General features: G+C 44.0%; 1 protein-coding gene across 1 annotated transcript; it reads left to right on the forward strand.

Annotated features, from left to right (window-relative positions):
- The first annotated feature begins 10,130 nt into the window (after positions 1–10,130).
- THBS4 (thrombospondin 4) lies at positions 10,131–60,352 on the forward strand. The gene is made up of 22 exons (XM_060143201.1): positions 10,131–10,396; positions 15,777–15,980; positions 27,176–27,423; positions 30,803–30,911; positions 31,301–31,383; positions 31,720–31,771; positions 31,992–32,194; positions 33,612–33,749; positions 35,373–35,441; positions 43,157–43,309; positions 46,343–46,447; positions 47,367–47,474; positions 47,775–47,934; positions 49,245–49,363; positions 50,446–50,498; positions 53,035–53,228; positions 54,593–54,771; positions 55,415–55,463; positions 55,557–55,753; positions 56,384–56,556; positions 59,027–59,166; positions 59,712–60,352. The coding sequence occupies exons 1-22, from the start codon at positions 10,309–10,311 to the stop codon at positions 59,771–59,773; spliced, it is 2,886 nt and encodes a 961-aa protein (XP_059999184.1). The 5' UTR covers positions 10,131–10,308; the 3' UTR covers positions 59,774–60,352.
- Positions 60,353–72,089: the final 11,737 nt, after the last annotated feature.

Below are 72,089 nucleotides of genomic sequence, written 5' to 3' on the forward strand. Positions count from 1 at the left end.
GACCAGCAAGCTACAGTGCTGGACACCCAAGGGCAAACAACTAGCAAGACAGGAACACAACCCCACTCATTAGCAGAGAGGCTGCCTAAAATCATAATAAGGTCACAGAAACCCCAAAACACACCACCGGATGCGGTCCTGCCCACCAGAAAGACAAGATCCAGCCTCATCCACCAGAACACAGGCACCAGTCCCTTCCACTGTGTAGGAAGCCTACACAAACCACTGAAGCAACCTTAGCCACTGGGAGCAGACACCAAAAACAACAGGAACTACGAACCTGCAGCCTGCGAAAAGGAGACCCCAAACACAGTAAGTTAAGCAAAATGAGAAGACAGAGAAACACACAGCAGATGAAGGAGCAAGGCAAAAACCCACCAGACCAAATAAAGGAAGAGGAAATAGGCAGTCTACCTGAAAAAGAATTCAGAATAATGAGAGTAAAGATGATCCAAAATCTTGGAAATAGAATGGAGAAAATACAAGAAACATTTAAAAAGGAACTAGAGGAACTAAAAAGCAAACAATGATGAAAAACACAATAAATGAAATTAAAAATTCTCTAGAAGGAATCAATAGCAGAATAACTGAGGCAAAAGAATGGATAAGTGACCTGGAAGATAAAATACTGGAAATAACTACTGCAGAGCAGAATAAAGGAAAAAGAATGAAAAGAATTAAGGACAGTCTCAGAGACCTCTGGCACAACATTAAACACACCAACATTCGAATTATAGGGGTCCCAGAAGAGGAAGAGAAAAAGAAAGGGACTGAGAAAATATTTGAAGAGATTATAGTTGAAAACTTCCCTAATATGGGAAAGGAAATAGTCAATCAAGTCCAGGAAGCGCAGAGAGTTGCATCCAGGATAAACCCAATAAGAAACATGCCAAGACACATATTAATATTAATCAAACTATCAAAAATTAAATACAAAGAAAAATATTAAAAGCAGCAAGGGAAAAATGACAAATAACATACAAGGGAATCCCCATAAGTTTAACAGCCGATCTTTCAGCAGAAATTCTGCAAGCCAGAAGGGAGTGGCAGGACATATTTAAAGTGATGAAAGGGAAAACCCTACAACAAGGATTACTCTACCCAGCAAGGATCTCATTCAGATTCAATGGAGAAATTAAAACCTTCACAGACAAACAAAAACTAAGAGAATTCAGCACCACCAAACCAGCTTTACAACAAATGCTAAAGGAACTTCTCTAGGCAGGAAACACAAGAGAAAGTAAAGACCTACAATAACAAACCCAAAAGAATTAAGAAAATGGTAATAGGAACACACATACCGATAACTACCTTAAATGTAAATGGATTAAATACTCCAACCAAAAGACATAGACTGGCTGAATGGATACAAAAGCCATACCTGTATATATGCTGTCTACAAGAGACCCACTTCAGACCTAGGGACACATACAGACTGAAAGTGAGGGCATGGAAAAAGATATTCCATGCAAATGGAAATCAAAAGAGAGCTGGAGTAGCAATTCTCATATCAGACAAAATAGACTTTAAAATAAAGACTATTACAAGAAACAAAGAGGGACACTACATAATGACCAAGGGATCAATCCAAGAAGAAGATATAACACTTGTAAATATTTATGCACCCAACATAGGAGCACCTCAATACATAAGGCAAATGCTAACATCCATAAAAGGGGAAATCGACAGTATCACATTCATAGTAGGGGACTTTAACACCCCACTTTCACAAATGTACAGATCATCCAAAATAAAAATAAATAAGGAAACACAAGCATTAAACAAGATGGACTTAATTGATATTTATAGGACATTCCATCCAAAAACAACAGAATACACTTTCTTCTCAAGTGCTCATGGAACATTGTCCAGGATAGATCATATCTTGGGTTCACAAATCAAGCCTTGGTAAATTTAAGAAAGTTGAAATCGTATCAAGTATCTTTTCTGACCACAGTGCTATGAGACTAGATATCAATTACAGGGAAAAATCTGTTAAAAATAGAAACACATGGAGGCTAAATAATACACTAATAAATAACCAAGAGATCACTGAGGAAATCAAGAGATTCTGTGCATTAATTTTGTATCCTACTTTACCAAATTCATTGATTAGCTCTTATAGTTTTCTGGTAGCATCTTTAGGAATCTCTATATATAGGATCATGTCATTTGCAAACAGTGACAGCTTTACTTCTTCTTTTCTGATTTGGATCCCTCTTATTTCTTTTTCTTCTCTGACTGCTGTGGCTAAAACTTCAAAAACTATGTTGAATATTAGTGGTGAGAGTGGACAACCTTGTCTTGCTCCTGATCTTAGAGGAAATGCTTTCAGTTTTTTGTCATTGAGAACAATGTTGGCTGTGGGTTTGTCATATATAGCCTTTATTATGTTGAGGTAAGTTCCCTCTATGCCTACTTTCTGGAGAGTTTTTATCATAAATGGGTGTTGAATTTTGTCAAAAGCTGTTTCTGCATCTATTGAAATGATCATATGGTTTTTCTCCTTCAATTTGTTAATATGGTTTATCACATTGATTGATTTGCATATATTGAAGAATCCTTGCATTCCTGGGATAAACCCCACTTGGCCATGGTGTATGATGCTTTTAATGTGCTGTTGGATTCTGTTGGCTAGTATTTTGTTGAGGATTTTTGCATCTGTGTTCATCAGTGATATTGGCCTGTAGTTTTCTTTGTGGCATCTTTGTCTGGTTTTGTTATCAGGGTGATGGTGGTCTCGTAGTATGAGTTTGGGAGTGTTCCTTCCTCTGCTATATTTTGGAAGAGTTTGAGAAGGATAGGTGTTAGTTCTTTTCTAAATGTTTGATAGAATTTGCCTGTCAAGCCATCTGGTCCTGGGCTTTTGCTTGTTGGAAGATTTTTAATCACAATCTCAATTTCAGTGCTTGTGACTGGTCTGTTTATATCTTCTATTTCTTCCTGGTTCAGTCTTGGAAAGTTGTGCTTTTCTAAGAATGTGTCCATTTCTTCCAGGTTGTGTATTTTATTGGCATACACTTGCTTGTAGTAATCTCTCATGATCCTTTGTATTTCTGCAGTGTCAGTTGTTACTTCTCCTTTTACATGTCTGATTCTACTGATTTGAGTCTTCTCCCTTTTTTTCTTGATGAGCCTGGCTAATGGTTTATCAATTTTGTTTATCTTCTCAAAGAACCATCTTTTAGTTTTGTTGATCTTTGCTATAGTTTCCTTCCTTTCTTTTTCATTTATTTGTGATCTGATTTTTATGATTTCTCTCCTTCTGCTAACTTTGGTGCTTTTTGATCTTCTATCTCTAATTGCTTTAGGTGTGAGGTTAGGTTGTTTACTTGAGACATTTCTTGTTTCTTTTTTCTTTTCTTTTTTTAAAATAAAGTTATTTATTTATTTATTTTTGGCCATGTTGGGTCTCCGTTGCTGCGCGTAGGCTTTCTCTAGTTGCAGCGAGTGGGGGCTACTCTTTATTGTGGTGCGTGGGCTTCTCATTGTGGTGGCTTTTCTTCTTGCAGAGCACAGGCTATAGGTGCACAGGCTTCAGGAGTTGTGGCACGTGGGCTCAGCAGTTGTGACTCGTGGGCTCTAGAGCGCAGGCTCAGTAGTTGTGGCATATGGGCTTATTTGCTCCAGGGCACGTGGGATCTTCCCGGACCAGGGCTTGAACCCATGTCCCCTGCACTGGCAGGAAGATCCTCAACCACTGCACCACTAGGGAAGTCCCATTTCTTGTTTCTTGAGGTAGGACTGTATTGCTAAAAACTTCCCTCTTAGAACTGCTTTTGTTGCATCCCATAGGTTTTGGGTCATCGTGTTTTCATTGTCATTTGTTTCTAGGTATTTTTTGATTTCTTTTTGATTTCTTCAGTGATCTCTTGGTTAATTAGTAGTGTATTATTTAGCCTCCATGTGTTTGTATTTTTTACAGATTTTTTTCCTGTAACTGATATCTAGTCTCATAGCGTTGTGTTTGGAAAAGATACTTAAAACTATTTCAGTTTTCTTAAATTTACCAAGGCTTGATTTGTGACCCAAGATATGATCTATCCTGGACAATGTTCCATGAGCACTTGAGAAGAAAGTGTATTCTGTTGTTTTTGGATGGAATGTCCTATAAATATCAATTAAGTCCATCTTGTTTAATGTATCATGTAAAGCTTATGTTTCCTTATTTATTTTCGTTTTGGATGATCTATCCATTGGTGAAAGTGGGGTGTTAAAGTCCCCTACTATGAATGTGTTACTGTCGATTTCCCCTTTTATGGATGTTAGCATTTGCCTTATGTATTGAGGTGCTCCTATGTTGGGTGCACAAATATTTACAAGTGTTATATCTTCTTCTTGGATTGATCCCTTGGTCATTATGTAGTGTCCCTCTTTGTTTCTTGTAATAGTCTTTATTTTAAAGTCTATTTTGTCTGATATGAGAATTGCTACTCCAGCTCTCTTTTGATTTCCATTTGCATGGAATATCTTTTTCCATGCCCTCACTTTCAGTCTGTATGTGTCCCTAGGTCTGAAGTGGGTCTCTTGTAGACAGCATATATACAGGTATGGCTTTTGTATCCATTCAGCCAGTCTATGTCTTTTGGTTGGAGTATTTAATCCATTTACATTTAAGGTAGTTATCGGTATGTGTGTTCCTATTATCATTTTCTTAATTCTTTTGGGTTTGTTATTGTAGGTCTTTACTTTCTCTTGTGTTTCCTGCCTAGAGAAGTTCCTTTAGCATTTGTTGTAAAGCTGGTTTGGTGGTGCTGAATTCTCTTAGCTTTTGCTTGTCTGTGAAGGTTTTAATTTCTCCATTGAATCTGAATGAGATCCTTGCTGGGTAGAGTAATCTTGGTTGTAGGTTTTTACCTTTCATCACTTTAAATATGTCCTGCTACTCCCTTCTTGCTTGCAGAGTTTTAAAGATGATACAAACAGATTGAGAGATATACCATGTTTTTGGATTGGAAGAATCAACATTGTGAAAATGACTGTACTGCCCAAAGCAATCTACAGATTCAGTGCAATTCCTATCAAGCTACCAATGGCATTTTTCACAGAACAAGAATAAAAAACTTCACAATTTGCATGGAAACAGAAAGACCCCGAATAGCCAAAGCAATCTTCAGAAAGAAAAATGGAGCTGGAAGAATCAGGCTCCCTGACTTCAGACTAAACTACAAAGCTACAGTAATCATGAAAGTATGGTACTGGCACAAAAACAGAAATATAGATCAATGGAACAGGATAAAAAGCCCAGAGATAAACCCACCCACCTATGGTCACCTTATCTCTGATAAAGGAGGCAAGAATATACAATGGAGAAAAGACAGCCTCTTCAATAAGTGGTGCTGGGAAAACTGGACAGCTACATGTAAAAGAATGAAATTAGAACACTTCCTAACACCATATACAAAAATAAACTCAAAATGGATTAAAGACCTAAATATAAGACCAGACTCTGTAAAACTTTTATAAGAAAACATAGGCAGAACACTCTATGACATAAATCACAGCAAAATCCTTTTTGACCCACCTCCTAGAGAAATGGAAATAAAAACAAAAATAAACAAATGGGAACTAATGAAACTTCAAAGCTTTTGCCCAGCAAAGGAAACCATAAACAAGACTAAAAGACAACCCTCAGAATGGGAGAAAATATTTGCAAATGAAGCAACTGACAAAGGATTAATCTCCAAAATTTACAAGCAGCTCATGCAGCTCAATATCAAAAAAACAAACAACCCAATCCAAAAATGGGCAGAAGACCTAAATAGACATTTCTCCAAAGAAGATATACAGATTGCCAACAAACACATGAAAGGATGCTCAACATCACTAATCAGTAGAGATATGCAAATCAAAACTACAATGAGGTATCACCTCATAGCAGTCAGAATGGCCATCATCAAAATATCTACAAACAATAAATGCTGGAGAGGGTGTGGAGAAAAGGGAACCCTCCTGCACTGTTGCTGGGACTGTAAATTGATACAGCCACTATGGAGAACAGCATGGAGGTTCCTTAAAAAACTAAAAATATAACTACCATATGACCCAGCAATCCCACTACTGGGCATATACCCTGAGAAGACCATAATTCATAAAGAGTCATGTACCACAAAGTTCATTGCAGCTCTATTTACAATAGCCAGGACATGGAAGCAACCTAAGTGTCCATTGACAGATGAATGGATAAAGAAGATGTAGCATATATATACAATGGCATATTACTCAGCCATAAAAAGAAACGGAATTGAGTTTTTTTGTAGTAAGGTAGATGGACCTAGAGTCTGTCATACATAGTGAAGTAAGTCAGAAAGAGGAAAACAAATACTGTTTGCTAACACATATATATAGAATCTAAAAAGAAAAGGTTCTGAGGAACCTCGGGGCAGGACAGGAATAAAGACACAGATGTAGAGAATTGACTTGAGGACATGGTGTGGGGGAAGGGTAAGCTGGGATGAAGTGAGAGAGTGGCGTGGATATATATACACTACCAAATGTAAAATAGATAGCTAGTGGGAAGCAGCTGCATAGCACAGGGAGATCAGCTTGGTGCTTTGTGACCACGTAGAGGGGTGGGATAGGGAGGGTGGGAGGGAGACACAAGAGGGAGGACATATGATGATATATGCATATGTATAGGTGATTCACTTTGTTATAAAGGAGAAACTAACACACCACTGTAAAGAAATTATACTGCAATAAAATGTTAAAAAAGAAATTCAAGTGGAAAACTTGACATAACTAATGATAGCTTTATTCAAATATCAATTAACAAATATGTATATAGCTTCTACTTAGCTGTGCCAAATAGTAGCGTGTAATACGAGTAACTTCTCCCCCTTCTGAAGAACAGGAGGAGCAGAAGCAGGATGGGTATCCCCACGCCCAGCTGCAAAAGATTTTGAAAAGGTTTATTACTCACATAGGAAGGCTTTCTGGTGAGAGCAGGTTGGGCTCCCAAGCTGGTCTGCAGATGGCTTGAGAGAGAAGGGAAAGAAGGCTGGCCTTGGGGTGTTCATGATGATTAGCGGGTGGGGCTGGGGAGAGTGTTCCCATGCATGATGTAGGGCTTGCACAGCACCAAAGGAAGGAGCACCCAGGCTTTCTTATCCAGTTGCTCAGATGTGGGACCAAGAGGAAGGGGAGTGCTGTAGCTTGAAATCTGTCAGCAAACATCAAAAATGGGGCATACTCTGTGTTACAATAATTAGAAATGGCACAGAACCTAGTATATAATTTGCTACAATAAGATCGTAATGTGACAATAATGTTACATAGTAAACAACCCCCAAATCTTAATGGCATACAAAAATAAATGTTTAAAATAAATAAATAGGGACTCCCCTGGTGGCACAGTGGTTAAGAATCCGCCTGCCAATGCAGGGGACATGAGTTCGATCCCTGGTCCGGGAAGATCCCACATGCCGCAGAGCAACAAGCCTGTGCACCACAACTACTGAGCCTGCGCTCTAGAGCCCACGAGCCACAACTACTGAGCCCATGCACCACAACTACTGAAGCCCATGCTCTGCAATGAGAGAAGCCCCCGCAATGAGAAGCCCCCGCACCGCAATGAAGAGTAGCCCCCGCTCGCCGCAACTAGAGAAAGCCCACGTGCAGCAGCAAAGACCCAATGCAGCCATAAATAAATACGTACATACATACATACATTTATTAAATAAATACATTTTAAAAAATAAACGTTTGTTCCTCTCATGGCTAGAGTCAACAAGACAGCTCTGCTGATCTTGCCTGAACCTATTCACCTGTGTGAGTCAGCTGTGAGCAGATCTCAGCTGGCTTTACTTAGGGTGACTGTGGTGCCTCAGCTCTGCTCCATGTCTCGTCCTCCAACAGGCTAGCACAGCCACACTATCATGGCAAAGGCAGAGGTGGAAAAGTAAGCAAATCCAATCACACACGTATGTTTTTTACTTCTGCTTGTAGGAGTTTTGCTAACTTCTTATTGACCAAGAAAACTACATGGCCAAGCCTAGAGCTACAGCTGGAAAGCAAAAGATATATAGTCAACAGCTTTGGGGCCATTTTTGCAATCTACGGCACGAATGGATTACTAACATATCACAACCTCTTATCCTGCTTTACAGTCCAAGAGAAGGAAAGTAAATTCAATGAGCTACTTACTATCAAGTGTCAGCACTGTACTTGGAATTAGGACTATGAAAATAAATGAGATAGTGCTAAAGAGCTCAGTCTGATATTGGGGGAAATTTAAATAAATTAGTAAATTATTAAAATAAATTAAAATTCAGTGTAAGTGTTAACAACAGATATTTTAATGAGGTGGCACAGAAAAGACACATATTAACTCTTTCACCTCCTTTACCATATATTTCACAGCCAATTTAATGAATTTTATTGTAATCAAATTTCCTCTTGATTCTGAGAACATGAAGAAAAAGCTGACTGAGGTTCCCCAAAGAATAGCCTCATAAATATGCAGTCTCTTTAAAAACAAAACTAAATTGTAAGTTCTATTAGAGCTAGCAGAAAGTCATTTGATTCTTTTGTTGCTCAGGTACACTTAGTAGTCATCCAGTTTCAACCAAAATTTATTGTGTGCCTACCTGTGCAAGCTGTTTTGTTGGGAATTTGCTAGGGTTTGGGGATGCCTGGCAAAGATGACTAAACAAAGATGACTTAAAAAAAAGGTATCTGCCTTCCAAATAACTTAGTCCTACTTACTCCGAAGTCCGTTGCATAAAACATATACAAGCAGAGCCATTGTGCTTAAAGTAGAAGTTGGGGGCCTGGAGCTCCCTCCAACCCAGGCCACTCCTGAGGACACCGTTTGGTGACTTGAAGATTCTCGAGTCTAATCCATCTCACTAGTGTACAGTCACATTGCTGGAAACATGTGCCCTTTGTCTCTTCAGTGCTCTCTTATATGTAGACATATGGTGACCCACTCCATACAGAGATTTAGTGTAATGTGGCCTTAAATGAAGCCTGGATTAGAACTATGTTAGACCCCAAATAGAAAGGAGCTCTGAATATAGCTCACAAATTTTCAGGTCATTAGCTGTAAATGGAATCATAATTGGTGAGGGGTTATTCTAGCACCGTCTGGGAATAAGAAGATGAGTTAATCTTCCAGTTTATGACAGATAGCTTCTTAAACTTTGAAATGGAATTCTCTGAGATTTAAAGATAGGGATATAAACACTTTGCTGGATTTTCTCCATTAGTTAAGATTGTTTAAGAGGAAAAAGTTTGCCATTGTTCTGAAATATTTTTTCCTCTAATTAATCCACATTATTTTTAGGGAGCTTTGCCTAGGAGGAAGACTAATTCCTTATGTTCCTTCCCTCTCTTTTAGGTCCTACTCCCATAGCTTTAAACTGTCACTTGGAATCTTTTGGGAAGGCGGAACAAAAGTGGGCAGAGTGTTTGGAAACCGGGCTGAAAAATTCTCCATAAAACACTACCATCCTATAAATGGTTCTGTCTGGATGGATTCCTTGAGATGTGTTTTATTTCCATTGAAAACTCAAAAACTTTGAAACATTCACCGTTCACGTCTCAAAACTTGATGGGGAAAATATTCATCATTTAAAGTATTCAAGAAAAGCTTGAAGAAATAAAAGAAACCAGTTGTTCTCCGGACCACCTTAGGAGGCAGAAGTTCCCGGAGAGCCTTCAGGGCTCGTTGGGAAGGGAACCCAAGATGGGCGTTATGAGCCTGACCAAACGATGTTCTTCTGTTTAGAAAAGAAGAGGTGGGGGATGGATGGTGCCCAAAGCTAGCGGGTCAGTGTCACTTTCTTCCTCCTTTGCCCCGCTCTTCTCCTTCTTCTCTGTCCTGCGTGTCCTCACTTTCTCACCAGCCCTACGACTGCTCATCCTTGCACTTCGCATCCTCCTAACCCCCTCGTCCGTGCGGGCCCGGCGACTACGCCCACCCACCCAGGACCGGGTCGGCCCAGGGCTCCTTCCCATCCCCAGTCCCGAAGCTCACGCCTCTCTCTCTGCCGCCCACGCTCCCCGCTCAGGCCGCCCCCATACTTCCCGGCCAAAGGGGATCCCAGCCAAGTAGGCCGCCCCGGCCTCGGCCCTCCCCCACCCCGGCCAGCCAGACCATAAAGCGCCCTGCCCAGCAGCCAGCGCACTCAGCTCCGCGGCGCCAGGACGCGAGCACCGCCCCCGACGGCAGCCCGGACGCCGCGCTCACCTCACCTGCGCTGCGCGTTGGAAGCCCGACCGAGGGGCTGCGCGCCGTCCGCACTCCCAGGCAGGGCCCGCGGAGCCGTGAGTCCCGAGCGCCCGCGGGGAGCAGGAAAAGCCAACATGCTGGCCCCGCGCGGAGCCGCCTTGCTCCTGCTGCACCTGGCCCTGCAGCCGTGGCTGGGGGCCGGCGCCCAGACCACCCCCCAGGGTAAGTGGGAGCGAGCCGGGACGGGAGCCACGGGCCAGGGTCCCTCGGTCACGGAGCCAGCCGTTCCGCGGTCCACTTGGGCGAACGGAGGGACCAGCTCCGCGCGCGGCTCGGCCCCTGGCTCCTGGGGCCTCGCTCGGCACCTCTCTGTTTTTTATTGTGATTGGAAACGATAAAGATTAGAATTTTCGGAGATTCGATTATCCAGCGATGAGACCAATTCCCTATACAATAGTTAAGGGGATGCAAAACTTATTTTCAGGCTAGGCAAAGACGTGGGGTTTCCAAGCTTATGGCGCGGCCCTAGACCTCGAACACGTTCTGTCTGAAGTAGGGCGAAAGCCGCATTCCGTCCCCCGCGGCTCTCTCTGGCCGGCCCTCCACTCAGCCCAGCATCCTAAATCCTTCGACGCGGCAGGAGCGATGTTCCCACCAGGTGGTCTGAGGCTGATATCCCCAAGAAAGGTGCAGTATGGCTGTATTGCCCTGCCACTCGCCTTTTTCTGCTCCAACTTTGTTGGGACCCCAAAACCTCCTTTGGGAGTTGGCTTGGTCTCTTGATTCTTGAGGTAAATTGAACTGGAAGGCTGAGAAATGGGTCTTTCTCTACAAAGAGGTTAATAAGTTGATTAATAATTTGAAAAGCCACCTGGATGATCAGTCTTCAAACCCCTTTGTGAGATGGGGTGAAAAGAACTGTTGGGCAGAAAGCACTTAAGTTTAACAGAATTTTGGAAAGACCAAAAGGAAGATACTATTTAAGCAAGAAAACATCTTAGGGCTTTAACTGGCTATCCAGTGATGATCTTCATCTGTTTGAATTGATGCCTGGGGTTAATTTTTACTGACTAAGGAAATAAAGCTGGAAGAGACACGCAACTTGAAGTAAAAATTGCTAATTCAAGGAAGGCAGAATGAAGAAAGCCTGTGCTAGTGCTCTCCATTCCCTTCCCCTCCCACTGCAGTAACTACCCATTTAAACTTTGCATTTCACCAGATAACTCATTTTGATTCCAGACCAGGCAACCAGAATTGTGTTTTCAGGGGGCAGTGAAACTGCTTTTAGTTTGGGTTGAAATGTTTAAAATGCTGTACTTTATAGTATTTATTCATTGTGACCTTGCTTCTAAGAAGGTAAGAAAGGAAGCCTTTTTAAAAAATTAATGTATAATTGGCATATAATGTTATATTAGTTTCAGGTGTACAACATAATGATTTGATAATTGTATACATTGCAAAATGATCACCACAGTAAGTCCAGTTAACATCCATTGCCACACATGACTACAGATTTTTTTCTTGTGATGAGAACTTTTAACATCTATTCTCTTAGCAACTTTCAAATGTGCAATACAGTACTATTAACTATAGTCACCATGCTGTACATTACATCCCCATGGCTTATTTATTTTATAACTGGAAGCTTGTACCTTTTGACGTCCTCCACCCATTTCACCCCCACCACTACTACCCCACTTCTGGCAACCATCAGTCTGTTCTCTGTGTCTATGAGCTTGTCCTTTCTTGTTTGTTTGTTTTTGTTTTTAAGATTCCACATATAAGTGAGACCATACAGTATTTGTCTTTGTCTTAATTACACTTACATAATGCCCTCAAAATCCATCCATATTGTCATAAAGGGCAAGATTTCCTTCCTTTTTATGACTGAATAATATTCTGTTGTGTGTGTGTATCACATTTTCTTTATCCATTTATCCGTTGATGGACACAGGTTGTTTTCATATCTTAGCTATTGTAAATAGTGCTGTGATGAATAACTCCATATATCTTTCAGAGTTAATGGTTTTGTTTTCTTTGGCTAAATACCCAGGAGTGGGATTGCTGGATCATATAAGGTAGTTCTATTTTTAATTTTTTGAGGAACCTTCATACTGTTTTCCATAGTAGCTGCCCCAACTTACATTTCCACCAATGGTGTACAAGGGTTCCCTTTTTCCCACCTCCTCACCAACACTTGCTGTTTCCTGTCTTTTTGCTAATAGCCATTCTAACTGGTGTCAGGTGATATCTCATTGTGGTTTCGATTTGCGTTTCCCTCATGATTAGTGATGTTGGGCATCTTTTCATGTATATGTTGGCCATCTATCTATATCCTTTGGAAAAATGTTTATTCAGATTTTCTGCCCACTTTTAAATATGTTTGGTTGTGATTTTTTGTTGTTTTGTTTGTTTTTGCTATTGAGTTGTATGAGTTTTTTGGATATTAACCCCTTTTCAGAGATGTGATTTGCAGATGTCGTCTCCCATTCCATAGGTTGCCTTTTCATTTCGTTGGTTTCCTTTGCTGTGCAGAAGCTTTTTAGTTTGATGTAGTTCCACTTGTTTACTTTTGCTTTTGTTGCCTTTGCTTTTGGTGTCAGAAAGGAAGCTTTTTGACACAGTTCAAAAGTTTTCTTATTGCAAACATTATTTAACAGGTTTGAATTCATGGGTGTAATATTTTGTGTTATATGAATTCTTGACGTTTGAACACACAACTTCATGGTGTGTTGCAGGTATGGATTTTGCTTCTCCTTGGACAGAGCTGCCTGTTTTATGGAGACTTGAAATCAGGCTATACCTAAATTATCTGGTTAATTTAATTGCTGTAGATGATCTGATTAAGTCAAGTTTCTGATAGATTCTTTATTGAGTTGATTAGTTTGCAATTATCAGCTCAGCTGAATAATTTATCTCCTTTTTCCTCTGAGCTGCCTTGCTAGTCTTATTGGTAAGTATTCAGTTTTCATACAGTGATGGTTGGGCTCATTGGTAGCAGTAATTTCACCTGTAACACTAGAAGGTTGGGCTTAGATCCTGGCGCTATTACTAAAGCGTCATAACATTAGTAGAAATTTGTGGTGTCTCATTTCCTTTTCAAAACACTCTCCAAACTCATTACTAACTAATCCCAACTTGGCCTCTTGAGAGTGAAGCCAGTGGATTAGAGGAACCGTACAGATTGAAATGCGGTAAATTTAGTTTCAGCTGAATTATGACGTAATCATGGTCAAAGCAAAAATCAGGAATACCAAGAGTTTAGTTTTGCATGCAGTTCCCATACTTCTAAACACACATCTCTTTCCTGAAGATGTCTTGTCCTGAATGGAACTTTTAAATATATTGCCTTATTTCCCTTTGCTCCCACTGATGGAAATGTAAAGTTTCCAGTTCTCTAGAAATTTAAAAATTCTATGCCCCTTTTGAAGTACAGTTGGCAGCAGTCCTCATGTTTGGGGAATGTGGGATGCTAGAAAGAACATAATAGATATTCTGCTTTCCAGCACTGCTAGTATTAAAATCATTATTGTATAAGGTTCTTGATACACATGAAAGAAACAATACAGATCCAATCTGAAGACATATCGTCTTTCAAAAGGAGTAGACATTCATTAATAACTAGGCTTTTGCCTGTTTGTTTTATAACTTTATTTTTTCTGACGAAAGCAACACCTGTTCATTGTAAAAAAAAAAGAAAAGAAAATTGGATAAGTAAAATCAAATGAAATTAAAAATGTATAATTATTCAACCCAGAGATAGCTACTATTCTTGTTAGCATTTTGTCGTATTGTTTTTCAAATCTTTTTCTGGGCAAATACATATTTCAAATGGGATCATGTTATACATGTAATTTTATCATCTGTCTCCACTTAATGTATCATGAGCTTTTTCCCATATCTAAGTATTCAGCTGCATTACCCTTTTTAATATATAGTAATTTAATATATAGGGTTTCTCTTTTTGGGTGGACCAAAATTTATTTATCCAGGGCTCTAATGTAGGACACTTAGTTTCCAGTGTTTTTATACTATAAATAATTTGTTGAACATTTGCAGTGCCACAGGATGGCTTCGGAGGGCTGAAATCCCTGTAATCCCTGTCAAGCCTTTCTGTCTCTGTTAAGAAGAGACAAAGTGCTCTGCCAGCAAAGATTCAGGTTTCCCACCTCTTCCAATTAGATTTTCACATAACTCCTTCCTAAATAGAAATTCTAGAATGAACACTGGTGGTGAATCTCCTAAATAAATTACCGTGTCATCCATTATTTTCTTAAGATAAATTCCTTTTGTAGCAACGCTAAATCAAAGAGCATATGTGTCTTAGGGCCTTTGATATTGCTATTTAAACTGGCTTCAAAGTGTTTATACCAGTTTAAATCTTACCCACCAGTATAGGAGTACCCGTCTTCCTGAATCCTCACCAACAGTTGGGTATTATTGTATTTATTATTTTTCCAATTTGATGGTGAAAATAATACCTCGTTGTTTATAGCAATTCCTTCATCATTAGTTAAGCATATGAACACTTATATATGTACTTATTTGCCATTGTAACTCTTTCTGTAAGTTACCTTTTCACGTTATTTACCCATTTTTCTATTAGGATGCTTATTATTGATTTGTAAGAGCTCTTTATAAATTATGGATACTACAACCCTTTTTAGTAACCAGATTATTGTATCCAGGAGACAGCTCTGGAGCCTGAAGTTCCTGCAGGCTATGGAATTGTCCAAACGATATTTGCATAAACCAAGAACAATACTAAGTAACTTCTAGTCAGTATTACCCACATTTGGCCTTTGCCTTTTAAATTAACTGGACAGACTCTCTCATAACTTTCATAAAGTTTGAGAGAAGGTGCTGCTGACTCGATCAAAAGCAACTTACACAAATATACATGCAGGTTCTAGTTTTTGTAGACCAACTCTATCAGTGAGGTTACAATCAAGAAATAGAAACCACGTTGTATGGTTTTGTTTTGTTTCCACATCGGGATTTCTTAGCAGAGAAACACTGGGGCACTGTAAACGCGCAAAGCGAACACTTTGGTCTCACAAAGGTAGCAAACTGTTTTGTTGACAGTGTATCTCCTACCACACCCCTGCTTTCTGCTGCATATTTCCTGTGTCACTTATCACTGACCAGGAAAAGACAACTGGCTCCGGTCCAAGAGGCACATGAGGGACCCCAAGGCAGAAATCCACTACTAGGGGCCATAAGAAAAACAATGACTTGGACGCTGTTACCTGCGTCCCCCACATCTTATACGTTAAGCCTTTAGTATAAAGGCTTTTAGCCTCTCCCTAGTGGGCATTTTCAGAGCCACTTCTTCAGCCAAAATGCAATTTTGGGTTTGCAAAGTTTGTCTTCTCTTGGGGGCTATAACCTTGTGATGAATATTGTGCTCTATTTCTTCTGGTTCAAATGTCCAGCCACTGTAAGAGTGATGAGGAAGAACTGGCGAGTTTGACAATGTGGAAAAATGATTACAGTATCAGTTTACTTCATAGCTTACTGTCAAATTGTCTCCCCTCAAAAAACGTGTTTGCCCCAAAGTTAAACCTTTCACTGATTGTTCCTTTCTCCCCATTCTCCGCAGTCTTTGACCTCCTCCCATCCGCCAGCCAGAGGCTGAACCCAGGTGCCCTGCAGCCAGTCCTGACAGACACCACCCTGAACGAGCTCTACGTGATCTCCACCTTCAAGCTGCAGACGAAAAGTTCAGCCACCATCTTCGGACTTTACTCTTCAGCTGACAACAGCAAGTATTTTGAGTTTACTGTGATGGGACGCTTGAACAAAGGTAAGGAGATTTATAGAAATTATTTTCTTAAAAATCCTCTCTGCCTATTCCAGGATTTGGGGTCTACTTTCCTTCAGATGGTTCCATCCACCATTGATTTCAGTTTTCAATACCAAATTCCTCTGATTGTGCACTTACCTGTATAGGGAGGGTGAGTTGATATCGGGAGAAAGAAGGAAGAATAGCTTGCGGCAAAAATGCCCTTTGACATTGTCCGATCCTCATGTTATTCCGGATCCAGTCCTGGAAGGGACAGGACCCAGGACCGTTTGGCCACTCTGTTAGTCAGCTTGAGCTGCTATAACAAATAGCATAGACTGGGTGGCTTAAGCAACAGATGTTTATTTCCCACAGTACTGGAGGCTGGTAAGTCCAAGGTCAAGGTGCCAGCAGATTTGGTTCCTGATGAGAGCCTGGGTCCTGGCTTGTAGACAGCCACCTTCTCACCGTGTCCTCATATGGCCTTTCCTCAGTGTGTGCTGGTGCAGAGAGAGAGAGTGAGCTCTGTCTTCCTTTTCTTGTAAGGACACTAATGCCATCATGGGGGTCCCACCCTCATGACCTAACCTAAACCTAATTACCTCCCAAAGGCCCACTTTCTAATACCACCATATTGAGGGTTTGGGCTTCAACATATGAATTTGAGGGGAACACACACATTCAGCCTGTAATAGCCACTCGCACCATTCTTGTGCTCCCTTAGAAGCATGTGGCTTAGCAGACCTAACTCCTAGCTCTGCAAGCACCTCCCGGACTTGATGGAGAGAATATATCTCAGTGGTAGAACGAAATGAACAGCTCTCTTTTCTACCTGCTTTGTGCCAATTTACACAGGTCTGTCACTTGTCTGTTCCCTCTGCTGTCAAATGTTTCACTGTCAAATTGAGTTCCTACATGTACTAAGAAATGACTTCCAAGGAAAAGGTCACTATTTTTTCATCTCCTTCTCTTCCACCCGTGCCCTGCGGACAACACCTGTTCCTGCTTATTGAGGAATGTGACAGATACGTGTCCATGCTGCCTCATGCTTTTAAAAAAGGAGGACTGGTCCTTCCGGCGAGATTTTTTATTTGTTTGCTCTACAAAGTAGATACTTCTAGTGCTTCAAACTCTCTGAGATTCTAATTGTGATTGAACACTTAAAGCTGCAGGTGTTGGGAGCTGGAAGAAATTCCTAATTCTTAGCATTCATAGGACTATAGAGTTAAAAGCAAGAAGGAATGGGCTTTTAACCCCTCCTTTTATGTCAAGTTCCAATATCCTCCCTCCCTCCTTCCATCTCACTCACAAGTCTGCTTTCTCTGTCTGTTCCTCTGGCCTCTCAGGGGCTGAGGTGCGGTTTCAGACAATGAAGGGAGGTGGGGACATGATTCATGATTTAGCAGATGTTTCAACCATTCCTGCTCCCTTTGCCCCACCTTCAGCCCTGATGGGAGGTAATTTCACCCATCTCTCTGCCTTGATTCTGACAACCCCATTTTGCCTCACATCTCTTGAAGGAGCATCTCATTGTCTAAGAACCCAGCTACTCAGTTTATCATCTATAAAAGCCACCCTTCTTCATCTAAAGGGCAGTAGCTTCTCACTAAATTATTTTAGATGCACTGGAAGGTTTTTCTTTTAGCTCGCTCAGCTTAGTGGCTAAAAGGCCCTCTATAGAGCCAAAAACTCTGCTTCTAGCTTTTCACTCTCTCTGAATCTCACCCTCTATTTCTAAATTGGCCATTGTGGAAAAACAAGCAACTTCCCCCGAGCTGATTCTTTCTGTTCACTCTATAGAAGCCAGGGTAATGCTAGATATATGGGCAGGTAGATGGATAGGGAAGGGAGTTGTTAAGTGCGTTTCCTTTGAAGAATCACCAGTCATGTGAGTCAGCTGTTAATACCAGCTGATCTCCATGTTAAAGGAGAAAAAAAGAGGAAAAGATTGAACACCTTTCCACCTGCCAACCTACTAGAAGAGATAAAAAGCTCTTAGAAAAAATATTTTTTAAAAGGAGTCGTAAAAGAATCCAGAGATGACAATTCTCAGAAAACAAAGAGGAATTTATAACAGTATTAGAGTTGAAGAATTTGACACAGAGAAGATTCCCTGGAGCAATAGGAAAAAGGACAGAGATTTGCCATCCCTTGTGAATCTGAAAGTTCTAGGGAGGAGCAGCAGCCCATTGTGACTGGAACAAGAAAGAAGTCACTGGGTCCATCAGGTCCAGAAAAAGATGCAGCATGTGTTTGTGACTCCCCATTGAGGTGTTCGGTGGTGGTGCTGGGCTGCACCCTGCAGGCCTCGAGACCAAAAGAAGAGCCCAGAACAGTGACAGAGACATCAACAGTTTATTGGACAGGGGATCTTACATGTCTGCAGCAAAAGGTCCTGGAGCGACATCCCACTGTATAGAGCAGACAGCAGGCGGGACATGGCAGCGATCTTTGCTGCTCGGAGGAGAAGGAGGCTACCATGTATGGGGGAATTGACGTCAGGTTGGCTCGTCAGTTACCAGGGAAACCGGCAGCTGGGGCACATCCCTCACAGCCCCTCAGGTTAACCGCCATCATGAGGGCAGAAGTTTCCCTTTAATAAATTAGCAGGTGGAGGCGTTCTGGCCTAAGGATTAGAATAAGCACTTGCCGGAGCAGGGGGCAAACACTTTCATGTGAGTAGGGAGTAGGTGAAGCAGAGACTGGTCGAGCAGGGGAGTTACAAAGAGCAAGAGACCATCTTCAGTGACCTGACCGTTGAGGGGGCCATGCACACCTGCCATGATTTGTGGAGGGTGGGGGGAAAGCATCTTCCTGAAAGGTGAACCCCAGTCCGTTATTCAACTGACAAGCCTCAGCTGATCTTGTCTTCTGTTGCTTTGCATGGAAAACAGCGAAACAAGAAATCAAGATGTATCTCTCATGACTTAAAGCACCAGAGTAGGAAATCGGACACATCTTTCCCTCTATTAAAGGTTATGGTTTGGGAGAGGGTGACTGCACAGATGGAATCGAAGAGAGGATTTGGTTGTCTGGGCCTTTGACGAGCTCCTACGAGAAACTAAAGTGTATTCCATGAAGACTGCAAAGAATGAGTTTGCCACTGAGCTTTCTGTTTCTACCCTCTCACTCTCCAAGTCATCCTACCATGGTCGCCTCGTTACTGTTCGCAAAGCATAACTTGGATCTAGTTATGCCTGACTGCAGAGACCTGTAGTGGCTTCCGATCCCAAACTGAATAAGGTGCAATTGCCCAGGCTGGGCTTTTAGGGCTTTCTATTGCCCGACTCCCAACCAGCCTTTCCAGTTTATCTGTCCTTCCAACTGTCCGTGCAGCCTGTGCTTCAGCTGGATGGACTAACTATTGTTCCCTGGACGCACCCACACTGTCGCTCCTTCTCTGTCCTTTTGCTCTTGCCCTCTGCTCCCCCTGGTGCATGCCCTGCACCATCTCAAGTGACTGAAATCCTACACACGTAAGACACATCTCCAGCTCCTCCTGACACCTTTCTTTATATGACTTTGTACCGCCACAGAAGGTGCTACTGTTCGCTTGCCTTGTATTTGAATTACTTAGAGGTCTTTTCTCCAGTAGGTTATAAGCTCCCCTAAGGCAGGGACTGAGCATCCCTTAACTCACCTTTGTGTATACTGCAGCACATAGCACAGTGCCCTGTACATAGAAGTGGCTCATGAAGAGACTGGATAGAATAAATGGAGGCTGAGAAGAGTATCTTTGTTTAAAAAAAAAAAAAAAAGACATTGTTGTGGAAATTCTAGATGTATACAATGTCACACAGTAGGCCTGGCTCGGAATCACTTTTTGAATGAATGAATGTTGAAGACCATTTGGTTGAGGATGTAAAAGTGATACAGGTAGTATTTCTGATAGAAATGCTCTATCAGATTATTAGTAATACAGTGGTATAGAAATAAGCATTCTATAGAAACCACCTAGCTGGGTAGAAGATATGGTTGGTGATTTTCTTGAATCTGACATAGAGACAACTTTCCAGTTAGTATCCTGAGTTTGAGTCACAGTTAAAAGTCTCAGGAGCTGTGTCACCATGAATACATCTCTGAACCCCTCTGACCATCGATTTACTATCTCTAAAGTGGGGATGATAACAGCTACCTCCCAGGTTGATTGCAAGAACTGACTTACATAAAGTATAATAACTTAGACTCTGAAGCTCAATAAAAACTTCAGGTTACTGTATTAGATAGATTAGATAGATAGTGAGAGACAGAGACACCTTTCTATTATTTAGGCAACTGTCTTCCAAAAATGATGAGTTGGTGAACTCTTGGCTTACCTTAGTGAAAGCTTCACCTTTCAGAAAAAGCATGAGAGGACCTCTTCTTTAGCCTTAATTTGAGAGCCACAAAAAAACAACTTGATGCTGTGGAAATGAAGGGAACCCCAAGAATTAGCAGTAATGACTGGAGAGAGTCAGACTCCTCAGCCTATGACAGGAGAAGTCAAACGGTTCAGAGTAGTTGTTCTGAAACCTGCAGGCTAATGAGAGATACAGCTTGAAAGAGATGGAAGAGTTTAAAAGTTAGAATTCTGGAATTTCCTGGCTGGCCAGTGGTTAGGACTCTGAGCTTTCACTGCCAAGGGCCCGGGTTCAGTCCGTGATGGGGGAACTAAGATGTCGCAAGCTGCGTGGAGAGGCCAAAAAAAAAAAAAAGTTAGAATTCTAAACCAAATAATGAAGGGGAAAAAATGAGGTGCCTCAAACGCTTATAATAATATTTATTTATGGAGCCATTACAATGAACCAGGGCCATGCTAAAGGCTCAACGCTCATTTTCCCTTTTAACTTTCACAGTACTCTTATGAGGTACCCTTGAATGAACTCAGTTTTAAAATGATGATATCCAGAAAGTGGAAAGAATTTTCGTGAACTTTAGGACAAACCTTCAGAGGGTTGTACTGTTTTATTCATGCATTTGGGGATTTCCTGGAAAAGAAAGCTGGGATTATTTGAAAGCAAATAGGTTTACTAAAAATAAATCCTGCCAAATTTTTTAATGAATTTTATGAAGTCACTCATTATACCTTTCTGAATAATATAAAAAAAGAATAAGCTAGATAAATAGTACTGTTAGGAGTTGGTAAATTGCCTTATAGCAAAGTATCTAGTGGTTTTTGATAAGGCTCTGTCTTGGGCATTGAACTTTTCAACATATCAGTGACTTAGGTGGAAACATAGTATTTTAACATGTTTGCAGTTGGCACAGAGCTGGAAAAAACAGTTGAACATGTCAGATGCCATTATCAAGATTTGCAAGGTCCTACCTGGCTGACACACAGTAGGCCACCATCAGATTCAATTTAACAATAATAAATGTAAATCCGTCCTCTAGGAATGAAAAGTAAATTGTAGACACCCAGGATGTGGAAGACCCATCCTAAGCATTCTAGTCAACAACGTTAAGAACCAAGCAATGTTGAGCACAGTGCCTGGCACTTAGTAGTTGCTCAGAAATGTTTGCTGAATGAATGAATGAACAGATACAGTGATGCAACTTCTTTTTAAAGCTTTTCAAATTTTAGGCTTCATTAATACACACATGTGGCCAGATTAAGGGCACTGATAGTCCCACTGCACACTTAATTGTCCAGCCACATCTAGAATACTGTGTCTAGCTGTGAGCACATTTCACAGGGACACTGTCAAGTCAGAGACTACCTTAAGGAGAGTCACCAAGCCAGCATCCTTCTGGATCCCGTTTTTTTTACCACATCACAAGTCAAAAAGTTAAAGGAACTGGAGAAATCAAGGAGCCAGACAGAAGACATGAGAGAAGTGAAAGTTGCCTTAAAATATTTGAAGAATATCATTTCGATTGAGGATAAGATTATATCTGTCTATAGTTCTGAAGAGTAAAATTAGGACACACCGGTGGAAGTCGGAGGAAACAGATATTGGCTCTGAATTAGGAAAATCTTGGGGAGCAATCCAAAAGTGAAATGGGTTTTTCTGCAAAGTAAAGTTCTTTGTTACTGGAAATGTGCTGGTAGAGGCTGCACTTTTACTGAAGGGATTTGTGAAATGAGATATTAAGCTGGATGACTTATAATGCTAATATTCTGTGGCTCTGCTAAGGCTCGAGAGCATTCCATGGGCATTTATGAAGTTGCTGTGCGCCTCTCTCCTATAAGGTGACCTTGGCATTCTGTGCACATTTACAGCTCTGTTACCTACCTGATAGTTGTTTACAGTGATGCCTCATAACTTAGCAAAATATAAAGCCTTTTGCAGATGTTCAGTATAACTGCTGTGCTTCCTTTCACTGGATGGTTTCTTTGCTCCGTGTGTGTGTGTGTGCACGTGCATGTGTGTGCGTGTGTGTGTTCTGTAAGCTTTACATTGGTTTAAACTGCTACAAAAAAATTTCAAAACACACATACTGCATTTATCACACCTGGGAGTCACCCAGAGTACTTTTAGGAAAAGCAGTTCTATGATTTACCTTTTATGTATTTCCAAAGCACTAAAGTTACAAAGACCTTAGCGTATAGGGCATAAAGATAAATGAGTCAAGGCAAACAAGGATATCCGTCACAAGAAACATTAATGGCAAGAAGTCTTTTTTTAATGTACAGTTATTTAGAGAAGAAGAGGAAAGGTTGACAGCAATTGCTTTCATCATATATTTAAAAGTGCCAAAGAGCAAAGCCATTCGCCAAGCAAAGCCATTCGCCAAGCAAAGCAGAAAGCCCCGGACTGCCTTGCTGAGTTTGCTGCCTGCAGGCCAGGGCACTCTGAATTTCTTTGCCCAAGCAGACAAAATATTATCATTTCCAGTTCTTTAAAGCTGGTAGCCTGCTTCATAGCTTTGACATTCAACACATCATAATATTTTTGACCACCAAGTCCGTCCACTTTTCAAAAAGCACCTTTTGAAAGTTTTCCCAAGATAGCAATATTTCAAATCTTCATTGCTTGAGTTTGCTTCTTCGTCTTCATCCCCCGCCAGTCACTGAGATGGTTTTAATCAGGCCGGGCCGCGTGGCTCCTCTGTCAGGCTGGTACCCAGACATGGAAATGCAGCCATAAAATGGGGCTCCAAACTCTCAAGTACACAAAGATGCTTAGTTTAGAAGGAAAGGATTTATGTAAGTAAACTAATGGAAACTGCTCCCCACATTTTTCAAAAGATTGTGGATTAAAAAAATCAGAGTAGGGGGCTTCCCTGGTGGTGCAGTGGTTGGGAGTCCGCCTGTCGATGCGGGGGACACGGGTTATGCCGCAGAGCGGCTGGGCCCGTGAGCCATGGCCCGTGAGCCTGCGTGTCCGGAGCCTGTGCTCCGCAACGGGAGAGGCCACAGCGGTGAGAGGCCCGCGTACCGCAAAAAAAAAAAAAATCAGAGTAGATACATGTCTCAAAGTAGATACAGTCTATTTTATCTATTTTTTTCATTCAACAGATAGTTGTATTTGGTGCTCTCAGATGCTGTGGTGTATGGGAAAATTAGTAAGAAATAGAGTGCTTGTCCCAAGAGTTTATGCTTTAGTAGAGAAGATAAGAAATAAACAAATATACTAGTACCTACGTTTGTACAGCAGCTTGTATTTTTGCATTTTCTTATTTGACCACCACTAAAAACAAAATGAAGTAGGAAGGACAGCTTTTATTGACTCCTTTTAATAGTTGAAGAAGTGGACACTTCAGGCCCAGGGTCACATAGGGATTAAGTGTCCGAGCCATGACTGGAACCTGAGTCCTGAAAAAGTATACCTAGCAAAGCACCGAGAAAGTGCTAGGGAAGGTGAATGAGGCAGTGACTTCCAACCATGGGGAAGATGGAAGACCAGAGGGAGTCTGGTGCATTTGAGCTGGATCTTGGCTTCAGATTTGTGGCAATGATGGAGCAGGAAGGAGAGGAATGGAGAAGAGAACATTCGCACAGGAAGAAAAGGATGAGGGAGGCTGGAGAACGCTAGAGAGGGGTGAAAATGGGTTGTTAGAACTGGTCATTCAGCTTGGATGGTGATCAGCAGAATGGAAGGTGGCAGGAAGTTTGGGCCAGTCCTGGGATAAGTTACACGTTAATTAGGGACCGCTAGGGAGCTAGTGAATGATTCCATTGGCTCGGTTGTGTATTGCATTGAAAAGGCAATCATTTGGTCCAAACAGTCCTGTAAGAATCTCAAGCTTTCAGTCCAGAAAAACTGCATAGAAAGAGACCCTCAGCAGGAAGGTAAGTAAGGAATCTGTCAGAGAAACCCAGAGATAGAACAAGGTAGAGGCAGAAACACCTTTTGAAGACCTGCAGCATTCAGTTCTAATTAGAGGAGTTCTTGGTACTCCCCCTGAGAGAGAACAAGGCTGAAATCACCAAGCAAACTTGTTTCACTGAGAAGCAAGCAAGAGAATGGAACGTGCCTCAGCTGAAGAAGCAGAGCTGTACCCAGTGACCGTTTTCCTGAGTGCGTTGCTCCCTGGGGTGCTAAGGGGCAGAAGTGGGCTGGAGCCAGGAGAAGACTGCTCCTTCCGGCTTCCAGGCCTGATTTTTCACTCCTTCTGGAGGCAGAAGTGATGTCTTACTGGCTCACTTGTATTTTCCCCTCTGTTTTGCTCCCCTCTGCTCTGTGTGTATGTTGGGCTAAGATTGGGCAAGGTGAGCACTGGGAAAGGGGGACCAGAGAGAGGAAGGGAACCATGTCTGCTCTCTCCCCTCCAGTGGTGCTGCTTCTGGAGAAGGTCAGGGAATCTCCCAGGCTGCAGGCTCCTGGGTTGTTGAGGCTGTTTCTAGACTCATTGTGACTGATGGGAGAATGCTGAGTTTTCTGAGCAGGTGCCTGTTGACCCTCTGGGGTAGTCTTACTGCTCTGAAGATAAAATAAGTATAGAAGCACTGAAGTAAGGAGTTTGCAATAAAAAAGAAAAATGAAAAAATGGAAGCCATAAGCAAAATGAAAATTATTGGATCAAGTATGAAGAATGGTAAATGTCAAAGCACTTGATAATTTTCTGCTAACAGACCTTGTGAAGATGGAAGTTTCCATAAGTCTTCTTTTCCTTTTTTTCCTCTTGCTCTTGTCACAAGATCTATGAGCATGAGGAATCTCATTTCAGTACTGCACTGCAACACAAAGCAAGGCAGAAGTCTAGCGTGCCCTTAAATGACAGCATGAACACAATGGCAGGTTTGGCTGCCTGCAATAGTTGTTAAATTGCTACTCTCTAAACTTTTAAATTTATATGTGAAAAGCTTTCAATGCAATCATTTAATTATTCATTGAAAGTTTATATTCACAACATTAATGTGCAAGTGTTATACATAACGTACTCCACTAGGTACTATTTATAAAATTAAACTTAGCAATTCAGTTATGAAAATAAATCATGGCCCACATGGCCTGGAAGGCCTGCTAAAAGCAGGCAAGGGCCCATGAAAATATGTTTCCTTTGAATTACACAGAAATCCCAGGAGAGAAAGACCAAGGGTATTTGTTTTAAGCTGCTCTGTGTATTCTCTTAAACTGTTACTATGAGGAACAGAGGTTGTGGCCATAATGAAAATGAGGAGATCCTGAGTATATGTGTCTATGACCTGGTTGAAGTCTGGTAGTCCAAGTGGTGTTTTCACTGGCCTGTAAAAACGCCAGGGATTTGCAAAACTATTCAAAAAAGTAAAGAAATAGATGTCTTAAAATATTGAATTAGTGCATATATTTGGGTTCATTTTCCCCCTCTTTTGTGTACCTTATGCCTCCAATTTCCAGCCATGCTGTTACTATTATAAATTCTCAACAATATTAAATAAAGGGGTAAAAAAACTCTGTTGTATCCCATGTTTAAAATACCTCAAGAATTTCTACTCATGTCTGTTTTCTTTCTCCTCATACCACACTTACTTAAGTCTTACCAATACTTTGCTTCAGGAAACGTAGTAATGTACTACAGCCATAGAAAGGCCTTCTAGCCAGTCTGTTCTGTCAGGTCTTACTAATTCTTCTCTCTCGGTAAGCAAGTGGCGGCGACCACGTGGGCACGAGAGAAGATCTCCTGGCTCCTCAGGGCATCTGTCTATACCACAGACCCTGATGCCAACTGGCCCCCTCCAGCCATGGTCAAATGGGAAAGCAAATCTAGTCAGGGTTTAGAAGGGTGGGGAAGTCAACCTAGAAAGTCTAATGTATTTGGAGGAAGTCTTCAAAAACATCTTTAAATTTTCATAGTAGGGATTATTTTTTCTGGCAGTATTGCAACATAAACAGATATTCCTGGCTGGCTACTCCATGGGGCAGCACCAAGTTGGCATTTACACTTCACAGAAGAGGTATCTGAGGAAAGATGGTCCCAGTTACTTGTTATGAATCATATAGACTGACTGTAGCACACTCTGGGTTTATGTGTGGAATTCATTTTTTTCTTTTACTTTTTTGTATTACATAAGTAATGCATGTTTCTTGTAGAAAAATCAGGCAATGAAAATGAAGAAAAGGAAAAAAACACGTCGTCCAGCAATGACCGTATTAATATTTCCTTCTAATTTTCTGTATATGTGTATATAAGTCTATGTACATACCTACATAGTTTTTTCGGAATGAACCTGTACTGACTCATAACCTTTTTTTCACTCAACGTAATACTGGGAATGTCTTTTTGTGTAAGGTAGTGGATCTCCCATGAAGTCCTTACAAAGGCCTATCCAGGCCTAGCATTCTTTTAGTCATGGAATAAACCACACTCAGTTTCAAATTCTAGTCCTGTCACTTACTGTGTCCTTGTGCAAGTTCCTTCGCTTATCTGAGCTTCCCTTTCCTCACCTGTAGTCATTCCAGTTTCACAGGGTTGCAGTGAGGAGAAATTAAGTGTTTACAGCAACGAAGGGCAGCACCCAGCCCTGTAGTAGTGCTCAGTAGGTGTTTGCGAATTAGTGAATTCATGCCCTCAGGAGCTTACTTGGATGGGTTCTCCTTGCTCACTGTACTCATCATTATCTGAAATTATTCTGTTTATTTTCAAATTTACTACTTATCGTCTCTTTTCATGAGCACAAAACATTCTTAGCAACAGAGTGGTGGCCAATGCCTAGAAAATGCCTGGCACACAGAAGGTTGAAAATTTATGGTGCTGACTTACTTGCGTCTTTCCAATGACCCAGCCTTGCCATTGTCACCTGGAGGCTATGCAGCACAGAATCACGCCCTTTCCCTTTATCTCATTATCCACTGACCCGTGCTTGGTTCTAGCCATCCTCCGTTACCTGAAGAATGATGGGAAGATTCATTTGGTGGTTTTCAACAACCTGCAGCTGGCCGACGGCAGGCGGCACAGGGTCCTCCTGAGACTGAACAATCTGCACCGGGGAGCTGGCTCTGTAGAGCTCTACGTGGACTGCTCGCAAGTGGATTCCATTCACAATCTCCCCAGAGCCTTTTCTGGCCTCGCCCAGAGTCCTGAGGCTGTTGAATTGAGGACTTTCCAGAGGAAGGCACAGGTAAGAACCCACAAACCATTCTCCAAACTGGAAAGATGAGTTTCTGAAGCTTCTGCTGAATGCAGAAGAGTGGGCTGAGGTCAAGAGTGGGTCTAATTTTGGCTGCATGTTAGAAACACCTGTGGAACTTAAAAACCGACTGCTAGAGGGCCCACCCTCCAGACAGGTTAAATCAGAATCTATAGCGGTGGTGCCTCAGCATCAGTATTTTTTAAAATACTGATTCTAACGTGAAGTCAAAATTGAGAGCTGCTCTTTTAGATGATAAGTGGAGACTTTGGCAATATAATTGTAAAGCAGGAAAGGAATAGCAAAAAGAATAGCAAAAATTTTTAAACTTTCTTAGGGCAATAGGATGATCTACTTGTAATCTTTCTATAACGTTATTATATTTTTAATGAAAGTAAAAAAGAATGATTGGAAATTGCCAAGCACCAGGAACAACATTTTTCACAGGTCTCACTAGAGCATCCCTAACAAAAAGACCCTTATTGCCAACTTAATTCCATGAGGCCTTACAAATCACATCACTTCTGTCTTCCGTTTTATGCCCTGTTGATGGTATTTTTTTCCATCATATCATTGCACCTACTCTAGAAATTGCCACATATGCTTCTCTTAGAATTTTGCGCTAGGGGGACTTCCCTGGTGGCACAGTGGTTAAGAATCTGCCTGCCAATGCAGGAGACATGGGTTCGAGCCCTGGCCCGGGAAGATCCCATGTGCCACAACTACTGAGCCCACGTGCCACAACCACTGAAGCCCATGCTCCTAGAGCCCGTGCTCCACAACAAGAGAAGCCACCACAATGAAAAGCCCATGCACCACAACGAAGAGTAGGCCCTGCTCGCCGCAACTAGAGAAAAGCCCGCGTGCAGCAATGAAGACCCAATGCAGCCAAAAATAAATATAAAAAAAAAATAAATTTATTTAAAAAAAAAAGAATTTTGTGCTAGGAAATACTTTGTTTCCTATAAATAACTAGTAGTATTCTTTGTCTTTTCCAATTATACTATAACTGCTCATCGTTCCAGAATTTCATCTGATATGGAAGTCAATCCCAAAATCAGTAACTACGTTCATCCACTGTGGCCCTTGTTTTATATATTGCAATCACTATTTTCCACTTCTATTTCATTATTATATGCTTTAACTAAACTATATGTGCTCTTACCAAGTTATTCTGAGCCCTTTGTGTAAAGAAGCAGGGTGTAAACAGTAATTTCCATTGTAACTAGGAATGCTGAGGAGTTTTAGATAATAATGTAAAAACTATGAATCAGGTACTAGAATTTGTGCTTGAAACATAGGAAGCATTTTCAAGCAGAAGTTTCAAGAAAGCTAAAATCCAAGTGTAGAGAGAGGGAGAAAGAGTTGTATATATATTTAGTGTAGATTTATAGAGAGAGAAAAAAATTAATGGAGAGATATGCCAAACTTTATTTCTGAATCCCCAGAGTAGCCCAAATAGTCAGAATGACAGTCAGAAATTGTGTCACTGACATTTCAGAAATTAGTCTCCACCAAATAAGTCCATATCTAAAAATCAGAAACAGATGGAATTTTTTGGAATTTTGTCCAAAAGTTTTACCTCCTTAGACTATCAACAAGGACCACAGTGCTCTGTCTTCATAGTACCTTCTCAGTCAGTCATTCAGTCAATTAGTCAGTCAGTAGGCACATTCTAGGCATTAGGCCAAACAGTCATGGCTCTGCCTCCATAGAGCTTATGGTCTGATTCCACAAAATACCTATTATGTAGCACGTGTTGCATACATCTTAACTTAGCTAAATGAAAAAGCAGAGTCCCTCTGAACATCCTTAGCATGCTCATTTCTAAAATAAGAATGATGACTTTATGTTGCCACAGTTAACGTAAACATTTTCTATCACACATATATAAAATAATGAGTACAGTAAAAGCTACAAAATTAAGGGGTGAGAAAATTGACTATGACTAACAATGAATGATGGATATAAACCAATAGTGTGAAAATATATGAAAATATACATCACAGAATATACAGTTTAATATCACTGATTATTAAAGAAATGTAAATCAAAACCACAATGAGGTATCGCCTCACACCGGTCAGAATGGCCATCATCAAAAGGTCTACAAATGATAAATGCTGAAGTGGGTGTGGAGAAAAGGGAGCTCTCTTGTACTGTTGGTGGGAATGTAAATTGGTACAGCCACTATGGAGAACAGTATGGAGGTTCCTTAAAAAACTAAAAATAGAACTACCCTATGACCCAGCAATCCCACTACTGTGCATATACCCTGAGAAAACCATAATTCAAAAAGACACATGCACCCCAGTATTTATTGCAGCACTATTTACAATAGCCAGGTCATGGAAGCAACCTAAATATCCATCAACAGAGGAACGGATAAAGAATATGTGGTACGTATATACAATGGAATATAACTCAGCCATAAAAAGGAATGAAACTGGGTCATTTGTAGAGACCTGGATGGACCTAGAGAGTGTCATACAGAGTGAAGTAAGTCAGAAAGAGAAAAACAAATATCGTATATTAACATATATATGTGGAATCTAGAAAAATGGTACAGATGAACCTGTTTGCAAGGCAGAAATAGACACAGATGTAGAGAAAAAATGTATGGACACCAAGAGGGGAAAGGCAGGGTGGGATGAATTGGGAGATAGGGATTGACATATATACACTAATATGTATAAAATAGATAACTAATGAGAACCTGCAGTATAGCACAAGGAACTCTACTCAGTGCTCTGTGGTGACCTAAATGGGAAGGAAATCCAAAAAAAGAGGGTGTATATGTATACGTATAGCTGATTCACTTCGCTGTACAGCAGAAACTAACACAACATTGTAAATCAACTATACCCCAATAAAAAAGAAAGAAAAAGAATATACACACACAAAAAAGAATATACGGTTTATTCATCTTCATAATCCAGGGAAACCAGAGACTTTGCTAAAACCTGGATCCAAGGCACCCTAAGAACAATAGTGTTTAAAATTGGGGTCAATGTCTTATTCATTACAGTCTAAACTCCATAAACAGACAACTCTTAAGAGGCTCCTGCCACAAAAGAGCTTGTTTACCATGAAGGAAAACTGCCTTTTCTCTTCTCCTAGTCACCTTCATGAGCCCTCAGACCATGCTGGACTCCAGCACTCTCCTAAGCTACTGGTTTCTTCCATATTTGCTTCAGTCAAAAGGACAGGGCTGGCAGGCTTCAGGAAAAAATGCAAACCCACAAAATTATGGAAAGTGTCAGAGTCCAAGTATTCAGGCCTACTGTGTTATGAAAATTGTGTGTGTCTGCAAGCTCACTGGCTTTTGAATGACATCAGCAATGTATGGTGTGAATCCGATCTCTTCCAGGACTCCTTGGAAGAGCTGAAGTTGGCGGTGAGAGGCTCGCTGTTCCAGGTGGCCAGCCTGCAAGACTGCTTCCTGCAGCAGAGCGAGCCGCTGGCTGCCACAAGCACAGGTGTGGGCTCTTGGGCAGTTTGCACACCTCCATCAACACAAACCCCCAGACCCCCGACTGGACTGGGTCCCATCCCAGAAAGGTGGGCTGTGGGCAGAGCAGCCCTACAGGATCATGTACCTACAGAGATGAGGCTCTTGTGCCAAGTCCAGGGCAAGGAATGTTTTCATTGCACTTTTATTAGTATAATTCATAGGAATTTGGTGTAACCAGCCCAGTGGCATCATTATCATTATGTTGTAGATGAATTAAATGAGTTTGACCCTAAACTAAATTCCTGTATCTTAGGTTCTTTGTCTTGATGGTCTCTGGGAAATCATTTGTTTTTGAGTCACTGTAGAAATAGCTGTCACTGACTGAACGTGCCTTATCTTCTGCTGTTCCTACAGGAGACTTCAATCGGCAGTTCTTGGGGCAGATGTCACAACTAAACCAGCTACTGGGAGAGGTGAAGGATCTTCTGAGACAGCAGGTAACAAGTAGGACATACCATCAGAGAAGGCCCAGTCTTATCAGAGAAGCTCTGTGTTGGAGTTAATGGATCTGCAGGCCTGCAGAGGCAGGGAGGGGACCTGGAGCCTGAGCCCAAGTGGCCCCGTGCAGCCTGCTGCCCTGGGGCTCTGAAAATGGGGGACCAGCCTGTGATAAACACACCAGGGCCCCATGCAGAGTGGGAACTACCAAGAGCTCCTTTAACACTCCTTTAAGTACTGCTTAATAGTTTGCTACTCATGGATTCTTTCACTCCTGGATTATACATCAGGAACTCCTTTTCCATCTTTTTTTTTCTCCCTTCCCATTTCTAAAGGTCAAGGAAACATCATTTTTGCGAAACACCATAGCTGAATGCCAGGCTTGCGGTAAGTGCTTTTCTAGTAACTGGTGCATTCTGAGTTGGACCAGCAAATGCCAACTGATGATGGGCCTGGGTGGGTGAGGCTCCACTGGCGCTGGTTTCTGGAGGTTTGGCACAGAGGCAGAGGGAAGGGAAAAGAAGTTCACTGCGAAACTAAACTTGATTCTGTATCAGCTCTGTTTTCTTGGTGGTTTATAAGCCTGTGGATGATGGTTTTCCTCTAGGTCCTCTCAGCTTTCAGTCTCCAACCCCCAACACCGTGGTGCCCCCCGTGCTCCCAGCATCCCTGATACCCCCAGTGCGCCGGTGTGATTCCAACCCGTGTTTCCGTGGCGTCCGATGTACCAACACCAGAGATGGCTTTCATTGTGGGCCCTGCCCTGAGGGCTACACAGGAAATGGGATCACCTGTTCTGACGTTGATGAGGTAAAAGTTCAACTAGATAGGATGGGGCTCCCTCAGTATCTTGTACATCCGACAGCTTATGGGAAAAGAAGCCATGTTGATGACTAAGGGATGACTTGGGTTGTCCTCCAGGCTACATAAAAAGTACTCCCTCAGGAATCCTTAGAGATCTGTGATGGTGGGAAGGAGGAGGCATGACATGCAGTTGTGGCCGTGATCATTGCGTCTCCCCTCCATGGTTCCCACTCTTCCAGCTTGTGTTACTGCAATGCTGAGATTTCAGCCTTCAACTCTAACGTTGATTCTTTCTCTTAAGCAGTCTCTGTGACAATTGTGATTTTTCCACACATTTGCAAACATGGGAGGGGAAAGATCTGGGTAAGAGTATATTTCAGGGGTTGCAACTGATTGCTTCAGGCTTCCTAAAACAGAGGAGCAGACAGGAATCTCAAACCAATAAGACCTTTTGAAGAGGCCCCATTATCTGTGAGTAACCAAAAGTGCCCAGAGATGGAGCCAGAAGGACATACAGCAAATACGGGCTGTTTGGCCAGCTGGCAAAGCCTCTGAAGGACCATCGTTAGCCAGTCACTGGTCCAGTCCCAAGACAGTGTTCGCAGTGGGTAGCAAGGCTGCCCCCATGTGCCTTTGGCCAGAGGAAGGCTGGAAGGAGCTTTCACCACACATGCATCCTGCAGGCTTGTGGTAGCGGATGACCTCCCCGGGTAGTAAGCAATTAAGATGGTCTTTAGTCATCCCTCCACTGGAAGAACATCTGCACATGTTTCACAGAACTGCATCTGGTTTTTATCTGTGAGCTGGAATTTTCCTCCTTTTGAAAGGGCAGGAAGTGGTCATGTTTTTTACATTAGTTGAACTGGTTAAAAACGAAACAAAACAAAACGAAATCAGAATGAACCTCCTAGACTGTGAGAGCCTAGGAACAGTCACGGACTTGGTAGGGCACAAAGGCAGGCACAGACCCTGATGAATCACATCTTACTCAGGAAACAACAACTGCCCTGGTTTTGTCTTCTCAAAGTCTTTTTCTTTGAGTAGTTGGTTCCTTTGGACTCAACTGATAGCTAGCTGACAAGTGGTCCAGGAGCACTGTCCTCTCACAGAGGTTTTAAAACTCCAAGTTAGAATATCAGGGAATTTGCGCTGGGAGGTAGACTGGTTAACATTAAGGACTCTTTCCACTCGGCTGTGCGTGATTCTATAATATAGCAAAAGCCCACTACAAGGAAACCTCCAGACCGTGTGGGTCAGGGATTCTGTGAGTAACTATGAAATTGGAAGCCTTTATTGCCTTTGATCATGTCGAGCACCAAAAAATGATAGTTAAATGAATCCCCAAGTCTGCACAAATAGATGAATGGAAGTTTGAGGGTGTTTTCTCCATGCGGCTAAAGAGTGAATTTTTCTTTCTCTCTAGTGCAAATACCATCCCTGCTACCCAGGCGTGCGCTGTGTGAACTTGGCTCCTGGCTTCAGATGTGACACCTGCCCGGTGGGCTTCACAGGGTCCACGGTGCAGGGTGTTGGGATCAATTTTGCCAAGACAAACAAGCAGGTGGGCTGAAGTTGTGGCCTTTTAATCTCTAATTACCAACAGAAAACCTTTGGTTGGTTCCCACCTCTTTCCATATAACCCTTTACCTCCCGGAGCGGCCAAGGGTGTGCAGAATGTCCTCATGCACTGCGGGCACATTAGGAGGTTTTCCAACTCATTTCATCAAGGCTAGTGAGGAGGAAGCTAGTCAGCTGGGATAATCGAGTAGCACTAGGAAAGCAGTGAAGGGGGTAATCCTGGATATGGGACATGTTTCAGCCTTATTTTGTTGGTAGCCTTTTGAACATTTTGTCCCACCAAATAACTTAAGAACTGGGGAAACAAAAGCTTTGAAAAATTAGGTCACTTTCATAGAGTCATTGTTGCTGATCAGAAGCTGTTTTAGAGATGAGAGGATTTCAAGAGTAGAAATAATCCCCTGAGGAAACCTGCCTTTCTTCTTATATAAGCTGTAAATTGCTGTAGAGCACTCAAGCACTTTGTGACAGTCTCCGTTTATTTCCAAATGTTCTACTATATCCTGACCATTGTTTAACTGACTGACCGTGAAATTCTTTTTGATGTTTTCAGCCCCTAAAAATGGTTGGTCTATAAACATATTTTACTACCTTACGGAAATTATTAGCTTTAAAGAAGGGCAGAGGTTCATTATTTCCTAGAAGCCTATCAAAGGATTCTAGAGGGCATCATTTTTTAGACTAGAAAAAGGAGCCAAGCTCGACACACACGAACGACAAGCCATTGGAGTAATGACCTAAGTTTTTCTTCCTCTTCTCTAAAGACAGAAGCGCCAAGACTAAGCTAAGGAAAATAGACAAAAAGAAACAGAAGGTGCTGTATGTAAGCTAGGAAGGAGCCCTTCCAGTGGATTTCCAGAATATGGCAGAATGAACTCAGGTCAAAGGGAACCAACTTGCTGAAATTAAACAACAAATTTTAATGCATGACCAATATCAAAAGAAATAAGAGGAAATGTGCAGGTTCGAGAAACAAAGAGGGAACTCAGAGGCAGAGCTGTGGGTGGAAACTGATGTCACAGCAGCTCATGGGAGGTGGGAGATGGTTTTAAGTCCTCCAAGTGGGAAACTGGGGTTCAAGCACTGTGTGGGTATAGCAGATGTAGTCTTGAACCTTTAGAAAGACCTAATACCCCTGAAGAAAGCCAGAAGTCTTAGAGAGCTACCCTACTTATTACAAGGAGATGAGAAAACTTTCTTAGCCCCCAAAAATCAACAGGAAGCTTGATGTCAGCTTTGGGACATGGTTGACAGAAATGACAGTTGCCCACAACAAATCAAAGCTCCAAGCTTATAAGACACATAGTCATGAGCTCCAAACCTATGTTACACATAGAATGCAGAAACAGGAGCCCCAAAATTGACATCAAAACCAGCCCTAGAGCAGTAAAATCCCCAGGACCCTGGCTAATATCACTTTGTGAAGAGACTCCAAAACTCAGGGCAAGTGGGACACCCTCAAGCAAAAGCAGGGCCACTAAGGATATACTCTGATCACCAGCCTACCTGAAATTGCACGTCCTCGCTTCACACAAGATGTCAAAACAAAGCAAAATGTATTTGTCTTTCTACTTAAACAGTGTCCCTTTAAACTTCTCTGCACTAGGTCTGCACTGACATCGATGAGTGTCGAAGTGGAGCGTGTGTTCTCAATTCTATCTGTGTTAACACTTTGGTGAGTATTTTTCATGGCTCTTGTTATCGAAGACTAGTTATTAAAACAAGTATGTGTACGTAAATCATAACCCCAAAACACATGGAGAACGTATGGGCATAATATATTTGACTTGCAAGTGAGGATAAAATTTGTGCTGAAAAACAGTGTTTAATGTAAGAGTAATTTATAAGTAATTTTCTATATAAGAATGATTTTATATGGGAATTCCCTTGTGGTCCAGTGGTTAGGACTCTGCGCTGTCACTGACGAGGGCTGGGGTTCAATCCCTGGTCGGGGAACTAAGATCCCGCAAGCTGTGTGGCATAGCCAAAAAATTAATAATAATAATAATTTTATAAATGCCAAATTTGTTCTTTATCTTCTCTCAAAGTTGCAGTGTTGGGCTTTGGGTTTTTTTTCTTTTTTTTTATACAGCAGTTCTCATTAGTCATCACTTTTATGCACATCAGTGTATACATGTCAATCCCAATCTCCCAAGTCATCACACTACCACCACCCCCTGCCATGGCTTTCCCCCCTTGGTGTCCATATGTTTCTTCTCTACATCGGTGTCTCTATTTCTGCCCTGCAAACCAGTTCATCTGTACCATTTTTCTAGGTTCCACATACATGCGTTAATATACGATATTTGTGTTTATCTTTCTGACTTACTTCACTCTGTATGACAGTCTGCAGGTCCATCCACGTCTCAAACAAATGACCCAATTTCATTCCTTTCTATGGCTGAGTAATATTCCATTGTATATGTGTGCCACATCTTTATCCATTCGTCTGTCAGTGGGCATTTAGGTTGTTTCCATGACCTGGCTATTGTAAACAGTGCTGCTATGAACATTGGGGTGCATGAGTCTTTTGGAATTATGGTTTTCTCTGGGTATATGCCCAGTAGTGGGATTGTTGTATCCCACTAAAAACTAAAAAATTCTATTTTTAGTTTTTTAAGGAACCTCCATACTGTTCTCCATAGTGGCTGTATCAATTTGCATTCCCGCCAACAGTGCAAGAGGGTTCCCTTTTCTCCACACCCTCTCCAGCATTTGTTGTTTGTAGATTTTCTGATGATGCCCATTCTAACTGGTGGGAGATGATACCTCATTGTAGTTTTGATTTGCATTTCTCTAATAATTAGTGATGTTGAGCAACTTTTCATGTGCTTCTTGGCCATCTGTCTTCTTTGGAGAAATGTCTATTTAGGTCTTCTTTCCATTTTTGGATTGGGTTGTTTGTTTTTTTCATATTGAGCTGCATGAGCTGTTTATATATTTTGGAGATTAATCCTTTGTCCGTTGATTCGTTTGCAAATATTTTCTCTCATTCTGAGGGTTGTCTTTTCGTCTTGTTTATGGTTTCCTTTGCTGTGCAAAAGCTTTTAAGTTTCATTAGTTCCCATTTGTTTATTTTTGTTTTTATTTCCATTACTCTAGGAGGTGGATCAAAAAAGATCTTGCTGTGATTTATGTCAAAGAGTGTTCTTCCTATGTTTTCCTCTAAGAGTTTTATAGTGTCCAGTCTTACATTTAGATCTCTAATCCATTTTGAGTTTATTTTTGTGTATGGTGTTGGGGAGTGTTCTAATGTCATTCTTTTACATGTAGCTGTCCAGTTTTCCCAGCAGCACTTACTGAAGAGACTCTCTTTTCTCCATTGTATATCCTTGCCTCCTTTGTCATAGATTAGTTGGCCGTAGGTGTGTGGGTTTATCTCTGGGCTTTCTATCTTGTTCCATTGATCTATGTTTCTGTTTTTGTGCCAGTACCATATTGTCTTGATTACTGTAGCTTTGTAGTATAGTCTGAAGTCAGGGAGTCTGATTCCTCCAGCTCCGTTTTTTTCCCTCAAGACTGCTTTGGATATTCAGGGTCTTTTTTGTCTCCATACAAATTTTAAGATTTTTTGTTCTAGTTCTGTAAAAAAGACCATTGGTAATTTGATAGGGATTGCACTGAATCTGTAGATTGCTTTGGGTAGTATAGTCATTTTCACAATATTGATTCTTCCACTCCAAGAACATGGTATATCTCTCCATCTGTTGGTATCATCTTTAATTTCTTTCATCAGTGTCTTATAGTTTTCTGCATACAGGTGTTTTGTCTCCCTAGGTAGGTTTATTCCTAGGTATTTTATTCTTTTTGTTGCAATGGTAAATGGGAGTGTTTCCTTAATTTCTCTTTCAGATTTTTCATCATTAGTGTATAGGAATGTAAGAGATTTCTGTGCATTAATTTTGTATCCGGCAACTTTACCAAATTCATTGATTAGCTCTAGTAGTTTTCTGGTGGCATCTTTAGGATTCTCTGGTATAGTATCATGTCATCTGCAAAGAGTGACAGTTTTACTTCTTCTTTTCCAATTTGTATTCCTTTTATTTCTTTTTCTTCTCTGATTGCTGTGGCTAGGACTTCCAAAACTATGTTGAATAATAGAGGCAAGAGTGGACATCCTTGTCTTTTTCCTGATCTTAGAGGAAGTGCTTTCAGTTTTTCACTATTGAGAATGATGTTTGCTGTGGGTTTGTCATATGTGGCCTTTATTATGTTGAGGTAGGTTCCCTCTATGCCCACTTTCTGGAGAGTTTTTTATCATAAATGGGTGTTGAATTTTGTCATAAGCTTTTTCTGCATCTATTGAGATGATCATATGGTTTTTATTCTTCAGTTTGTTAATATGCTTTATCACATTGATTGATTTGCGTATATTGAAGAATCCTTGCATCCCTGGGATAAATCCCACTTGGTCATGGGGTATGATCCTTTTAATGTGTTGTTAGATTCTGTTTGCTAGTATTTTGTTGAGGATCTTTGCATCTATATTCATCAGTGATGTTGGTCTGTAATTTTCTTTTTTTGTAGTATCTTTGTCTGGTTTTGGTATGTCTGGTTTTGTGTGATGGTAGCCTCACAGAATGAGTTTGGGAGTGTTCCTTCCTCTGCAATTTTTGGAATAGTTTGAGAAGGATGGGTTTAGCTCTTCTCTGAATGTTTGATAGAATTCACCTGTGAAGCCATCTGGTCCTGGACTTTTGTTTGTTGGAAGATTTTTAATCACAGTTTCAATTTCATTGCTTGTGATTGGTCCGTTCATATTTTCTATTTCTTCCTGGTTCAGTCTTGGAAGGTTATACCTTTCTAAGAATGTGTCCATTTCTTCCAGATTGTCCATTTTATTGGCATAGAGTTGCTTGTAGTAGTCTCTTAGGATGCTTTGTGTTTCTGCGGTGTCTGTTGTAACTCCTTTTTCATTTCTAATTTTATTGATTTGAGTCCTCTCCCTCTTTTTCTTGATGAGTCTGGCTAATGGTTTATCAATTTTGTTTATCTTCTCAAAGAACCAGCTTTTAGTTTTATTGATATTTGCTATCATTTCCTTCATTTTCATTTATTTCTGATCTGATCTTTATGATTTCTTTCCTTCTGCTAACTTTGGGTTTTGTTTGTTCTTCTTTCTCTAGTTCCTTTAGGTGTAAGGTTAGATTGTTTATTTGAGATTTTTCTTGTTTCTTGAGGTAGGCTTGTATAGCCATAAACTTCCCTCTTAGAACTGCTTTTGCTGCATCCCATAGGTTTTGGATCGTCGTGTTTTCATTGTCATTTGTCTCTAGGTGTTTTTTGATTTCCTCTTTGATTTCCTCAGTGATCTCTTGGTTATTTAGTAACATATTGTTTAGCCTCCATGTTTTTGTGGTTTTTACATTTTTTCCCCTGTAATGATTTCTAATCTCATAACATTGTGGTCAGAAAAGATGCTTGATATGATTTCAATTTTCTTAAGTTTACTGAGGCTTGATTTGTGACCCAAGATGTGATCTATCCTGGAGAATGTTCCATGCCCGCTTGAGAAGAAAGTGTAATCTGCTGTTTTGGGATGGAATGTCCTATAAATATCAATTAAATCTATCTGGTCTATTGTGTCATTTAAAGCTTGTGTTTCCTTATTTATTTTCATTTTGGATGATCTGTCCATTGGTGTAAGTGAGGTGTTAACGTCCCCCACTATTATTGTGTTACTGTCGATTTCTTCTTTTATAGCTGTTAGCAGTTGCCTTATGTATTGAGGTGCTCCTATGCTGGGTGCATGTATATTTATAATTGTTATATCTTCTTCTCAGATTGATCCCCTGATCATTATGTAGTGTCCTTCCTTTTCTCTTGTAACATTGTTTATTTTAAAGTCTATTTTATCTGATATGAGTATTGCTACTCCAGCTTTCTTTTGATTTCCATTTGCATGGAATATCTTTTTCCATGCCCTCACTTTCAGTCTGAATGTGTCCCTAGGTCTGAAGTGGGTCTCTTGTAGACAGCATATAGATGGGTCTTGTTTTTGTATCCGTTCGGAAAGCCTGTGTCTTTTGGTTGGAGCGTTTAATCCATTCATGTTTAGGGTAGTTATCAATATATATGTTCCTATGACCATTTTCTTAATTGTTTTGGGTTTGTTTTTGTAGGTCCTTTTCTTCTTTTGTGTTTCCCACTTAGAGAAGTTCCTTTAGCATTTGTTGTAGAGCTTGTTTGGTGGTGCTGAATTCTCTTAGCTTTTGCTTGTCTGTAAAGCTTTTGATTTCTCCATCAAATCTGAATGAGATCCTTGCTGGGTAGAGTAATCTTGGTTGTAGCTTCTTCCCTTTCATCACTTTAAGTATATCATGCCACTCCCTTCTGGCTTGTAGAGTTTCTGCTGAGAAATCAGCTGTTAACCTTATGGGAGTTCCCTTGTGTGTTATTTGTTGTTTTTCTCTTGCTGCTTTTAATAATTTTTCTTTGTCTTTAATTTTTGCCAATTTGATTACTATATGTCTCGGTGTGTTTCTCCTTGGGTTTATCCTGTATTGGACTCTCTGTGCTTCCTGGACTTGGGTGGCTATTTCCTTTCCCATGTTAGGGAAGTTTTCGACTATAATCTCTTCAATATTTTCTCTGGTCCTTTCTCTCTCTCTTCTCCTTCTGGGACCCCTATAATGCGAATGTTGTTGCATTTAATGTTGTCCCAGAGGTCTCTTCAACCTCCCAGAGGTTGTCTTCATTTCTTTTCATTCTTTTTTCTTTCTTCTGTTCCACAGCAGTGAATTCCACCATTCTGTCTTACAGGTTACTTGTCTGTTCTTCTGCCTCAATTACTCTGCTATTGATTCCTTCTAGTGTAGTTTTCATTTCAGTTATTGTATTGTTCACCTCTGTTTGTTTGTTCTTTAATTCTTCTAGGTCTTTGTTAAACATTTCTTGCATCTTCTCGATCTTTGCCTCCATTCTTTTCCCGAGGTCCTGGATCATCTTCACTATCATTACTCTGAATTCTTTTTCTGGAAGGTTGCCTATCTCCACTTCATTTAGTTGTTTTTCTGGGGTTTTATCTTGTTCCTTCATCTGGTACATAGCCCTCTGCCTTTTCATCTTGTCTATCTTTCTGTGAATGTGGTTTTTGTTCCACAAGCTGCAGGATTGTAGTTCTTCTTGCTTCTGCTGTCTGCCCTCTGGTGGATGAGGCTATCTCAGAGGCTTATGCAAGTTTCCTGATCAGTGTTGGGCTTTTGAATTAATGTTTATTGAATAAAATACTATCATTCTAGTATTTTTTAAATAGGAAGAGCTTTTTAGTTTGTATTAATAGTTCAGTATCCCAAAATATGCATTTTACTCGTGACAACACAATTCCCAAATGGTATTCATTATTTTCATAGGACTTCTCGAAAGTCATTTGTATTAAATTAAAATGCCTAACGCTTAGTGGGTTGAATTTTTTTTTAACATCTTTATTGGGGTATAATTGCTTTACAATGGTGTGTTAGTTTCTGCTTTATAACAAAGTGAATCAGTTATACATATACATATGTTCCCATATCTCTTCCCTCTTGCGTCTCCCTCCCTCCCACCCTCCCTATCCCACCCCTCCAGGCGGTCACAAAGCACCGAGCTGATCTCCCTGTGCTATGTGGCTGCTTCCCACTAGCTATCTACCTTACGTTTTGTAGTGTATATATGTCCATGCCTCTCTCTCGCTTTGTCACAGCTCACCCTTCCCCCTCCCCATATCCTCAAGTCTGTTCTCTAGTAGGTTTGTGTCTTTATTCCTGTCTTACCCCTAGGTTCTTCATGACATTTTTTTTTCTTAAATTCCATATATATGTGTTAGCATATGATATTTGTCTTTCTCTTTCTGACTTACTTCACTCTGTATGACAGACTCTAGGTCTATCCACCTCATTACAAATAGCTCAATTTCGTTTCTTTTTATGGCTGAATAATATTCCATTTGGGTTGAAATTTTAACTAATCAGATTTGGCTTTTATTCCTGAAAGTTCCTATTGACTCTTTCCAAGGTGACAGGTGTAGCACAGTAGACTGTCAATGAAGGAACTATTGGCTCCAGGTATGACTGCTTCTCATTTACTGTATGTTCCTGGGAAAGGTTTTTAATCTCTAGGTTCCTAGCTTCCTTATATGTCAAAGCATTTTATAAATATCAAGTCACTTATTTTAATCCTCACAACAAACCTGTCAATAGGCACTATTATTATCCCCATTTTACAGTTGAAGAAACTGAGGGACAGGAAAGTTAAATAATTAGGCGAAGGCCACACATCTCATAAGACATCTAGTCTGGCTGCAGAGCCCTGTTCTTATCCACAATGCTGCCTAGGAATATACTGGGACTTACTAGCTTTTTAGCTTCTTAGCTTTTTACCAGGACAAAGCTAGTCTGCAGAAATGGATTTGGGAGACACTGACATGAAGGTAATAACTAAAGTCACTCAGGGAGAGGAAAAGTAGACAGTGGAACTGTCTACAAAATAGAACTCTAGAAAACCTCAAAAATGAAGGAGTAGGCAAAGGAAAAAGAGCAGAGAAACAAAGAAAAGGAAAGAACTGACCAAAGGGAGTCTTCCAATGAGGCTGACAGATCAAGAAAGACCATTGGAGAGAATTCCTTGGCGGTCCAGTGGTTAGGATTCTCCCAGGGCCTGAGTTCAATCCCTGGTTGGGGAACTAAGATCCCACAAGCCCTGCAGTGTGGGCAAAATAAAATAATAATACTTGGAAAGCATCTTTTGGATTCAGTGAGTCAGGGGTTGTGAGTGACCAAAATCATTGAATTGTGTAGTTTATGTGGATGTCTTTCATGATATGTAAAGTCTATCTCAGTAAAAAAGAAAAAAAAAGAAGTCAAGCTTGTCCCAGAAGCGCCACCGCAATGGAGCTGACAGCTCACTTGCCAGGTTGCTTTCACAGCACCCCACCTCATCAAGAATTCTCAGCGCAAGGCCGACGACATTTCTCTGTTCCTTTGTCACTTGATTGTTAAAAAAAAAAAAAGCCAAATGAACATTAAAAACAATTTTCTCATTTGCTTTTTTACCAAACCGTGTTCTTTGTCCCCAGAGTAAATTTTCTCACTCCACCTCCCAGGACTTCACTGGAGCTTTCAGCCCTTTCCTCCTTGCCCTCCACAGTGGAGCCGGCAAGTCAAAGTGGCTCACTGGCCAGCCTTCTCCCTTCGATTGTGTTCCTTCATGTCTCCGTGGCCTGCTGTGGCTTCCAGTCTGGTAGTGTCTCCCCCAATACTCACACAGTGTTAGAAGACATACACATAAGCAGAGGCAGGCATGGGGCTCGCTTCATCCTGGCATCATCGAGTACATGTAAAAATAGACACAAGCGCCGTACCTTTGCTCACAGGTCTGAGGCCCTGGCTCACCGTCTTGCTCTGCTCCTTACAGGGATCTTATCGCTGTGGGCCTTGTAAACCAGGATACATTGGTGATCAGACGAGGGGATGCAAAATGGAAAGAAATTGCAGGAATCCAGAACTGAACCCTTGCAGCGTGAACGCACAGTGCATTGAAGAGAGGCAGGGGGATGTGACATGCGTGGTAAGTTGTTTGCTACTTGCTTTATCATTTTCCCCCTTCCATTTGAAACACCATGCCTCTCCAGTTTCTACTTGCTTCAGGGTAAAAGTACTCAAGAATGAAAACAATTCCATCAAAGTAAACAAAGGATGTAGTAATAACAGAGTCAGCTGAGTTTGTGGGGAGCAATCTGAAGTCCACCTGACCATCAGCCACCCTCTTTCTCTCCCTCTTGGCCGTGGGTCGGCACCATCCCCTTGGGCACCTCGGTGGTGGAGCCCCAGCTCCCAGCCACCCCCTCTGGAAGGCCCAAGAAGTGAACAGCCAGAGCGGAAGGAGCCTCCTTCCCTCCCTTCCGACTGCTGCCCTTCCTTACTGTCCTCACCCTGAGGGCATCCAGTTTCAAAGTCTGGCCTCATACTCTAGGAGGTGAGCCACAGTGGAGGGCTGGTGGGCTGCTCTTATAAACCCTGGGAGGAAACCTCCCATCTTCCGCAGCACCCTCTGTTCTCTGTGTCCACCTCGGCCGGGTTCAGGAGTAGCTTAGTGGGTGCTCACTCCCCTTCCCATGCGGTTCCCCACCCGGGAGCCAGCCTGGGGAGGAGGAGGGAGGTGGGTAGAGGGCAGGGCAGTTGCAGCCTTGCAAGGGTCTCCCACCAGGCAGGTGTGTAGTGGTCCCTTGGCGAGGAATGAGGTTCATGCCTGCCATCCATCCTGCCCTGGAGTCCTGGGGGATTCTAGGCGCTGCTCAATCAGCCGTCTTCAGCCACTCACCTCCCCAGGGAGCCAGGCTCTTTAGAGTTGGGGGCTCATAGGTTCATGGCGATCACCCTGAGCGGCAGGATGGATCCTGGGAGACTTTTTCTCTCTTCTTTATACCTCAGACTCAGACTCCCTTACCTTCATGTTCTCAGAATTTTCTACAATGGGCATATCACTTTCAAATAGGAAAAATGAGAAGAATCAAAACTAAGTTAGAGAAATAACTGTAATGGCACCAGCTCTCTCCATCAACACAGATAATTTGTAACAAGATACTGATGAAGGAATGGGCTGGGTTCAAGGGGTTCCTCTAATTCCTGTTGATGGGGCATGTTTATTCCCATTGAGAGGCAAGCGTATATCTATGTTTAAATCCTCATTTTCTGTGAACAAATTAACGATTCCCCTGGGATGGTGGGTGATGAGGCTCTTCATGTGTTTTGTGTTTTTTTCCCTTAATGTGTTTTTGAATTTGTGGTGAGGCACAATGACAGATGGTAAAGGATTAATACACTTGGTGTGACTACTAAAATAATTTAATCTGCCAGAAAATGGCTCATTAAAAACAACCTTGTTCCTAGAGGAAATCTTTTCTTCATTAAAATGAGTCAAGGACCATACCCCACGGCTGAGCTCTCCAGGCCCTCTGAAGGCCCTGCTGAAGCAATTGAACAGAAATAGGGGTAGTTACTGGGAGGCGTGTCTTTGGATTCTGCCTTCCACATCTCTGGTTGCAGAAGCGGGGTGCACACGATTAAGAACAGCCAGCCTGCAGCTTAGGAAGTCACTGGTCTTAAATCACGTTATTTTGATTAATGAGGGCAGGAAATTTAACATTTCCTCATGTAAAGTTTCTTTTTCCTTGGCCCTGTTCCCCCGGCTCTTACCTGCCCCTGCCTTGCTGGTTCCCTGTCATTTTCCAGGCCCCCTTGTCTCCTGTTCCTTCTGCAGTTCTGCCTGCCCCTCCTCGGGCACCTATCCTGCTCCTGAGCTGAGCTCCCAGGTACCACCTCATACCCAGGACACCTCTTACAGAAGGATTTCCTTTCTCTTGGGTTTATCCTTCATCCTTTAGCCAGGCCAACTATATGGAATATCAGAGGGAGAACTCAAAGTGCATGTTAACCAAATACATGTGGCAGAAAACATTGAACTGGGACAGTCTTGAGTTCAAGTCCCAGCTCTGAGACCTTGGGCAAGGGACTTAGCCACTCTGAGCTGAGTCGACTCTTTTGTAAAATGGGATAGTGATGACCTTGCAGCATCATTGTAAGGACTGGAGATAATGCTTATAGAGTCCGGTATAGAATAACTGTTATTTTAATGCCTCTTCTGCTGACAATGAAGGCTTGCTCTCAGCAGCTGGTGGTGGCACGGAACTTGGGTAGACTTTTCCAGAAACGTAGAGAACATGCAGACCCAGCACTACCCCTGTGGGAATCTTCACCTGTTAAAAGATACGAGTGGAGGTAAAGCACTTTGGAAGGTTCCTGCTGTGGTGGACATTGATCTAGAAGACCGTTAGGTTCAGAGATACGACTGGCTCCAGAATGCTAAGGAAGGTGCCACAGCGGCCGCTCCACCCTTGTGTGCATCCATTTCCACTGGGAGAAGAAACTGGACAATCACATGGAGAACATTTTGACGATACTTCAAAAGTACAAATAGCCTTTGAACCAAGAATTTCATGCTAAGAAGCCAGTACAGGTGCAGAATGATAAACGTCCTCAGATTCTTTGTGGCAGCATTGTTTGCGACAGAAAAAGGTTTTAACGACTTGACACCGACCAGTAGGGGACTGGTTGAATTCATTGAGGTGCATGCATTCCACTTTATGTATGTTATCTCTGTGCCCATTAGAAAGGAAGACACTAATCTACGTGTGGTAATATGAAAAGAGCTCTAAGATATAATGTTGATTTTTTAAAAATTCAAGGTACAGAGCAGTGTTTATATGTGTGCTACCAATTGTGCTGAACGACAAAAAGAGAAAACGTATGTGTGTTTGCTGATCTCTGCCCAGCATGTCTCTGAAAGTATTCATGAGAGCAGATTGCCTTGATTCCTGAGCCAAGGTGCAAGAGCAGGAAGGAGTTTTCACTCTTCCTTTGTACTTTTTGAATTTTGAAGCAGTAGACTATTCAAAACACAGTTTAATAGTTTTAAAATCCTGCGAACAAAGCTTTCTGGCCCTCCCTCTGGGGATGCACACACAGGAGCAGAGGCCCCTGTCGGACCCTGGCCTCCCACCAGGCTCAGCTCCTGGACTCCTGACGGGTTTTTCCTTCACAGTGTGGGGTTGGCTGGGCTGGTGACGGCTACATCTGCGGAAAGGACGTGGACATTGACAGCTACCCTGACGAAGAATTGCTGTGCTCTGCTAGCAACTGCAAAAAGGTAAGGGGGTCGAGCAGGAGAAAAAAACACACACACGCACATGCACGCACACTCACTCTGTGGCTTTCCAAAGCCACGTCTTATATGGGGCAGAGGTTCTGTGGCTTCCATTTAAAACTGTATTTTTGAAGTAGCTGCATCTCAAATGTAGCAAAACAGCCATCAACAATAAAGCCAGACAGGTAGGGACTTCCCTGGTGGCACAGTGGTTAAGAATCTGCCTGCCAATGCAGGCGGAGACACAGGTTCGAGCCCTAGTCTGGGAAGATCCCGCATGCCGTGGAGCAACTAAGCCCGTGCACCACAACTACTGAGCCTGCACTCTAGAGCCCGTGAGCCACAACTGCTGAGCCCATGTGCCACAACTACTGAAGCCCGTGAGCCCGTGTGCCTAGAGCCTTACTCCACAACAAAGAGTAGCCCCCGCTCACCACAACTAGAGAAAGCACGCAGCAATGAAGACCCAACGCAGCCAAAAATAAATAAGTTTATTTAAAAAAAAAAAGCCAGACAGGTACAGGCAGAAATAGTTTTTGACTTAAGACAGATGGAGATGGGGATGGGGGAAATGGGGAGAAGTTGATGAAAGGGTGCAAACTTTCTGCCATGAGGTGAATAAGATCTGAGGATCTAATGTATAACATGGTGACTATAGTTGATAACACTGTACTGTGTAGTTGAAATTTGCTAAGAGTGTAGAACTTAAATGTTCTCAGCAAAAAAAATGGGGAGATAAACATGTGAGGTGATGCATATGTTAATTAACTCAATGGGGGAATCCCTTCACAATATCAACGTATATCAAATCGTCACACTATACACTTTAAATGTCTTGCAATTTTATTTGTCAGTTATACCTCAATAAAGCTGAAAAAATACAAATGTAGATGTGTCTCTGAGCTGTGTTTCTCCAACTTAGGACAACTGCAAGTATGTGCCAAATTCCGGCCAAGAGGATGCAGACGGAGATGGCCTTGGAGATGCTTGTGACGAGGATGCTGATGGAGATGGGATCCTGAATGAGCAGGTAAGTACCTGCTTTGCTGGGAGGGCCTATGAATTGCCACGTACCAGGGATGGTGGAAGAAAGGCCGTGAAGTCAACTATTAATCATCCCGATTGTCTGTTCCCATGCCTGCGTTCCCATGGCACTGCAGTTTTTTATTCTAAGATTATGAAATGTTTATAAAACTGATGAACTTGGGCCTCCTGAGTTGCGACATCTCATGCCAGTCGGGGGAAGGTTGGCTGGCATCCACCGCAGGACCAGGCACACAGTGGGGATTCAGTAAAAGTCAGAGTTAATGTCGGTCTTTTGATCCTTTAGGACAACTGTGTCCTGACTCACAATGTGGACCAGAGGAACAGTGACAAAGATATGTTTGGGGATGCCTGTGATAACTGCCGGAATGTCCTAAATAATGACCAGAAGGACACGGACGGAGATGGAAAAGGAGATGCCTGCGATGACGACATGGATGGAGATGGTGGGTGTGTCTTGCTTAGTCTTTTACTTGGGACTCATTTGTCCTTTTTCCCCTTGTTCTCTCTGAGGAGCAGGAATAGAATGACTGACTCTGAGGGCCTTTCCGCTCCAGGGGGTTCCACATGGCCTGTGCCTGGTGGCCCCAAGGCCCACTTGTTTCTGTGGAAGAAGAACCCTGGTGTTCTGGGAACTCTACATCATTGCCAGAAACTTTGTAGGAATCCCTTCGAGCAGTGTCTTGTCAGGGATGTGATTTTGTAGGGCATCTGTCTTCCCAGACTGCAGCTTTCCTCCCTCCCCACCATCCTTCTCATGCATAAGGGTCCTGGAAGTGGAGGATTGAGGTAGAGGGGCTGAGCAGGGTCATGGGCTGCAGCCCTGGATCAGGCTCCTCCTGCAGAGACTCGGGCATTTCCCAGGAGCCTGGGAAGAGCTGTCAGGCAGGGCGGCTACATCACCCAGCTCCAGGGTCCACTGAAGGGGCCTCGTAGTGTGGTCTGTGTGACTAGCACCTCTGGAGCACAACTCTGGCGCCTCACAGGCCGTGAGGGAGGACGTTTGTTCCTGTATAGCTTCCGGAACATATAGGTGACTATCATCAAAGTATAGGCTGGATCCGATAGTTTCTGAAAAACACATCACAACACAGGACCTTGAAGGAATTTCCTTTTAGAAATACACTACACCCACCACTAACCAACACACACCCGGCACTCCAGACTATTCCCATGTCTCTAAAACACAATCCCACCTTCTATAAGCCTGACTGATGGTAAACCCGCTCAGCGAAACAAACAAACAACGCACCGAGTTGTAGCATTTGCCAGTTTCCATTATGTAAATACCACTCCCACCATCACTGGTTCCAAGGTACCAAGAGGAGATGACATGATTGAACGGGAAGCTGGGGAGCAATGGGTATGACTGGCCTGACTCCAGCACACCACTGCCTGAGCCCCGGGGCCCTTGTCATAGCTCACACACCCGTGAGGTCCTCCCTCTCCAGGGTCGGCCCACCTAGCCCTCATGACCCCCTCATCTGGTTGCAGTGATAGCCCTTGATATCTTCAACAAATTCTAACTCAGTGGATAAATGCCTCAGGTCATTCTTCTTTTAAGTCTCCCAGAATCCATCCTTCGACATTACCTCCAGGTAACTGCTGGAAAAGGTATGGCTCTCTGAGGATGGCCCAGGCAGACATTACCTACTGTGTGCCATGTGCTGGCCTGATCTCTACAGCACCTGGAAGTCTGTGCTCCAGACCTTTCTGTGATGTTCACCTGACTCAGGGAAGCATTCCTTTCTCACAGGAATAAAAAACATCCTGGACAACTGCCAGAAAGTTCCCAACCGTGATCAACAGGACAAAGATGGTGATGGCGTGGGGGATGCCTGTGACAGCTGTCCCGATGTTAGCAACCCTAACCAGGTTAGCAGGATCCAGGGGCATCCAAACTCTAGGCTGAACTGCCCAATGCAGAGACTCGCGTAAGACACGTGTCTGGAAGAACCCAGCCGAGCCCGCCAGCCCAGTTCTTTGCTGTTGCCTTATACCTAACAGCAGAGGTGGTGAAATTGTATACTTAAGCCTGGAGGTGATGGGAAGAACATTACAGGAGATCTGAGGCCTTCGGGACTAATCTCACAGGCTGTGAAGTCCCTGTGAGGTTAGGAATAGTTGTTTTGGGGGTTTCTTAAAATTTATCTGGCTGCGCCGGGTCTTAGTTGCAGCACGTGGGCTCTTCGTTGCTGTGTGCGGGATCTTTAGTTGCGGCATGCAGGATCTAGTTCCCTGAGCAGGGATCGAACCCGGGCTCCCTGCATTGGGAGCACACAGTCTTAACTGCTGGACCACCGGGGAAGTCCCAGTAATAGTTTAATGATGCCCAAAGCAAGTTGTTTTTTTTTTTTGGCTGAAAGGAAAATGCAATGTGGAAATTAACCATGGGGAGCCTCATGTCCCTTTCATCCCCAAATCCCAACAACAGCCTATGTATGGACATTTCAGATTGGGATCAGTCAGCGATGTGCTGTTTGCCTTCTCTCTCCTCCTTCCTGTCTGGATAATTGGATATGATGTGTCACTTATTTTTAAAGCCCTGAGAGAGGGGCGTCATTATTGCCCTCTGACTCACTCCTATCCTGGCTCAATTCCAAAATGCAGAAGCAAAGCAAAATCTGTTTGCCTTGTCCCCGTGCCTGTGGCTGGCTCCCTTCCGACCCGTGCCTGAGTGCCACGTCTCCACCTGCCACCATGCTGCCCCAGCGCCCTTCTCCAATCAGCTCATCTGGTGTGTAGGCAGCCCATCCTTGGAGCTTGATATTTTGGAAGGCTTTTTTGAAAATTCAGCATTGTGCCTACACCAATATGGTGTTGTCCTTTTGCAGTTTGCACCACCCCAATTCCAGAGGAATAATTCCTGAGATCCAGTGATGATGGGCTGGGTCTGCCTTCTCTGGAACATTCTGTGCAGGCCCAGGGGTAAATAACACATTTTGTTCTCTTTGCAGTCTGATGTGGATAACGATCTGGTTGGGGACTCCTGTGACACCAATCAGGACAGGTATGGCATGTTTCCCAGCTGCATAGGGCTGATGAAAATTCCAGAGGAAGTTTTCTCTTTCAGAGCTCTCCGTTGCTACCATGCTTTGGGATCTCTCTGGGCAGATTGAGTTGCTGGAGGGACCATAGCCCTGTCTTTGGTCAGGGTCACTGCACCTCCATGAATGGGGGACTTGACGGTACCAGGAGGGGCCACTAGGCACTCGAGCAACTGAGACTGTATCACAGGAGAGGCGGTGTAGCATCATGCTTTAGAGCTGGGCTCTGGAGCGACACAGCTAGATATAAATCCCAGCTCCTCCACTTACACAGCAGCTTACCTTAGGCAAGTTACCTCATCTCCCTGTGCCTCCATTTTCTCATCTGTAAAATGGGGATGGAAATGGAATGTAGCTCTTAGGACTATTGTGAAAGTTGAGTTAATTTATGGAAAGGACATATTACAGTTTCTGTTACATAGATGTTAGCTCTTTTGCTGTTATATTCTTTCAGCTCAGGAAAGCTTCATCATCATCCCAAAATAGAGAGCTGTCAGTGTGCTGAGGGAATCACTGTTATTTCATTGTCCTTGGAATTTTTTCTTTCAGTTTTCTTTATTTGGGTGGAGTTGTTCTATGCAAATGAATGTTGTCAGCCCTTCTAGCCCCACATGGATGGAGTCCTACGTTAAGACACGGGGCTGGATCAGATGCTATAGGAACATCAAAAATGTAGGCATGGCCAGCTCTGCCCTAGAGGTACCTGCTGTCCAAGACTCTAAACCCTTTCATCTCTGTAGGGAATCATAGGGGCAGCAGGACAGGGGTGAGAGACGGAAAGGAGTCTAAAAGGCAAAGCAGGAAGAAACATAGCTGCCCTTCTCAACCTCTTCTCAGAGGCTTCCCTACAGGCAGCAGCTCCCAAGCCCAACCTTGCTCAAGGACAGCTCCTATCAAGTCCTTGTGCTCCGTGTCCTTGATGCACAGTACATGCCAGCTAAGTGAACGTCAACAGACTTCTCAGTCTGAGTCTCAATTTCTTCATCTGCAAAGTAGAGAGAATTAAATGCCAAGTGATGGTAAAAAAGAAAGATAACGTAGGTAAAGCTCCTACCTACAGTGCTGGCCCTCAGATAACCTGCAGAAAATGGTAACTGAGGTATTAGTGTTATCACAGCATGAGGAAAGGAGAGGCAAGTCGGAGACAGTTTGACATAGGATGTCTCCGTTTTTGAGGTTAAGATGCGGCTGGTACCCTGACAACTTCCCTCGATAATGTACGTCAAGAATGTTCCCTGTTGTAGGTCATCCTGTGCTCTCAGTGCCATCTAAGTGATTTCTAAAATATCCTGTCCCACCAGCCTCTAGATTTTCTGCCTAAAATAACTCATTTCACTACATTTTAATTCCCACAAACTTGAGGACAGAAACTGCTTGGTTTTGCATAAAAATGTTCAGGGCTATATGGAATGGCTGCTAATGGAAATAGCTCAATCTTATGATTTGGAAAGCAGCCCTGCCACATGCCCAGGAATTCCACTGTTGGAGTTGTGTCACCTTCTGCCTGTCGGGGTTGACCTCACTTTCTCTGGGACCCATCTGGGAAGCATTGGCCTGAAGGGCATGGACTGGCCCCTGGCTTCCCTTCCTTGTCCCACTGTGGACAGCGTGGGGCAGTTGCTGGTCCAGGACGAGCTGTGGGTGGCGCCCGTGAAAGGAGTATCTGCTCTAATCCAGGGTAGCCATGGGAGGCCTCCATCAACTCAGGGAAGCCTGGGGACAGGGCAGACTCATCCTCAGGTGGCCGTTAGGCCTGGAAAGAAGGAATGTCAGGTGGGCAGAGAACGAGGGTTCTGAGAAGTGCGTTAGCCCAGGGCCGAGCCCGGCCTACGTGCTCAGTTCTTGGGAAGGGCGGCCCTGCTGTTCCTGCCCTTCTCCCTGTGCATTCCCGTCTGACGCTTCTCGGGCTTACTGGCCGGGCATGGTGAAGAGTCATAGAAAAGGAAACACCTTAGGGCTTCCCAAGAGCCAGGCACTCAGAAGTGTTTTTCTTATATTAAAACGTAACATGCAAAATTCTAATCACTTAATCATTCAATCTTCCTAACAACCCTGTGAGGTAGGCTGTTATTATTCCCATGGTACAGGGGAGGATGCTGAGCCGTAGAGGGGTAAGGGTCACGTCCGGGGCCCCATGCTGGTGCGCAGCGGAGCCAGGACTCGCAGCGGGCAGTGAGTCCACTGCCCCTCACTTTGTTCCCCTCCCACTTTCTCTGTCGGGGGTCACAGTCGTGCCCGGGGACTGAAAGGAGCATCTGGTCACCAAATCACAGAAATAGGCCCTTATTTTGAATAGAAAATGATCTACTTGTTTCAACAGGTTGGAGAAGTGGGAAATGGTCTCTGAGGCCCATAAGGCAGCCTCATCTAAGGACCTGTGGGGGTGATAAAAGACCAAGCCTGGTTAAGACCCCAAACCCAAACTCTCCCTCCTGAGAACTGGACTCTTCGTGTCCTCTGCTGAACTGGGACGCAAACCCCCTCTCCTTTCTCCCACAGTGATGGAGACGGGCACCAGGACAGTACAGACAACTGCCCCACTGTCATAAACAGTGCCCAGCTGGACACTGATAAGGATGGAATTGGTGACGAGTGTGATGATGACGATGACAATGATGGCATCCCAGACCTGGTGCCCCCTGGACCAGACAACTGCCGGCTGGTCCCCAACCCTGCCCAGGAGGACAGCAACAGTAAGTGGGCTCAGCCCCAGGCTCCCTTCAGCCAGGCCCATGGTGGCCCACCTCTGCCAGGGCCCCAGCTTCTCTGAGCAGCCACAGCTTGTGTGGACAGTCGACATCTGCTAGATACCAGTCTCCAACTGTCAGAGAAGAGCTGCTTCTGCACAGCCCTCGGATGAGACCACACAGGGCAGGGAAGCAGCCACGTGCTGCTCGGGGCTTGGAGAGCTGCTCCACCATCTTGCTCGTGCCTTTCACCAGAGTGACAGGGCAGGAGCGGGATGGAGGGGAGGGCACCGCAGCGCTGCGTGATGCCTGATGCCTGCAGGGGCCAAGCTGTTAAGGAAAGGTATGCACAGAGCCAGAAATGAGACAGCAGAGTGGTGAGGACACATGGTGGTGCGTTGGTGAGGGCATGCCCATCCCAATATGCAAATTCAAATTTCAATACCATCTGTCAGCTGGACAAAAGACACTGGGCTATATTCAGCCTAAGAATCGCTGTAAATTCTTCTTAGATTTTGGTGACCATAATTTCCCTGCTTTTTATGCGTCATAGTCCAGAAAGTACTGTAGACATTTGCTTACGTAAGGTCAGGCTTAAGATCCACCAGTTGGGGCTCCCCTGGTGGCGCAGTGGTTGAGTGTCCGCCTGCCGATGCAGGGGACGCGGGTTCGTGCCCCGGTCCCGGAAGATCCCACATGCCGCGGAGCGGCTGGGCCCGTGAGCCATGGCTGCTGAGCCTGTGCATCGGAGCCTGTGCTCCGCAACGGGAGAGGCCACAACAGTGGGAGGCCCGCGTACTGCAAAAAAAAAAAAAAAAAAAAGATCCACCAGTTGGTGAAACCCCTGTCCTAGAGGACAGCCAGGGTTTCCTGTCAGGTCAACTTTGAAGTGTACTTTTTTAGTAAGATTTTTTTTTTTGATGTGGACCATTTTTAAAGTCTTTATTGAATTTGTTACAATATTGCTTCTGTTTTTTGTTTTGGTTTTTTGGCTGCGAGGCATGTGGGATCCTAGCTCCCCAACCAGGGATCGAACCCGCACGCCCTGCATTGGAAGAGGTAGTCTTAACCACAGGACCACCAGGGAAGTCCCTCGTCAGGTCATCTTTGGACAGTTGCCCTCCACTCTGTCCCTAGGAAGTCCTTTTGATCACCTGCAGTGGGGTTCACTCACCTGCAGTGGGGTTCACCAACCCACCACGAGGACCGCGGGGCCGGCTCAGACACGGCTGATTCCAGGACTCCTCGCTCCACGTGGACCTGGGTCTTGGGCTCTCTCTGCTCCTTGCCCAGCCCCCTCTGTCACGGAGGGGGTGGCTTGGGGGTAGTAGGCATTACTGAACTGAGCCCCTCCTCCTCCACCCCCACAGGCGACGGCGTGGGGGACATCTGCGAGACAGACTTCGACCACGACCAGGTCATCGATCGGATCGACGTGTGCCCGGAGAACGCAGAGGTCACCCTGACCGACTTCAGGGCCTATCAGACGGTGGTCCTGGACCCTGAAGGGGACGCCCAGATCGATCCCAATTGGGTGGTCCTGAACAAGGTGAGGGTCATGCGGTCGGCACCGGCTCAGCGTTGCCTCTCGACACAGGCCCTTCTGAGAGTAGTGGGTAAATTTTGAGGGTGCCGACCTCCAGCCAGGTACTGTTCCACGTCGTGTTTGTTCCTCTCAACAGCCCTGTGACAGAGCTCTTTCATTAGCCTCGTTTTACAGATGATGAGCTCAAGTGTTACAAAGCTTGAATGATTACTCATGGTAGCACTGCAGTTAAGCAGCTAAGGTTGCTGGATTTGGGACCTAGGCAGTCTGACCCTAGAGCCATGCTTCTAATCTCTGCAGTAGATGCTCCGGTGTGTCCTCCTCCCTGTGGACCTAAAGAAGACAGGCACAGAGAGGCTTCGTAGGTTTTCCAGTGTCACCCAGGAGGTCACATTCATTAGAAGCATATGTTCTCTAATTAAGGGTTTATTGACTCAGCTTAAGTGACAGTTTTAGCAAAACTATTTCTACTTAGCTTTGAGGGTTTTTGTTTTTTTCTAAGGGTACGCTTTCTTTGAGCACATAACAAGGGAGAGCAGTTCCTCAGATAATGAAATCTTTACATGGAGGTCTGAGGTTCTGGGCTTCTCTGAGATGATTCTACGCCCTCCAAGGTTAATCTTAACCCCTTCAACTCTCTCCGCAGGGCATGGAGATCGTGCAGACCATGAACAGCGATCCGGGCCTGGCAGTGGGTACGTCCAGGGCCTCATCACCACTGGTACAGAATTCACTCTTTCGAGCTGGTGTGGCTTGTCTGTTTTTCTCATCTATTTTGATCGTTACAGGGTACACGGCTTTTAATGGAGTGGACTTCGAAGGGACCTTCCACGTCAACACCCAGACGGACGATGACTATGCTGGCTTTATCTTTGGTTACCAAGACAGTTCCAGCTTCTATGTGGTCATGTGGAAGCAGACGGAGCAGACGTACTGGCAGGCCACCCCGTTCCGGGCTGTTGCAGAACCTGGCATTCAGCTCAAGGTACTCATCTCCCTTTCCTCTGGGCCCTTCACCCACCTTTTAAATTCTGTGTTCTCCCATATGGCATTTATCCATCTAAGGAATTGATGCATTCGTGCCAGCATTCAAGTTAGGGAACACTGGAGCCCATCCAGGGCCTTGCCTTCACTCCTGCGTACAAGCTACGTGCTTCCCTCTGGGTGACTGATGGTGACAATGTCAGCCCCAGTAGGGGCCCAAGAGGTGGGGAGGATTTGGGCTGCAGCTTCAGACACACTCTTCTGGAAACTGGTATTGTGTTTCCTCGATGGGGCCAGCTTTGTACAGGAGGGCTGGGAGGCTACCTCTGTCACTCCTGCTGGGAGGAAAGGCACACTTCAGAGCCCTCATTGGCCAAATGTGGGGAGCAATGGATTTTCAGCAGGAAAGACATGGGCTGGGTTAGTGGAATACTGGCCAGTGCGGATTACTGAAAGGCTGGGGGGAGCATCGCAGTAGAAATGGCACTTAAGTGTTGATGCTTTGTGTCCAGATACAAAGCCACCAGATTGTAACCGTGACTTCCCACCCCGTCACCACCCCAGGGATGGAGGGTGCGGGAAGGGTGGTCTGTGCGTTCTGTTCTAAGACCTCACTCGTGTCGTTGTCCAGGCCGTTAAGTCTAAGACGGGTCCGGGGGAGCATCTCCGCAACTCCCTGTGGCACACCGGGGACACCAGCGACCAGGTCAGGCTGCTGTGGAAGGACTCCAGGAATGTGGGCTGGAAGGACAAGGTGTCCTACCGCTGGTTCCTGCAGCACCGGCCCCAGGTGGGCTACATCAGGTAGGTGCAGCGCCCCCTCCTCCCTGTACACTTGAAGTAAAGCGCATCCTCCTTCTGCATCGCGGAGCCTCCGCTTCCCTGAGCCGAGGGTCCCCGAGGACATGCTAGGACCTCAGGCTCCCAGAAAAGAGGTGGGAGGACGACACCCGGCTCAGACTGACCGCCTGGATGGTAGGGCCAAACTGGGGGTAGAAGGACCTTCTGTGGGGGAGGCCTTGGCACCGGGGCACCAGAACGGTGATTCCCCTCTGCCACGCTGACCCGTGTGAGGTGAGACGTGCACTGACTCTCCCATCCGCATCCCCATGTGGTCCCTCTGGGCCCTGTATCATCACTTACCCACAAACATTTCACGCTGCAGTGAGTCCCTCACGGTCTGATAAACTCCACGAGGGCAGCACCCATGTCTCATTTTATCTTGGTCTCCCCAGTGCCTGACAGTGACGGCACGTCCCACCCTCGGCATGAACTGACCTTCATGTGAGCCGATGTAATCTGCCTTATTTCCCTGTAGGACTATTTAAAAAACAAACAACTGTTCTCAGAAGCTAGGATGCCTTAGCACTACATCTTTGAAATTTAGTCGGTGTACTTTTCTCTCTCATTCCTCAAACTTACAGATCAACACCCATGCCAGCTTATGTAGCACTTTTAGGAAGGGTGCTGATTGCTTTCTGCTGACCGGGGGCAAGGAAGCTGCTGAGTGGGAAAAAAGCGAATCATGAGGGCTAGTTCAGATTTTGTCCTTCTTTGAGACATTACATCGAATGTAATCTGTCTCACAGTAAGATGATCATGTTCTCAGCCCTGTTAAGCTTAATGCCCCTTTTTTATGACATATTTTGAGATGCCCCCTCTGTGTCCCAAAATGAAATCATAGAAAATATAACCTACCTGCACATATTATTTTAGAGAGTCAATCTGATCCCTAATAGAGAAATAAAAATTTATAACAAAATCGTGTAAATGCTTGGACACAACCACACCCAACACAAAATGAGACAGACATTGGCGCCTGTGCCTAGAATCACGGCAGAGGCGATGTCCTACTACAGATTGGTGTGTTGTAGACACAACAGTGGTAATGTGACTTTCTAAAATGGTGAACAGCTACAGAGAAGGACAAATATTGTATGACATCACTTACATGTGGAACCTAAAAGGTACAAATGAACTGATTTACAAAACAGAAGTAGAGTCACAGATGTAGAAAACAATCTATGGCTATGGGGGGCGGGGAAGGGAAAAATTAGGAGGTTGGGATTGACATATACACACTACTGTATATAAAATGCATAACTAATAAGGACCTACTGTATAGCACAGGGAACTCAATATTCTGTAATGGCCCATGTGGGAATAGAATCTAAAACAGTGGATATATGTAGAGGTGTAACTGATTCACTTTGCTGTACAGCAGAAAGTAACACAACATTGTAAGTCAACTATACTCCAATAAAATAAGTAAATAGTAAACAGCTTAATTGTTAAACAAAACAAAGTACAGCTGACCTTTGAGCAATTCAGGGGATCAGTTCCAGGACCCCGCCAGGGATAAAGATCTGCAGATGCTCCAGTCCCATAGTCGGCCTTCCGTATCAGCGGCTCAGTATCTGCAGAGTCAACCACCTGTAGATCACATAGTAAAGTAGTATTTGGAAAAAATCCACATATAAGTGGACGCATGCAGTTCAAGCCTATGTTGTTTCAGGGTCGACTGTACTCAGTTTCTCAATTTACCCTGGAAAATCAGTTAATACCAGCGCAAAAACTACTTGATGTTCACAAGTGAGAGAGAGTTAGGTTCTAAGCCCAGATAAACAGTCTCTTCACCTACCCAAGGGTCTGGAGGAGCACCCCAAAAGTGTCTGGATGCAGGACAAGTTTTGATTTTTCTCTCCAGGGCCTTGTAAGCTACCCAGCACCCCTGGCCTCTGTCACTAAATGCCACGGTGACAGCTCAAAATGCTCCGACAAATGTCTCAAACCCTGCTTAGGGAGTGCCGTCCCTCCCGAGGAGAATCATTGCTCTGGGATTCCACCAAATGTTATCAGTTCGACCTAGAAAAAAGCAGTGGTTTTCAAGCATGAGGTCTGGACAAGGTAACTCACTGGACAGTGAAGTCACAAAGCCTCTCGGTCCTGAGTCGTATTGTGATTTCTCTTTAACTCATCAGCGAGTACCCAGCGAGTTGAACTCGGTGCCCAGCATCATGCTAGGCCTTTGGAGAGACGGAAGAGGGGAGATGTGGACAGGTGGTCCCTGACCTCATGGAGCTTCCAGTCTCGTAGGGAAAGGGGGGAACACAGCAGCGGGAGCACGCTCCAGGTCTGTGAAAAGTAGAGTATGAAACAGAGCAAAGATGCAGGTGGATAAGAATTGGGACCCCTAGGTCTTACGACAGGCGCTTCCCCCAACCTTGGTTGGAGACCTACTCACGGAGACCCGCTCTGGCTGTGTTGTCCACAGGGTGCAGTTTTATGAAGGCTCCGAGTTGGTGGCTGACTCGGGGGTCACCATAGACACCACCATGCGTGGAGGCCGGCTCGGCGTGTTCTGCTTCTCCCAGGAAAACATCATTTGGTCCAACCTCAAATATCGCTGCAATGGTAACGTACATTCTTGTCGCTGCATACTATCACTACTAGAAAAAAAATCCAATAATGCCACCCTATCGGGGTGCCACACATCCCTTCCAGAAGCCACAAGCTCACGCCACATATTCCCGAAACCTGAGAATCCCTGTGTCATCCAAGTAAAAGGCAGATCTCATTTCTCCTATTTGATAGGTGAGGAAATTGAGCCCCAGAGAATTAAACTGCTCGGCTTACTTAGAACGTGGGTTCAGTGAGAGATTCAGGCAGGTTTAATTGACAGGCAGCCTTCATTTTCATACAGCTCACACAGAATCATAAACTCAAAATCCATTTTTCCTTTAGGCCTGTGAATGAGCGCTCCTGGGCTTTAAGCCAACAATTTGCAAAGCAGCGGCGGTAGAAAATGGCTGCCGGGGGTGTGGCGTGAAGTGGTGTCTTTGGGGGCCTGCTGGGTGGGCTGACAGCAACCCCTACAGGATGCCTCCCAGCGTGAGATGCACCAGGATGCGGGCTGGAGGGAGCCTTTCTAATCCCCCTGTGCCTGTTCTCCTTTGCAGACACCATCCCAGAGGACTTCCAAGAATTTCAAACCCAGAATTTCGATCGCCTGGATAACTAAACCAAAGAAACAATCCGTGACTGCTTTTCCAAACACTGAAACCACATATTTTTTTAACCTCCTACAACTTTCTTTATATACACTGTGGCTTTCTTTTGCCCACCCAAATATACCAAACTTTTTATATGAATGTAGCAATAAAGAGGAGAATTTCTAAAAACTGTGTTACCCAGACATCGCTTGCACGTGGCTCAGGCTTTGATGATGTGTGTGCCGTTCTCTGTGGTGTCCACGTGCAACAGTCAAAAGGCTCAGGCCAGAGGTCTCATCTTCCGTCTCTCCAGTTAGCTTCACACAGAAGCCTCACAGTTCCGTGCTCACCTCAGCAGCCTCCTTATTCTGGGTAAGAAGCCTCAGAAACACTGCTCAGGGACACCTTTCCTATGAAGACTTTTCCTGACCCATCCTGGGGCAGATTTGTCCAGTTTCTTCTGTTACCCTCCCCACCTCACACACACACCTTCTGCCCAGACTCCTATGCCAGCACTTTCAACACGATTATTGTGCTTATCTATATATTTGGCTCCCTCTAGTGGAATATCAGCTAATTGAGAATAAAGGACCATGTCTTAACTACAATCTGTATAATCTGAGTGCCCGACATGGAGTAGATATCCAGTAAATTTCTGGCTGGCTGGATGCACGAATGCCTCTTAAGTAATAAGGACAATAGCGTATATGGATCATATAAGCCCTCCTACAACTCAGAAAGCTGCTCACAACATACGCTCTATGTGCGGTGGTATCGGCAGCCTCTCTGTGTGTATGGGACAGAAACTTGCCTGATTTTTGCACTAGCCTTTCTCCCATTGCATTTGTTAGGCAAAGATCCAGGCAAATTTTTATAAATTCCCTTAGATTTTTGTTTCAAGGAATATTGCTGGGCAGTAATATATTCTCCAAATTCTAAAATTCCTGGAAATATTTTAAATCATAAATAAAGGGTAAACAAAACACTGTGACCACTGTTTTATTATATTTCAGTAGTCAGAAAACACACTGGCATATGCATGACCAATATGAGATGTGCAGGATTTCGGGCCACCTCTCACACATAAAGCCTACAGATGGAGGTTGCCTCAAAAGTCAGGACTTAGACCTTCAATCAGGGTCTTCAGTGAGTGGACAGAACTTAGACCTGTCTACCAATTCTTCCCTCTGCTGACACAGAGGGAATCTAGTCTCGCAGGCAGATCCTGCTACAGGAGCTGCCTTCCCAGGATCTCTGGGCCATATTGTTGTGACACCTGTGGTTCCACATCTACAAATCTTTCCCAATTCCAAAAAGCCCAGGAAGGAGAAGTGGTTCATATGGTTGGAGATTGTCACCTCTCAGTCTTCCCCGCTTTCCTTGCTTTTTGTATCCCACTGAAAGGTTATTTCCTGAGCCCCGAGGGCCTCCAGGAGCTCTCTGGCCCTCCTGGTCCACACCCACTCTATGGTAGAGTTATGTCATACCTTTATAGGTATAAAAGGTATTTCATACTACAAAATTTTAGTGTGTTTTCTCTGGAGTCCTTGGCACTTTACTAGCAATATGTGATGAAGGCTACAGATACTGTTCTTGGGGGATTTCATTCTAATCACTGAAGTACATGCCAAACTGAAATATATATTTTTAAAAACCCATACAACTCAATAACAAAAAACAATCCAATTTTTAGATGGACAGAGAACTAAAGAGTTTTCCAAAGAAGACATCAAAATGGCCAACAGGCACATGAAAAGATGCTCATCATCACTAAGCATCAGGGAAATGGAAATCAAAACCACAATGGGGGGGGGGGGGGCTTCCCTAGTGGCGCAGTGGTTGAGAGTCCGCCTGCCGATGCAGGGGACGCGGGTTCGTGCCCCGGTCCAGGAGGATCCCACATGCCGCGGAGCGGCTGGGCCCGTGAGCCATGGCCGCTGAGCCTGCGCGTCCGGAGCCTGTGCTCCGCAACGGGAGAGGCCACAACAGTGAGAGGCCCGCGTACCGCAAAAAAAACAATGGGATTCATCTCATCTATTAGAATGGCTATCATCAAGAAGAAAGAGACAACAAGTGCTGGCGAGGAGGTGTTGAAAAGAGAACCCTTATACACTGTCTGAATGTAAATTGGTCCAGCCACTGTGGAAAACAGTATGGCGTTTCCTCATAAAATTAAAAATAGATCTACCATAAGATCAGTATATACCAAAAGAAATGAAAATAGGATTGCAAAGCAATACATACACTCCCATGTTTATTGCAGCATTATTCACAATAGCCAAGATATGGAAACAACCTAAATGACCAATGGATGAATGGATTTTAAAAAAAACATGTAGTATACACAGACAATGGAATATTATTCAGGCATGAGAAAGGAGGATCTCCTGCCATTTGCAACAACATGGATGGACCTTGAGCATAGTATGCTGAGATAAGTCAGATACAGAATGACAAATACTGTGTGATATCACTTATATGTGGAATCTAAAAAAGTCAAACTTTTGAAAAACAGAGTAAAATGGTGGTTGCCAGAGGATGGGGAGTGAGGGGATAAGACTGCTGTTGTTTAAGGGTACAAACTTGCAATGAGAAGTAAATACGTCATAGAGAGCCAATGCACGATACAGTGAATATACACGACAATATTGTACTACAATCATCAAACTTGCTGAGACTAAAACTTAATTATCCCAACCACTAAAAAGAAATGATAATTATGTAATATGATAGAGGCGCCAAATATCACTGCAACAGCAATCACATTACAACATGTAAATATATCAGATTAACATGTTGTATACTCTAAATTCACACAACGTTATATATCAAATATATTCAATTTTAAAAAGCAAAGAAGTGGAAGAAACTGTGAAAATTGGGAAGCACTTGAGAGAAGCTAGACAAAGGCCAGATACACACCAGAGGAACAGACTAGCAGGTGTGGTACCCTCTTCCCCAAGTCACAACCTGGGACTTTTGAATGTTTACACTCAACTTTATCTCAGTGACTCAAATTCTTATTAGAGTTTCATTCAGGTTAGTAAGGTCCTCCTTTGAGTTTTAGTAACACCCCTAGGAGTCTGAGCATCACTCACTCACCAATGAGGATAAAGTCATCCCATTGCCTATCCACCTCCTCACTTCTGACTGAGATCAAGGGTCCTGGGGGCGTGGGAGGTGTGACTGGCCAAGAGAAGAGGCTCATCACTGTGGGAAAAAGACCGTGCCTGGGTAGACTCCCGCCAGGTGTGGGGAGAGTTCTTGGGGCAGGAGGAGGGTGCAGAGGGCATCAGGAGACAGCCCCAGGGCCTGGGAGCAGGTGCAAAGAGGGAGGTAGAGCACATTTTGCCTCCACCCAAAAAGAAAGGAAGCTCTTCCCTCTCCCCTCCCAGGTTATTATTCCGGGATCTCAGAATTAACTAAAGATACAAACTACAAAATCTGAAGTTTATAAGTTCAACTTAAAACTCTTACTATACTCGGGGAAAGGGCAGGGAGGATAAATTAGGAGTTTGGGATTAACATATACACACTACTATATGTATAATAGATAAGCAACAAGGACCTACTGTATAGCACAGGGAACTCTGCTCAATATTCTGTGATAATCTACAAGGGAAAAGAATCTGAAAAAGAATAGATATATACATATATACACATATATGTATAACAGAATCACTGTGCTATACACCTGAAACTAACACAACACTGTAAATCAACTGTACTTCAATTTTTTTAAAATCTTACTATTCTACTATACTCTATCAATATGCAAATCTACTTAGTACTCTATAGCAAAATTTGTAACCACTTTTAAGCTTTTGATTGTTTTGTCCCATTTGCAAACTTAATTAAATCTCCCTAAGCATTTAAAATTGCATTTATAAACTTAATACATTAATCTATAACATAATACTACAGTAATTTGTGATATACTAAAAATTTACTATGTTTCAATTTCACTTATAAACTTTTCTGTCATTTGTCTGACAAAACCTACCTACATACTTACGTGACTCTTAACAAATATAACAAACATGAATATTGTGGCTCATAAGGTATCTTAACCACCTATTTATATATTCAACCAAACCCTCCCACACCTTTTAACTTAAAATTACAAGACTAAAATCAAATACTCAAGTTCAGTTTATTAAATTCGCGAATATGCCAAATTCTCTTAAATATTTCAAGTACTTTACACACCACATAGTCAAAGATAATTCCCAAACACCACACAAAAATATTGGGATGACTGGTTCAGCATCTCTATATTTAAGTTTTCTTAGGAATAAAAGACCCTTACCCAATAAGGAAACTATACTGTTTCAAGACATTTGGGGTGAACTCAGTGGACTGAGGTTGTTTATTAGCCAAAGTTTTGGGGCTCTGGACACTGAAGGGGATTTTTCTCATGACCCCAAAGGGAAAGCTGGGCTCTCCTATAGTCCCAATGTTATTAGGGACTCCAAGTGTATGCCCTCCAAACAGGGGTGGCTCATATCCCACTCCCCTAGATTCATGTATAAATGACCTAGTTCTCAAGTTTCCTCACCTCTAGACCAGATTCTTTTTGTGCTGGAAGAATCTACAGTAGCCATAATTGTGTTTTCTGTGTACAAAAGCTTCCTTCATAAGGAAAAAAGCAAAATCAACAAAAAACAGCTAAGTGACAACACTGATAGAATTTTTTTTTTTTTAATTTTGGAGGAGTCTGGGAAATGCATCCTCAACTCCAAATAAGTGGCTGACAGTTGTTCTAGAGCACAGCCCATTTCTACCATGGGGATCGTCACTCTACAGAGGGGACTGTCGCTGTACATTGGTGCAGCCCTCCCTGGCTCCAAGGCCATCAACACACAGCAGGCTGCAGCATCACTGAACGGCCTGGCGATCCTGCCACAAACCCTCTGAGGCAATGAGCTCAGGGTCCACCTTCTGCCTGAACGGAAGAATTGGGGGAAAGGGAAATAGGAGCAGGAGGTGGGTCTGTGTCTCAAGGTGCTACCCTACCGCATTCTGAATGATCTCAAATGTTGGTGATCTAAAGGGTAGGATCATCTTTGGGTTTCTGGGGCGTACCTGAAAAAACAAAATAGCCACCAGGGATACGGTTTGGAAAAGTAGGACTTAATGAAGGAATGAAACTGGAGTTGGTCTAGAGGCAGAGGGGGGTGGCCCTTAGAAGAGAGAAAGGGATTCCCCAAGGCTGGTGGAGCAGAGGGGTGGTGGGGTCTGGAGTGGCAGGGTCTGCCCCACTCCCACACAGCAGGAGAAGGTGGAGGAGCCTCCAGTGGGGCACCCGTGGGTGACTGTGGACTGGACACTTCCTTAGCCCGCACGCTGAGAGCAGAGGTGAGGGCTCTGGGTAGCCAAGACTGCAGGGGCAGACAGGCCCATTATGAGCAGCATCACTGCAGTCACCAAGAAATGGCGCCCCCGTGTGGTGGAGGACCAGACGCCCGCAGGAACATCCAGCGGCCGAAGAGCAATGGTAGAGTGGGTGACCACCAAAGATAAAGCCCCCAATCTCATATTCTGAAGCCATAGAAGCCCAGGGATACTGAATGGGGGCATGGGGGTGAGGGAGGAGCCCCAGGAAGAACTGACAATGGAGGTCGGCCGGATGAGTGGGCAGGAGGCCAGAGTGAGAGCAGGGGCATCTGCTGAGTCCCAACAGAGTGGAGCAAACAAAAGGAAAGTCAACGAAGGGAGGACATGAGGGGCAGCGCCAAAGGGACCTGCGCTCGGAGAAGAGAACTGGGCCACAGCGAGAGCGGGACCACCTCCACGACCCACACTCCCAATGCCACAAGGTGTTTCTGCAGACACTGTCCATCCAGCTCCGTTCACCAGAGGCAGAAGCAGGCAGCCCCAGACCCACATGCAGAAATGAGGAGCCTGCAAAGCACGTGTACTGTTCTAAGATAAAACTCCTGACCGTGTGTTGTTTCTATAAGAAAGAATGGAATACAAGTTAAGAAAGTGTCAAACAGACCAATGAGGGCTTCCCTGGTGGCACAGTGGTTGAGAGTCTGCCTGCCGATGCAGGGGACACGGGTTCGTGCACCGGTCCGGGAAGATCCCACATGCTGCAGAGCGGCTGGGCCCATGAGCCATGGCCACTGAGCCTGCGCGTCCGGAGCCTGTGCTCCACAATGGGAGAGGCCACAACAGTGAGAGGCCCGCGTACCGCAAAAAAAAAAAAAAAAAAAAAAAAAAAAAAAAGACCAATGAGCAGTTTAAATGGGTTCAGCAAAATATTGCCTAAGAGAAGTATAGATGAATAAATGATATAAAATGAGAGCAATTAAAATACAAGCAAAACAGCCTGCTTTCAGCTCCTAGCTCACACCACCAAGGCTGGACCCCAAGTCGGTTTCTTGAGCCACTCCAAATCAGACTTGCATTATTCAGCTCCTACTGACTAAATTTGTTCTTAAAATTAAAAGCTGCCTGTGTTTAAACCAGGCCACATCCTTCACCTTAGAAATTCCACAAAATAGCTCCTGAGCCGAGGGGTCCAGAGGGGTGGCTGGGTGGTGGAGCCGGGTCCCAACCCTGCCCTGAAGGGTAGCCCTCAGAAGTCACAGCTTCAGCTCAAAGTGCTCTGAGAAAAGGATTCGTTTCAGTCCTTGATCCAAGTGGTGAACTAACACACAAGTTTCGCCTCCGTGAAGTTTAACTTGCTAAGTACTACCAAATTTATACACGATGAAGCACAACAGGAATCCCTGTCGGGAGCATGTGTGCCCACAAAAAAGACTTGTCCAACTAAGCGTGAACATCTGTTGCCACGTTTCAGGTTCTTAACTAAATACTTGTTCATTAATGCTTAGTTTATAGCATCCGCTAGAGTAAGCAGTAGCAGACATCTAAAGTCTAAGAAAAATTTATGGAAGGAAAATTCTTATCGAAATTTCTCCGTTAGTTTATTTTTAATGAGTTATCCTGTTCCCCAACCCTCTCCCACCAGAATTCTGAGGATGAGAGTTCGAGAACCAACATCTCGCAAGTCCCTTCTCACCCTGTGGTTTCTGTGAGCTCCTGGAGGATGAGGACTGTGCAATTTTCATCTCCATCCCTCCCCTCTCCAACCCCCCACCCCCGCGCTTATTAAAGTGTTGAATTGGAAAAGCCAACTACATCAAGCCCAAGAGCAGTCGGCTTCAACTTCCTGTCTTTCTCCAGAGAATCCACTAGGTGGCGGCAATCCTCTAAGAATAGCCCTATTCTGAACAGACTGCTGCTTTTTTTTTAGCTAAAAGACAACTCCTAAAGTTCATTAAAAGTAAAATAACAACTACTACAGTTTATTAAAAACTTACTCTACCCCTAGCACTGTTAACTACTAATAGTTCAGTGCTTAAGAACTCTTATTTACCAAAATATAACAACTAAACAAAATACAAGCAGCATACGTGAAACATCCTAAATTGGAATGATTGCAGATTAGGCTCTGAATGATCACTGAAGCCTCATTTCCTTTGCTCTCTTTCAGGAATTGCCTAGAGAAGCCTTTTTCCATGTCCCTCAACCTAAATTGACACGATAGCCTTCTCTGTGAGCCAAGCAAAGAGCCATTCTCCATCCGTTCATTATTCATTCACTCACTCACTCATTCATTCATCAAACACCCAATAAGCAATGACCATGTGCCAGACACTGTGCTAGGCACTGTGAGGGCTACAAAAAAGGTACACAAGTGCAGTTGGCTTCAGTCCAGGCCTCTGTATGACTGAAAGTCATTTTCATTCTAGTACTGATCATAATTGCAAAAGTATAATTTATTTTAGAATCAGATGAACCTTAAAGCCAATCTCTAGATTCCCTTGCTCTTAGACTATCTATAACACGTTTGTCTATTGGAAGAACCCCTACTTACTTAATCCTGAGAGTTCTTAGCTGGGTCAAAAGAGCCTTGTCCTCAATGTCCCACCAGGAAGGATTTTCCAGGGAGCAGAGGGCAGAGTCCCAGGCCAGGACAGGTGGCTTGACAGAAACTGATTGAGGCAAAAACTGTTTGGCCTGCAGGGTGTTTTCGTTGTCGTTTGGTAGTTTGTTGGTTTTGTTAACCTGAGCAAACATTTAAAACACGGAAGAGTTCACATAAAAATCTGGATTTCCAGCTTCCCTCAAAAAATCAAAAGCTCTGGCCACACCATCTGCATTCCTGACCAGGAACCTCAGCAAGGGCTGTGTCCGCCAGGTCTCCCAGGCCCCATTCAACCCTCGGCACTCAGTAGGCTCCTGCCTGGCTGCTACGGGCGTCTGAGTCTGACTGAGACCCTCAACTTGCCATATCCAAGGTACTCGGCAAAGCCAGCCAGGAGTACAGAGAAGGGTTAGACACCAGCCCTCTGGCTGATGACCTGCTAGATACCTTGGCCCCAGTCCCACAGCTACTGAATGGCTCAGCCTGGGCTCTAATCAAAGTGTCCCAAGTCCTCGTCCTAGCAGGACTCCGCAAGAAACAGAAGGCTGTCAGATTCGTAACTGAGAAGAGATTAATAAAGGGGCTAATGCAGAAGGTAGGGGCAGGTTTCGGGAAACCAAAAGCGAGAGTACAGTATCCCTTCCTCTGCTCCCGCCCCACTCCACCCACCAAGCAAGAGAGGGGGGCTGTCCCCACCCCTCCCCACCTCCCTTGACAGAACTAGAGGCAAGAGTTGTCACCACTTCTGGAGAGGGTGAGGGCAGAGAGTGCAGCCAACAGGACCTTGGGTAGAGGGGCACAGCCACACCCCACATGTGCAAACCCCCACGAAGGAGCCAAGGAAACAAGCAGCCCACCCTCAGTCTCCTCCCCCTCCCTGATCACTCAGACTCAACCAGAGCCAATGTGCCGGGGGGTCCACTGATGCAGAACGCCGATGCCAGCCCCTCCAGACAGAAAGCAGAGGAAGGGCAGGTGGGGAGTGGGCCCCCCTTTTGACCCAGGACAAAGAGAAGACCCCCTACTTCTACTCCACCTTAATTCAGCTCCACCACACTGCCCTCTGCCCCGGGCATTGGACCAAAATATCACACACCAACACAGACAGGGAGGAAAAAGACTAACAGTGGGCTTCCCTGGTGGCACAGTGGTTGAGAGTCCGCCTGCCGATGCAGGGGACACTGGTTCGTGCCCCGGTCCGGGAAGATCCCACATGCCACGGAGCGGCTGGGCCCGTGAGCCATGGCCGCTGAGCCTGCGCGTCCAGAGCCTGTGCTCCGCAACGGGAGAGGCCACAACAGTGAGAGGCCTGCGTACCGCCAAAAAAAAAGACTAACAGTAACAGCTCGACTCAGAGAGCATTCCAGACACCCTGTACACATTACATCTAATCCTGACAACAACCTGGGAGGAGGAGGGAGGAGGAGGGCAGAGGGAGGAGGGAGAGGATTCCCTTCTTGTAACTGAAGAAACCGAGGCACAGATTGGGAAAGGGACTTGGCAAAGGACACCTACTTTATAAATGGCAGAGACAAGATTCAAACCCGGTGTCCCTGGCTCCATAACCTGAAATTATTATATAGTTATAGAAAATATGCATCAATTGTGCAGAGCAGAGTTAAAAAAGCAGGCCTGAGATTTCTATCCTAAAAGCCTGCTTGCAGTTTTGATCATGAAGAGATGTCGAATGACAAAACTGGTTTTTCCTCCTCTACTACAGGGACTGTTTGGTTATTCTGCTTTATTCTGTTTATACAGTGAATTACATTTCTAGGTGTCTTTTAATATTAAACCATTCCTTAAAAAAAAAAAAAAAGCCTGCTTGCCAAGTTGGCCTCTGGCTGGCACCTGAGAGCCTGGGTTCGGGGAGGGCTCCCTCCATTCCCAGAACGAATAAGTGTGGCCCATATTGTACCATGTGGCTTATGCTGAACACCTGCTTCCCTGCCGGGCGTCTGGAACTTCGGTACGTGCTAGGCAGAGTGTGCTTGCATGCCCAGCCCCCAGTAACAACCTGGCTGCTGAGTCTTTAATGAGCTTCCCTGGTGGACATCTCACATGTGTTGTGACAACTCCTTGCTGGAGGGGATTAAACACGTTCCTCTGGGAGAGGAATCTTGGACACATGCACCTGGTTTCCTTAAGATTTTGCCCCATGCCCCTTTTTTCCTTTGCTGATTCTGCTTTGTATCCTTTGCTGTAATAAATCATCACCATGAGCTTGTCTGTATGCTGAGTCCTGGGAGTCCCCTAGCAAGTCACTGTATGGGAGGTGGTCTAGCGCATCCCTGAAACATCAGGCACCTCTCGCGAGCAGCTGAGTGAGGCCGTGGGGCTTGTCAAGTGCAAAGACGAAATGAAGGGCTATTTCTGCATCATTCATGAGGAAATAAAGAGGGACGCAAAGGTAAAAGCTAAGGCTAATAACTACAAATGCCCTGTGGGACCAGCGGAGAAGACGCACAGTGGAGACCACTGAGGTGAGACACATATGACCAGGGACAGAGACCAAATGGTGTGGCTTATTCGGCTAGTCCTGCACCTGGAGGAATTTAAGGTAGAGGCTACGACTCCCAATATCTGCTCTATCCTTCTTTCATAGGCATAGAGCCCACAATTTTACCTGGAACATAGACGCCTGGAATAAGTCTACATCTCCCAGATTTCCTTGTAGTTGGGTGTGGTCATATGACTAAGTTCCAGCCAATGGCATGGAAGCAAAAAAATTATGGTAGCTCTGGGACTCTTCTTTTAAAGACAGTTGATGTTTCCTCTCTATCCTTTTCTCCCTCCTCCTACTGTGGAATATGGATGGAACGGCCAGAGGTCCAGAAGCCATCTTCGACAGAGGAGAAAACTTCGGGAATGGAAGTGTCATAGCACAGAACAGGACAGAATTGGTACTGTGAAGTCACACACTGGCCCTAATATTTCTACATCTCGGCTTTTTGAAAATGAGAATTTTTTATCAGTGTATTTGGGGCTTTTCTGTTACTCCCAGTTGAATTTAATTCTCCCTAATACAGAAGATACTCAGGATGGGCAAGTGTTTGCAAAGTTATGTATCCAAAACCATAAAATCACCAGATTTTGTATCTGAATGGTGATTAGGGACCATCTTTTTCAACCTCCCCATTTTACAATTGGAGAAACGGAGACCTGGTCATCTCTGATTTGTCAGGGTCCCATAGCTAGTTAGGAGCGGGGCTGAGACTAGATCCCAGGTGTGGGAACCTGCAGGCTCAAGCTTCTCCTTCTGCTGTGAGAACCACCTCAGCTAGGTCAGGTCAGAGGTGAGGTCTGAGACGCTGCTCCCCTCCAGAGCGCTCCAACAGAAAGTGCTCATAGAAGGTACGAGACAAAATTCCAGGAGTCTCCCTGGAGGCCACCACACCTCCTGTTTTGATGGGGAAGACCCAGCAGTGGAAGGTGAGCACGTCCTGGGACTTTGGAGGCCCCAGCTTTTCTTCTCCACACCTTCTTGTCACCCTCACCAGACTTCATGCCTCCATCTATCCTTGGAGTTCGAACGCGAGGCTACTGGGAGTGCCTCTGACCCATATGGTGCATATTGAGCAGAACCCAGGCCGGACTTGAGCCCCACCTGTGCCTCCCTGGCCAGCTGCCTTTATGAAGCGCACAAAACCAGCAACTTTATACAGCCGACCCTTGAAAAACACAGGTTTAAACTGTGGGGAGTCCACTTAGAAGTGGGCTTTTTTTCAACAAATACGTACTGAGGTACTACGCGGTCTGCAGCTGGTTGAAACTGCAGGTGAAGAAACACGTAATACGTAGGGTCGACTGTAAAGTTATACTGGATTTTCCACTGTGCGAGAGGGTCAGCATCCCCAGCCTCCATGTTGTTCAAGGGTCACCTGTACAGCGGCCCTGGTCAGCCTCAGGCTTGAGAAAGAGCTCACTGGCATCCATCTTGCTTCCCAAAGCACGCTTGGCCTTGCTTCCATCAGGGGAACTTATGTTCCTGCTGAAAAACACTGTGGCAGATGCATTTGGTGTCCATCTCTCTCAGCACTTCTCACTCACTGATGTCAAACTGCCAGCCGTTTGTTCCAGAAAGTTCTCTGGTGCTGAGACAACTTTTCTACCCATGTCACAGGCAGGGAGTACAAGGGAATTAAGAGTCCTGGGAACAGGCTCCCAACTAGCCCCTCACCTTGCGGGGGGGATGCCCCTGAGGTATTGTTGCAACGTACATAGAAGTGAGAGTTTTCTTTCTTCTCCTGAGGGCAAGGAAAGCAAAGGGAACCGCGAACAGGCTAGAGAAGAAACATAACCTGGCCTGAAAGAGTTAATCACTCCTTGTTTTACTCTGTCAGTAATTTGTAGTAAGTAGATTTGTACTTTACAAAGCTAACCTCACTCCCTGACACTATGTAATTTAC

This window comes from Lagenorhynchus albirostris, chromosome 3 (assembly GCF_949774975.1).
Source record: "Lagenorhynchus albirostris chromosome 3, mLagAlb1.1, whole genome shotgun sequence".
NCBI lineage: Eukaryota > Metazoa > Chordata > Mammalia > Artiodactyla > Delphinidae > Lagenorhynchus > Lagenorhynchus albirostris.

What these genes read in the sequence shown, in the direction of transcription:
- THBS4 (XM_060143201.1), top strand. Translation starts at nt 10,309, where the DNA reads ATGCTGGCCCCGCGCGGAGCCGCCTTGCTCCTGCTGCACCTGGCCCTG. An exon ending in TTGCCAAGACAAACAAGCAG is followed by an intron (nt 33,750 to 35,372) that starts GTGGGCTGAAGT and finishes TCTCTGCACTAG; the next exon opens with GTCTGCACTGACATCGATGA. An exon ending in ATGGGATCCTGAATGAGCAG is followed by an intron (nt 47,475 to 47,774) that starts GTAAGTACCTGC and finishes TTGATCCTTTAG; the next exon opens with GACAACTGTGTCCTGACTCA.